This window comes from Lepidochelys olivacea (assembly GCF_965140295.1).
Source record: "Lepidochelys olivacea isolate rLepOli2 genome assembly, chromosome: 9".
Taxonomy (NCBI): Eukaryota; Metazoa; Chordata; order Testudines; family Cheloniidae; genus Lepidochelys; species Lepidochelys olivacea.
In genome coordinates, this window is record NC_140419.1 from 8,679,550 (window position 1) to 8,750,308 (window position 70,759).

General features: G+C 53.9%; 1 protein-coding gene across 2 annotated transcripts; it reads right to left on the reverse strand.

Annotated features, from left to right (window-relative positions):
- Positions 1-15,191: 15,191 nt before the first annotated feature.
- On the reverse strand, positions 15,192-59,410 carry EPHB3 (EPH receptor B3). 2 transcript variants are annotated; one of them, XM_084639859.1, is made up of 16 exons: positions 59,275-59,410; positions 38,100-38,164; positions 36,950-37,622; positions 22,296-22,451; positions 21,668-22,003; positions 20,807-20,931; positions 20,481-20,649; positions 20,286-20,391; positions 19,353-19,405; positions 18,966-19,088; positions 18,629-18,876; positions 17,930-18,145; positions 17,672-17,836; positions 17,369-17,562; positions 16,938-17,093; positions 15,192-16,343 (listed from the first exon to the last, which is right to left on the reverse strand). In XM_084639859.1, the coding sequence occupies exons 1-16, from the start codon at positions 59,348-59,350 to the stop codon at positions 16,235-16,237; spliced, it is 2,970 nt and encodes a 989-aa protein (XP_084495985.1). In that variant the 5' UTR covers positions 59,351-59,410; the 3' UTR covers positions 15,192-16,234. The 2 variants fall into 2 exon arrangements, with proteins under 2 accessions (XP_084495985.1, XP_084495986.1); XM_084639860.1 differs by having other exon boundaries at positions 17,672-17,821; positions 59,275-59,409.
- Positions 59,411-70,759: the final 11,349 nt, after the last annotated feature.

The following is a 70,759-nucleotide window of genomic DNA, read 5'->3' on the forward strand; positions in this document are numbered from 1 at the left end:
AGCTCTGTGTGGGGTGAGCCCTTCCTCGCACCAGGCCTGACTTTAGCCATTGCTAGGCAGCTCAAGTTTTATGAGCGGTAAAATTCACACGCCGCCCCCACACAACGATGCCCCAGTTTAAGGGCCCTCAGCCCCTGATGTTTCACAGGCTGGATCATTAACTGGTGCAGAGAAAGGAAACCCATTAATGGCATAAAATGACTCCAGGCTGCAGCCAGCGAGCGAGCATGGAGCGGAGATGAAACCCACACAGCTGCTCCGAGAAAAGGGGGAGTTTTGCTTTGAACTTTCTCAGCAGCTTCAAGCTCTGATTCACGCTTTTGGAAACTCTCTAACGGCTGGGATTCCAGGGCAAGGGGCAGGGAGAGCACGGGGAGCTGGCAGAGATGGCCCTGGCAGCTCCGCATGGCAGGCAGATACCAAACCTATTTTCACACCTCATTACGCAGTACGCATGCAGCCTGGAGCAGGGCATTCATATCAGCCTGTGGCTGCTTCTGCACCTTTCTAGGCTGTAGTTGGTGGGCTCTCCCTGCTGTGTCTTGCACAAGCTGGTGTGAAGAAGGGCTATGTGTGAGCATGCCCCCCCCTGCGTAAGGGGCTTAGGGTTCCCAACCCTCCAGGATTGTCCTGGAGTCTCCAGGGATTAAAGATGAAGCTTTAATCAAAGATTACATCATGCAATGAAACTGCAGGAATATGGCCAACCACAACTGCCAACCCTCATAAGGGTGCGTACGCACACACATAGCCACCTGTGCAAATGTATACGCATGAACGCGTGAGTGCAGAAGCCTGCACAAATGCATGCCCATGTACAGGCATGGCTATTAGCTGGGCAGACTCTTGCAGCAGTGTGCACTTGTGCAGGAATGTGTATTGTCTGCTTTCAGCACACACACACCACACACACACACGGACATGCACGGAGCAACATGTTCTGCGTGGCTTATGGGACAGCCGTCGGTGATGCCAAGAGTAGGTCTTTGCACACTGCATCCCCCATCCGCCTGCAGCCTGGATAGGATCCGTGCTCTGCTTGGCAATGAGCTCTGGGCTGGGGGCTGTCGGGCTCCAATTCCCCATTAAAGGGGAGCAGGTGGAAAATGCCACACAATGCAGCTCTGCTCCTGGCCTCCCCCAAACCGACCCCGCCCTGTCCCTGGCTGTGTCACATTCCACAGCAGCTGCACCCAGGCAGAGACATGCACAGGCGTGACAGCTGCCCCCTTCCCTCGAAGACTCAGGCAGAGACGGGGGCTCGCACTGGGACACTACACCCCTGCCATAGGGTGGGAGGGAGAAGTCCCGTGTGCAGAGAAGCCCCGTGAACCATGCTTTTAATGGACAGGGGAGGGGGCTGCTGCGGAAGTCGCTCTGCCCTCCCTGGGGGTTCCCACTGCCAGCCATATTCTGCACACCCCGTTTCCTGGAGACATCACGTGGGTGAGGCAAGGGCGACGGGTCTGGCAGCAAAACTGGAGGAGGGGCAGGCTTGGAGGTAAAGGAGCGAACTAGGAAGAGGGACCCAGTCCACAATAAGACCTTACGCAAGCAAGAAGGAGCCCTGGACCCCAGGAGTAAGAGGGGAGGCCAAGAGGAGTTTACCAGGGCTCAAGGCCCTCGCCTGCTGGAGAAGGAGCCAGCCCGCAGCCACAGTCCCCTGCCACATGGCCTCTTCTAAATGCAGAGGGCCAGCCCCCAGAAAGGCATGCTGGGGAAAAGCGCTTGTCCAAAAGACCACATGGCAGCGCAAGTTGCCATTGAACCAGGCGCAGAGCGATTTCGCGTGAGGCAATTAGGAACAGGTTCCAGCGAAGCCACAAAATGACTCATCGACTGCGAGGCCAGCAGGGACCAACCTGATCTCCTGCACATCGCAGGCCACAGAACCTCCCCCACCCGCTGCTGCAATAGGCCAAGAACCTCTGGGTGAGTTACTGGAGTCCTCAAACCTTGATTTAAAGACTTCAAGTGACGGAGAATGTGCCTCCCTTCAACCCAAATCAGAGCGTCCTCCAGGGGTTTGCATTTGTTTGACTCAACGGGCGTAAAAAAGGATTTAAGGCAAAGCCACACAACTTCCTTGTGTAGCTGTGGCCTGTCAGAAAGAAGGTCCAGGTCATGATTTCTCCCTACTGTTCAAGAGGCAGTGCCTCATAGTAGATAGAGCATAGGTTGGGACTTGAAAGAGCTGGGTTCTACTCCTGGGTCTGCCCTTGGCCTGCTAGGTGACTAAGCCTTCTGCAGCTCTGTTTTCCCATCTGTAAAATGGGAGTAAGAATACTTCATAAAGTGCTCTGAAATCTGCTGATGGAAAGAGCTAGGTATTATATTATCAAAGGGCACCCCTGCACTTCAACCCTGGTAATCACCCAGGGCGGGGTCTCTGGGGTAGGGGTTGCTGAGATGTTGTGTGTCTCACCATTATACACTGGTGCAAGGAGTTTAAAAGCAGTGCCAAACAAACTTGAATGCCGGGCAGTGGAGGAGAACACAACGGGCGTGACCGAACCACGGTGAATAGCAGCATGGTGAATGGGTATTGCCAGCTCATGTGATTCTGCCACGAGCGATGTGATAAGATCAGCTGCTGGAATCGAGAGACCCTCTGCTTTCATTCAAAAAATATGTGCGTTTCTGGCCCTGATGGGCACAGAGAAAAAGCTTGAAAATACAAAGCAAGCGTGGCCTGATGGATCAGAGGGTAAAGAAAAAGAACCCAGGCTGTATTATTTTAAAACAATCTCAAGCTGTTCTGGGGCCTACCAAGAATGTTGTAAGAGCCTATAAATTATTGAGGAAGGGTGTGTTAGGGGGTGGAGGTGGGGCGGGGGGGGGAGGGGGGAGGCACTATACCGAAAGATCTTCATAGCATCTCATGAGCTGACATTTCTGAGGAGCTGGGATGTGTGGTAGAAACCTTTTGGATACAGCTCCCAGATCATAAGGATGCAAATATACAAGGGGGGTGGGGTGGGGGGACTGCATTTGGAAAAGCGTCCTGAGTGCACAGTTTTGAGGGAGATCAAAGAAGCGGCTAGGTGTAATACAAGGTAATAATAGGTGACTTCAGCTTCCTGCATGTAAACTGGCAAAGTGTCACAGGAGGACAGGGTTTAGAGAAGCAATTTCTCAACATCCTAAACAACTGCTTCTTGGAATAACTAGTTCTAGAGCGCTCCTGTCGGGGGTTAGGTAATAACCAACGTTGATTCAGACAGTTACACTAGGTGAACCATCAAGTCACGGTGACCAGACAGAAGTTCAGCATTTTCCAGAGAAGATTCACAGTTTTTGGGTTCAGCTCCAGGAAAGAGGGTTTCCTACCCAGAAGGAAACTCGTCACAAATGAAGAGTTTCAGCAGGGAGGCTATGTGAGTGAACGGAGCAGAGACGCAGCAGGTACACACGCCTCATCACAAGAAAGGCAGCAGGAAGACAAACAAAAAAAACAAAAACAAAAGCAGGGTGGTTAAATGGCAAAGGACAGGTGGTTAAAGGAGACAAACCGGCATCCTTCAGAAAATGGAATTCCAGCCCAAGTGAGTACCAGAGGAAGGAGTACAAACTGTGGCCAGTTCCACTGTAATACGGATTTTGAAGACAACAAATTCTTTTAAGTTAGATCAGAAGCAAGAAGTTGGGGAGAGAATTGTTGGCTTCGCTGGGCCACCGGGGAACAATTAAAGAAGAAAAGGATATTGCAGGAAAACTCCCCAACCTTTGTGTGCCCATCAGGCTCCACCGCAGTGGAAGTTGCAGAGATCCCCACTTTTTTCGGTGCAGAGGAGGAAGCACTGTTACAATTTGAGGTGCCCAAAGTAGAGGGGCTGCAATAAACTGATAAAAATAAATAGCAACAGGTCTCTAGGACCAGATGGTACCTCCAAGAAATCAGAAGGAGCTTCTGAAGTGAGTGGCTGAGTTTTAGCAAAAATATGCCATTGCTCATTAAACTCAGCTGCTAGGCTGGCCAACTGCAAGGCAGCAAATGTTGTGTGTGTTTTTTAAAAAGGCGCTAGGGGTGTTCCTGAGAACGTCAGACCAGCAAGCATTACTTCAGTACCAGGTAAACTGGTTGAAAGATTAATTAAACAGAGAATTATCAGACACGTAGATGACCACGATATGATGGAGACAAACCAGCCAGGCTCCTGTAAAGGAAAATCATACCTCTTTAATCTACTAGGAGTCTCTGAACCTGTTCAGAAAAATAGTGGCCAAAGCAGAGCAGCTTGACATAATGCAGCTGGACTTTCAGGAAGTCTTTGATGAGGTCCCTCACAAGTGGTTATTAAAAAAATGAAGTAGCCATGGAGTGAGAGGCAAAGTAGTACCAGGGTTTAGAAACCAGTTAGATGGGAAGCAAAGAGTAGGAATAAATGATCAATTTGCCACATGGCCCAAGGTTAACAATGGAGTGGAACATGCTGCTTACTATCAGATAGATCTGTGATCTAGAAAAGGGATGAGCAGTGTGGTGGTAAAATATGCAGCGGATACAAAATTCTTGTCTACTCTAGAAAAGGTTTGCCGGTAGACCTGTACTGGGATAGCTATTCCAGCACTGATCCTAGTGGAGGTGCATCTTATACTGGCAAAGGAGTGCTTTCACCTGTCTGTCCTGTGCCCCCATCTCCCTTCCTTGACGAGGCATCACAGTGAGGAAGCGCTGGATTAAAAGGCCCCAGTCCACGGGTTTCTCAGCTGTGATTGTGTTTGATAATCAAAAGCTGCGTTTTGTCTCTTGGGCCAGTCCCATTTCAGATTTTCCCTGAAACAATGCAGACAGGCAGCCGGATGATTAATGCGGGTATGTTTGCAGTGAACCTTCCATGCTAGTTGAAGGTTGCCAAAGAAGATCTCAGCTTGGAAATATTTTGGGGTAGCGCCATATTCTCTATGGATCGTGTCTTCTAAGGGCTGCATCTCTGCAGTGCCCCAAATGAGCACCTCCAGCTTGGGGGGAAAGCATATTTTCCTTGCTTGTTTCTGCATCCTTTTCAGAACCCCTGAGAGCTTTCTCCCATGTTCCTCTGTAACATACTGCAGAGATGAGGGCCATATAAGCATCCAGCTAGCTAGCTCGCATTTCTCCTGGCTATTAGCCATCAAAGTAACAGATTATCCTCGTTAACCCCTACCGCCCCAGGTTCCTTCTGCTCTGAAACACTGCAAGTGTCCTGGCTACACTACATAGTAAGTAACCCTTTCTCAGAACAGCGCTGTCGTGGTAAGGAATCTTTTGGGGGCCTGGTTTGAATGCCCCTTGCCAAGATGCCTAAGACAGGTCTGGTCTGGGAACCATTCTTGCTTCTTGCAGTGCAGGGAATACATGTGGGAGTGTTGGAAATACTTCGACCCTGCCCCGCAGAGCTCTATGAGCACAATCACATGGCCAGAAATGGACCCCAGTCCACCTCCAGGCAGGACATCCAACACTCCGCTCCTTTTGGGGCGGGTGCGCACACAGCCAGTGCAGCCCGCTCCCTCCCTCCCGGGATAGCATTCCTCCTCTCTGAGCGTCTCCTAACTGCCCTCCTGCAGGCTCCCCAGCCCTCGGGTGCAGGGGGAGCCGGGAGAAATCCAGGAGCAGGAGCCTTTCCTGCCACAGGCAGCCGTCACGCCAGGACTGCAGTGAATGCACATTTAGCTGCTGCTTTTCAGCCCCCCACCGGATTCCCCCCACCCCCTGCGGCGCATGTAAGTTTGTTCCATCGGTTCCATGAAGACCCATTTCCTTCAGTCCCAGGGACCGGTAATGCAACCGCTGTGTCCTGTGGGGCCTGCCCCACATCCCCCTCTGTGACCCCATTCGCCCTGCTCCTGTGGGGCTTTAGTGGCTCGTTAGTAAAGGGGCAGCATTAGGAGCTGGAGCCAAAGGTGCACGTGGCAAAGATCAACCATCCCAGCCCCATGGGCAATGACACCCAGATTCTCCCCCCCCCCCCCCCCCACACAGCTGTTATTGAGCCACAAAGACTTTCACGGGGAAAAAAAAACTCCATGGGAAAACGCCGCTCAGGGGCCTGCGCGTTGTCAGCATCTGAGCAGGCTTTACACCTTCCCCATAAATAATCCTAACAGGAACCAGAAGGAGCTGAGCTGGAGCCGGGGGGAGCGTCCCGCAGCTCTGGGAGACAGGCAGGGGCCTCTCCCCTTCCATTGCTCCAGGGGAAGCACAGACCGAGCAGCCGGGCAGGGGCCACACAGACTCCTAGGCCTCGCTTCAGCCCGTGAAAAGGACGTGGCCCTGTCGGTCCAGCCAGCCTGATCCCCAGCCCGACCCGGCCCTCCCGAGCTGGGCTCTGAACGGCTGCATTAATGGCCTTGCACTTCCCCATTAAGCAGCGACTCCTGGGCGCATGGCCAGAGCGTGAGGAAAGCAGGGAGGGTCGTGGCCTCAGGGGTTTCAGTGTGGAGGGGGGGGCCCGTTCCAGGGGCTCACTCACCAGTGCTTCATGAGCCCCATTTAGCCCCCCGCCCCTTCCCTGCTCTCAGGTCCCCCCCAGCCCCAGGCTGCTGGGCCCTACTTCGTGCAGGCGGATGTTTTGGGCCTGGCCCACCCCGTCTCGGGGCGGCTTGTCTCCTGGTGGGGTGGGGGGAAAGAGGCCGAAGGCTGATTCTTTCCAGCTGTATAGGCCCAGGCAGCTGACACGGTTTCTGAGCCGTGCTGCCAAGGCCGGGAGTGTCAGCCAAGAGTTAGCAGCCAGAGCGCTGAGAAGCCAACAGCCTTGGTCAATTAATCCCAACTCTTCCTCCCCTTTTCGGGGGAGGGACTGAGGGAGAGGCGCTAATATTCCCCTCCAAGCTCCCCGCCCCCCGGCGCTGAGCTTCGCCTGGGCTTGGAGTGGGAATTCGGAGCGGTTGGTCCCCACGTCCCAGCCAGGGAGGAGGGACTAACTTTCCCCAGGCTCTGGGGTGCCCTGCCCCAGGCTGTGCTTTCCAGGCAAGGCAGGAGCTCACGATGACTGGCAGGGCCCTGCTGCCGTACCCCTCACCCACAGGGACGGGGGTTGGGGAGAGCACTGTGCCAATCGCAACACACCCAGGCCTGGAGGCCACAAGGGTGCCAGTCCGGCCCAGGAGCGCAAAGGCCATAGGACGACTGTCTCCGCACTGCCGGGGGTGGGGGCTCACTGGGGGGCAGCCAGGGCACGGCTGTGATGGGTCAGGCGGAGCACCCGTGCCTGGCATGCTGCCAATGGGGGCGCTGAGCAGGGCGGGTGGGGCAGGTATCCCACAGTGCCCCAGCAGCCCCGGCCCAGCTAAGGAACCTGGGGATTTTATGCAGCCTCTCAGGGCACTGGGGAGTCCCCGAGTGCACATTCACGGGAGGAGGGAGGCCTGCCTTTCCCAGTGACAGGGGCCTGCCGAGGTGCTGAGCTACACCCCAAGTCAGGCTTCAAGCGAGCTGGTGCATGGCTAAGATCCTCTGTTTATTAACTAGGTGTCTCGTGGCTACCCACAACTTGTGCTTGTAGCCAGCTCTGGCCCCTCTCCAGTTACAGGCATGGTACGAAGCTAATACCTGGACAGGCCTTAGTGTGTGGTTACTTGGGGGCCTTTAAGGCTGCTCCCTCCTATCCCCAACAGGCCCTGTAAGCCTTGTCTGACGCTAGGCCACATCCCAGAAGGGGGCGGTCCCTTTAAGAGGATAGCAATGTGGACTCCAAGCAGATTAAACATTGCCCAAGCTGGCCCCCGCCTCCTGCCTGTCTTCACCTGCGGCCTGGTGCCATCAGGGCAATGAGACACAAACTGCAAACAGCACCACTGCTCCAGAGGCAGGGCCCTTGGCTAGTTTACCCAGCTGGGGCTCGCCACAGAGCTCGGAGGGCAGGGTGGCATCTCTGATTCTAGGAAAACAGGCTTCGTGCGAGGTGCTAGCCAGGGGGATCCTGGTGCTGAGGGGCCCCAGGCATGAGAGGGGACAGGTGGCAGGTCTCTTTTAGACCTGATATTCGGGGCAGTGGGTCGGTCTTGCTCACCCATGCGAGATCCCAGGACACTGTCTGCAAAAGCTGGGGTGTTAGCCCCAATCCCTGCCCTGGCTAAAGCCTTCTGCAACAGCAAGACACTGGATTGCTGCCTTGCTCAGCAGCCACTGTCTATCCCAGAGGGGGCTGCATTGCAATGCTGGGCAGGCACTTCCCAGGTTGCAGGTTAATAAAGCCCCATAAAAACACAAGATCTTTCCTCTCTCCCCACCAGCCAGGCAGCTCCAGTGAGCTCTGCTCGCCCAGCCCTGTAACTTGCTGGGTTGGCTCCAGGCCCAGGTACCTGGCTGGGGCTCAGACACAGCCCAGGTAACACGCTGTGCTTGGATTGAGCTGCACTTTCAGCAGCAGGGAATGAAAATAAAGGGAAACCCGTGGGCGAGCTCTCCAGGCCCCATTCCGGGACGCCGATAAGCAGGCGCCAGGCAGGAGGGGAGGCTACACCCACACCAGGGACATCTTGCAGCCCCTTCTCTCCCCTGCAAGTGCAGGTGGAAGCTCCTCCTGCTAGTGGGGTGCAGGGCAGGAGGCTTTGGGGCCCCTCCCTCTGGTTTGTTTGGAGACATAGGCACTGCTCCCGCTCCTGCCTGAACTTTCCAGCAGCTCCAGGCTCTCTCCAGCCCCAGGAACAATTGGATCCTTTGTCTCCCCCTTAATCTCCTGGTTAGGAATTAAAAGGGGGAGAACAGCAGGAGCACAAAAGGCCCCTTTGCATGGGCTGTGAGGAGAGCAGGCCAGGAGCAGAACGGGGTGGGGATGGGGGTGTTCTGCTGCCCAGGAGCCTGCATGTGGCCACTGGGGCCACCTCCCCAGGAGACATGAGACCAACACACATGACCAGCCCCCATCCCTCACGTCTGCCCATGTTTCCTGCTCCTCTGCACAGCTGCCGCCATCCCATCCCTGACACGCCCAGGGCATGGGGTGCCCTGGGCCTGGCCCCTCCGCCTCCCCTGGGGAGCAAGCGAAGGAATCTCCCTCCAGGCAGGAGTGGAGGGGCCAGGGATGGGTGAATTAACAGGCTGAGACGGCAGAACATGGAGCCAAGATTTGAAGCGGACATGGGGTACGCATCAGCAAACCACTCTCCCACGCTGCCCTGCCCAGGCAGAGGGAGGGGCCAAGGGGTCCGGCTCAATGCAGCTGCTTCTGGAGATGGGTCTAGCAGCCCTGGGCCGCCCCAAGAGGAACCAGCACACCAGCTCCTGGGCCTGTATATTAGGGACAGCCGCTAAGAAGCCTTTCCTTGGAGAGCTGTGGGAAGTGGCAGGGCAGGTTCTGGTGTCACCTACCCCTTTATCTCATTGGCAGGTATCCAGGTGATGGAGAGCTGGGGCCAGTGCTGGGGGACCTCTCAGCCACTCACCCCCAGAGAGAGACCTGCTGGGGTGGCAAGCCTGGAGAAGGGCTAGGGCTGAAAGCTCATCTTTGCTGCTTTATACCTCAGTTTCCAGCCCACCCCCCCCCCGCCCCAGTCACTCTGGGGGGTCCAGCTCATCGGTTACTATGGCAGCACAGCACAGCACAGCCTGGATTTTACTTCCCCAGTCTCCTGTTCTTCCTGTCCCTCCTTTACAAAGCCTGGCCCTGGGAGGAGCAACCCACAGCAGGGGTTGTACTTAAAACCACTGCAGGTTACCGAATGCAACTGACGCAGCACCGTGGGGCTGGAGCTCAGGACTAAACCCCCTAGCAGCTGCTCTTAGCATCAGAACAAGGTGCTCTGGGAACCAAATCCTTGCAGTATCGAGAAATTGCTTCTCCGCAGCCCCTTCCAAGGGCCTGCGTAACACAAAGCTGGGGAGTGCAGAGAAGGGGGACCTTGCCCCCGGCTTATCGGCCAGACTCTGGGCCTGATCACCCTTGCTCGCAGGACTGGGAGCCACATCCCAGGCTAGGGGACTTCCCAGCTTTAAAACTTTCCCTAATTAAACAGAGCTTCTCTGGGGCTGTACAGATGCAGCTCCCAGCTACTGCTAAGGCATTTATGTGGAGCACCACAGGCTGCCCCTCGGCCTGCAGCAAGCCCTCAGCGTAGGTGATTAGGTTGTGCAGGGCATAGCATGAGTAGAGAGGATTGGGGCTGGGAGATGGGGCAGACGGTGTTCTGAGAAGGGATGGCCCAGTGTGTAGAGAGCCATTGAGAGTACAGGGACACCTGCTAACAAGCAGCAGGTCTCTCTCCTAGCAACCTCCTTTTGCTGGGAAGCAAGAATCCAGCAGACACTGGCTGAAATGGGGACAGCACACCGGGGATAGTGAATAGCAAACAGCAAGGAAGAGCAGGACCACAGCTCCCTGGGGAGCGGCCTTATGTGGAGCCCCCTCCACTAGCTGGTCTCCCCTGAGACCAATAAACACACACAAACCAAGGAGCTCCATAGATTTCTTAAATAATTTAATTGAAAAAAGTATTTCTTTAAAAAATATTTCTACAAATGCATGATTGCATCATTTGTTTCTTTTTTTCTTTTGTTTTTTTTTTCCTTTTTCACCATTAAATACATCTCAATATATAAAAACGGTGGCAGGTACAGTACAGGAGAACCAATCGGGGGGTGGGGGACACACTGACTGGAGACCCCCCCCGAGCGTCACCAGGTGCAAACCAAGCTGTGCTGAAACAGGACTGGCCGGGGGCGGGCTGGGATACGAAGCTCGGGTTCAGGAATGCTGCAGTTGTACAGGTGAGAGTCTGACTCTTCAAGGACTGCCGCCAATCAAACTTCAGTTTAACAGGAGCAAGCGTAGCTAGTGTGAAGCTCAGAATCGGAGAGGACCAAGAACTGGTGGGCACTGAGGACGCACCGTGTTTGTTCTATAAATGGATCTGAACCGTGGCCCGGACCAAGCTGGCAGAACTCATTGCCAGACCCGCACGCAGAGGTGGCATGGGAGGATGAGGCAGAGATGCAGATCTCAGAGGTACAGCGTGCAGTGACAGAAGGAGAAGAGGTGACCAGAGTACAGGACTGGGGGGGTGGGGCGCGGGGGTCTGGGCAGACTTGGTGCGAGAGGAGAGGAGACGACTGTATAAGAGAAAGGGCTGACGGACAGAGCAGAGTGAGGAGTAGAGACAGTACCGAGTTCTGACAGATCACTGTAGCAGTCAGGGCTGCGGAGTGTGCATTTGCTCTGCAGGGAACAGGGCAGCACACGGCCCCCCAGAAAAGAAAGCTCAAGAGGTAAGGCAGGGGCTAGAGAAGACCAGAGGTGGGCGGAATGAGCCCACTAGTCATGACAGGGAGCGGCTGACTGGGAAGAGCAGTGGGGCTGCAGAGAATTGGGCTAAAATGCCAGGAGCTGGAGATTGAGCCAAGTGCACAGAGAACCGCAGCAGCGGGCACAGGGGAACACGGTGGTGGGAGGATGCGGTGTGTGGGTGGGTGCCAGCGATGGCCTCTCTGTGGAAAGGGCCAGGCATTAGACTTATATTGGTTAGCTGGGGCACACGGTGAAGACAGGACCCAGGGCAGCAAGTGGGCTGAGCACCAGGGAGACCGTGTAGGGCACCCACACCGGAAGGGAGAGCCATTCAAGGTGGAATAAGGGACACCATGAAACAGAGGAAGATCTCTTCTGAGGCCTGTCTCCCTCCCCTCCCCACTACTGTCTCTCTGCTGACTTTGAGGGCTCAGTGCTTGGGGAGGGACTGGGCCAGGGGGAGGCACAGCTTTGCAGCAGGCGTTCCCCCCCTCAAGTCTGCCCCACTTTGCCCTTCAGGAGGGCTGCATGATCCCAGGCCCCCCACCTCCAAAAGGGCACAGCACGGTGTGCCTGGAGAACGGAGCTCGCTTTGTCACATCACGCTTGGAGTGCAGGCTCCGAGGCGGTTCGCTATTCGAGATAGCGGGCTCCCCGCTGCTCAGATACCATGTGTATCCAGGCTGTTAGCGTCCATCTCCGGGGGTGGGTCCATCACGCGGATCAACAGTTTCCATCTCAATTCACCCTTGACTGGAAGGGTGGCCCCAGGCAACATGGTCCCCAAGCCACTGGCAGCTGTTTCTGGGAACTCCAAGGACAGGCACATTCGCAGGAGTGGGACGCGGCAAACAGCCTCTGCTCTGAGGGAGGTGCAGGGAAAGAGACCAATCAACTGCTGAACGGCTGGAGGAGTTGGTGCCGAGCACCCAGAGGAAAGGGACAAAGAGGCAAGATGCCTTTGTCAGAAACAAACCAGGCCACAAAGGAGCCTAGTTCCTTCCCTGGGCAGGCAAAGACGCTGATTGGACAGACAGGGACGGCGCTGTGGGAGAGCCCAACACACATGGCGCATTTCACGCCATTTTGGAAAGGATCCGCTTGCCCCGCTCCATACCATGTGCTGACAGCTGCTGCGGGGAAGCCTGTTGCTAGGCAACTCTGGGCCCCCCAGCACTGGGTGGCGTTAAGCCAGGGGCGTATCCACTCATCGGCATACCCATCTCGCCCCGACAAGGCCCTGCTCTGGGCCAGGCTGTGAAACAGGGAGTGATCTCGTTTCAAAGCTCGGCCCCGGCTTTGGTGCCTTCCCCCCGGCAACGGTGGTCGCAGTTGCAGAGCCCAGCCTCAGGGCACGAATGGGCTTTGGAAGGAGTTTTTAGAAAAGCAAAGCAAAATTAAATGGACATTTGTTTCATGCCACACGGAAGAGGAACCAGTACAAAAATGGAACAGAACAACCTTTCCCACCCCTTACACCCTCCCAAGGAGCAATCCAGGACTCCCCCTGAGCTGAGACCTAAGCTATGCAATATTTCCATCAGTGAGCGGGAGGGTTAAGAGGCAAGGTCTCTAATGAAACTCAGCTGACGATGACGGGAAGGATCCCAAATGCTCAGAAGGACTGAATTAAAATAGAGCCTGAGCTTGATAGAGTGAAGGAACAGGCTATAAAACAAAACCCGGAACAAAGTGCCATGCAACAGAAGTCATATAAAGCAGAATAGGCCATGATCCTGGCACGAGAGCTGGTCCCGCCGTGGAAGAACTGCCAATATGGAACTGCCTAGTTGAGCTGTAGGACAGACCGTCACACACAAGAGGAGGGAGGGGATTGTCCAGCCCAACAGGGTGGACTGAGGGTGCTATTCAACCTCGCATTCGGTTCTGGACAAACTGAGGAGAGTTCAGAGCATGGTGACACCTGATTAAGGTTTGAGGAGTGCCAGGGTGATTCCCTGGCATTATTCGGGCTGGACAAGATGATACTGGCTCCTTCTGGCCTGGGTCTCCAGGAAGCTAGGATCTGAGGAAGAGCTGAGAGAAAAGGCAGGAGATTCAGACTGGTAGGAGGAGAACCATCCACAGATGCATCAAGGGATGTCAGAGAGGAGCAAGCCCAGTTGTACTCACTAGGCTCCAGAGACCCACCAGGCAGAAATGGGCTTGAACCGCAGCAAGGAAAACCCAGGTTTCCATCGGCACGTGTTGATGCCATCCCCGGAGCTTTCGAAGGCTATGGGGGACATTCCTCTCCCAAGGATGGCCCAGGGATCGTCAAGTCAGCGGCGCCACAGTGCAACGAGGCAGCTAATAGAGGCCAAGGTTACGATGCGACAGACATCTCCGCCCCAGAATGAACGGCAGCCCAGGCACTCCCAGTAAGAGGCATGGGCAAGCAGCCAGCGGCACCCGACACTGGGAAAAATGAGCTTTGGGTTCTCCAAGTTCTGGCTGCTAGGAGAGCAGAGTGGAGGGGTCTAGAGACAGGACTCCCCTTAAAGGGCATGGAGATACCCAACTCCAAGCCTTCTATGGTGTTTGGACAGAGGTAGCTGGCTCCAGCTCAGCCTGCTAGGGAGCACTTGAGGAAGGGCGTTTGCCTTGAACGACTTCACCTCCCGCTGTTTGAAGTCACTGTGTTTCTCTAGAAGAGATCTTGGCAGCTGTCCCATGTGGGAGGTGTCCAGGCTGGGCAGATTTTGATTTGTTTTTGGTTGTCACTTGGACTGATAATATCCAGGTTTCTTTTGAAGCTTTTTACTGACTTATCAATTTAAATTTTCACAGCTGGGTGAAATTATGGAGGGGGGGAGGGGTCAACATCACATGTCAAAATACAGGCCATCAATACCCTTAAATCGAACTCCAATGAGTTCTCAAGCAGCATCTATCTGTAAATTGCCATGATCACCCATGGAAATATTTCTTCCACTGGTCTGCGTGTGCGCGGTGAAATCTAAGTTCACTGACATTTGCCGATAAACATCGAATCCTTCCAAACCTAGAGGTGGTGGAGGATCAGGCATGAATTTTATAGCTGAGTCACGGGCGTAGCTAGTTGCTGCACTCCACCCAAGTTGTCCCCTCCTTACGCCGGGCTAAGTAGTCCCAAGGGAATGCTGGGATGCTGGAGGACTGAAGTTCTCCAGCGAAGAGCAAAGGTGGGCAGAAGAGGGAAGATGGTCTCTAACAGCTCTCTCCTTTTCTGTCTAGAAGGGCTATCAGCAAGAGTGGCCAATAGACAGGATAGAACAGGGCCTGGCTCAGCAGCCAGGAAAGTCAGACAAGCCCAGCCAGCCTGGGCGGTTTCTCCAAATTTGGGGTTGGGCCCAGGCAGAGCTCCTGGCACCGGTAACAGAGGCTCTGCTCCCAGCCCACTGGCTGCACCCGCTTGGCTGGTCATGCCTGGCTTTGACTCTAGGTTTGTTTTGCACAGTTCGGTTCGGGCCGAGAGGGTTAGAAACCAGCACCGTATAGTGCCCTGCATGTAGCTCTTCATGGCCACGCCTGTGTGACCCCTAAACCCAAGCCCCACTTCCTGCTAGCCCTCAGGCAGGGTCACCCCACTCCCTCTGCGGCCAGGGGACAGTACCCTTCTCCTTGCCCTTACGGACTCCTACAGGGCAAGGCTCCCTAGCAAGCATTGCAGGGGAAGGGCAGGGAGAAGCTGGTGGGTTTGTGGACACAGCTGAGGAAGTGGCTAAGACCCTGTATGACCATCATGGCATCGGGTGGCAGGACAGCTACGCCTGATTGGCAGGGAAGGGGGTTATACTAGTGAAGCCAGCCCTTCTGCCAGCTCCCTGTGATATTTACAGCCAGGGGCCGGAGCACAGGGCTGGGGGCAGGGAAGGACCATGCCCCGTGCTCCAGAAGGGGGGGAAGAGCACTACGCCTGTACAAAGGAAGGAATGGGCTTGTGCTCCATGTCTCTTGGGTTCTGTACAGCGGCAGAGACTAAGCGAGCGAAGGAAACTCAAGTAAAATTCTTATTGCCTTTATTCTGCCCATGCCCTCACCCAGCTGGCCAGCACACATGCACGCACGCTTACGCTGGGACTCTCCCCCCTCGCTCGGGACAAGCCGAGCGGCCAGGAAGAGTCAAAGCAGCAGAAGTGAGAGTCTTTTGGCAGCAATCACAGCGTGCGTCAGGAGATGGTCGCGCTCTGACAAGACCCGCTCCTTCTGCATAAAACAGGAGACTGGGGAGAAGCCGGGCTCCGCAGCCAGCTCGGCCTGGCCTCCCTGACGGCGCTCCGAACTCTGGCTGAGCAGGAGCAAGGCTGCCTTTGCTCCCCTGGTCCCTGTGCAAACTCGCGCTGATGGCCTTTCTCCGCAGTCCAGATTCGGCCATAAAACAAAGAGGGATGAGAGATCTGGAGTTGGTGTGTCCAACTCCCTGCATAGTAATCTCACTGCGGTCAGGTTCCGGCGTCCAGAGGCAAATGGACCGATACCCCCCCCTTCCGACACATTCCAGTGCAGATCCCTGTATGGGGGCAGCAGGGGGACATGATTGTCTGGGGCTGCACAGGAGAAGGCCAGGTCGGACCCCGCTCCATGCCCTTCACAGTCGGGCAGCTGCTGTGTATGCTTGTATCCCCACAACCCCCTCGCTAGGCCACAAGCTCGGGAAAGTGCCCGCAGTGTCTCCAAAAGGCGCGTAGCGAGAGGAGAATGTTTGTGACTTTGGGGTTAAGGAAATCCAAGAAGCGGAACAACTCCTGAACCCACGGCGCTGTGTGCAGCGGAGATGGGGCAGGAAGAGGGGGTGAAGTCTTCATCCGATAATCTGTCTTCAATATGAAGACTGCATCGCCGGCTCTGTTCCAAACACAAACACAAGGCTGGTCTCCCTCTCGGCCCAAGTGCCTTGGATTCACGGAGGCGTGTCCCATCCCGTGTGACTGTCAGAGGCTGAGAAGCTCCACGCAAAGGGGAAAACAGGAAGCTGGGTCGCACCACAAACTAGAATCTTATTGACAGATTCCCTCAGTCCATTCCAGCCCCAGAATTTCCTGTGGTCAAACCTGAACCGGGAGGGTCTGGTTCATTTGCAGCCTCATGTCCTGAATACTGCTCAGGATCTTCTTTTGATGTCCTGCGAGTGTCACCCCTATCCTGAGCAGGTCTCTGAAAGGACAAGAGGAGGCAAAGCTCGTAACAAGTCTACACACTCCTTGGAGAGCCCTGTGCAGGGGCATTTCCGCTGCAGCATTAACCACTGGCTGATGGAGCAGACAGATATTCCCCAGCTGTGTTTAGAGGGGCCCAGAACACGGCAGCAGAAATCCTTTAATGCCACTTGGCCTCCTGGCCAGACACAACAACAATCTAGTCAGGGTCTGCACCCGTCCCAGCTTCATATGAATCCCCTACACCCCCAGCCATGCACTGATCTTCGTCTACTTCTCATGGCCACTACACTGCAACGAGTCTCAGAGCCTAGGTCGATTGACTCCGGCTCGTGGGCCTCAAACGAGCCACATACACATTTGGCTTAGGGCTGGAGCGCGGGCTCTGAGACCTGGCCTAAGAAGCTACTTAATTCTAAGAGCAGAGGTGCTGGACACTGATCACAGAGCTTTCCCAGCCCAAGACGGAAAACTTGCGCACACTTCATTGTTCTTAGGCAGGAGGCATCTGCCCTCAGAGCTGCTGAGTGCTCTTCCTCCCAGCAGTGCCCTGTGACCAGGCCCAGCTCCCAGCCCCTTCAGCCCCACTCACTCCGCTGTCATCTGCGCCACCAGGTCGAAGGATGCAAATCCAGCGTTGACAAAGCTCTCCTTGTACCGTCCCATTTTGATAGCGTCGAGCCAGTCGCCCACGGTGGTGAAGGTGGTGTAATCCGGCACGGTGCGGTCCAGGAGTGGCTGAGACACGCTGCGGGGATAAGAGCGAGCCCAGAGTTAATGCGGGGAGGACACAGGGTGCTGTTGGGCTGGGGTAGGTACAGACCTCTGCCAGGCACTGGTGGATAATGGGGTTCCCCCCGGCGCTGTCTCCACCTGGATCCCCACCTCTAGCCCCCTAGGTTCTAGCTCAGCCAATGCCTGGCTCCAGCCCATGCAAAGCAGATTCCCCAGCATTCCCTGCACTGCAAAGGGACGAGCGGCCTGGCGGGGTCGCTACCGGAGCAGGGAGGGGAGGGCACTGACCCAGACTGGACGCTGGCGATGACCTTCAGGCTGGCTGCGTTCCGGATGAGCTTGTCCAGCGTATTCACTATCTGTGCAAACTTGGGCCGTAGGTTGCGGTCACGCACCCAGCAGTCCAGCATGAGCTGGTGCAGCGCCGTGGGGCAGTCCATGGGCGGCGGCAAGCGGTAATCCTGCTCCACAGCGTTAATCACCTGCCAAGACACACAGGCACGCACGCGCTCAGAGCGGCTGCGAGTCAGCCAGGCGGCCAGCCCCCCCGGGCGCCACCAGAGCCTGGCTCCCACCCGTGGTCGCACTTACATCCTGGTTGGACATGTCCCAGTAGGGCCGCTCCCCATAGGACATGACCTCCCACATGACGATCCCGTAACTCCACACGTCGCTGGCCGAGGTGAACTTGCGGTAGGCGATGGCTTCCGGAGCCGTCCACCGGATCGGGATCTTACCACCCTGTGGGGAGAGACGCTTAATTCCATTATTTAGTGTCTACCTCAGGGCGCCCCCGCGGCCCTGCCCTCTGCGGCCGGGCAGAGGGGTGCTGACAAGAATCTCACATACCAGCGAGCCGGTGTAGGTGGGGTCGGCGGGGTCGTCCTCCAAGAAGCGCGAGAGCCCGAAGTCCGACACCTTGCACACCAGGTTGCTGTTGACGAGGATGTTGCGGGCGGCCAGGTCGCGATGCACGTAGTTCATCTCCGCCAGGTACTTCATGCCGGCCGCGATGCCGCGCAGCATCCCCACCAGCTGGATCACCGTGAACTGCCCGTCATTCAGCTGCCGGCAGACATTGGGGAGAGGTCAGAGGGATCCCAAAGGTGAGCCCTTCGTTCCCTGCTTCCACAGGGGGCTTGGGGAGGGGTTCTGATCTCCCCCTAGAATGGGCCAATGAACCTGCTTAGAGGTTCTGGCTAGCTGAGCCTCTAACACTCCCACCGCAGGAGAGGGAAGAGTATATGTGGGGGGGGACGACCCTAACACACTATTACTCTCTTCATAAGGTGCCACCTACCTCCCGCCCACCGTGCTCCTCCAACAGGGCCCCTCCTCCCCATCCCAACGTTCGAACCCTGGGGGCATCAGTGTGAAATGCAGAGAAGCAAAGGCGTGTGAGAGCCGAACAGGACGGGAGCGATGAGTGCAGTGCAGAGGGCTGCCCAGCCAGAGAGAGAGAGAGAGGAAGGGGAGCAATTCCATTCTAGCCTCCTGTCCTCCCACACCCCTGGGGCACAGCCTGCCCCACATTGCAGCAGGCCTCACCCGGAGGAAGGAGTCCAGGGCGCAGTTCTCCATGAACTCCGTGACGATCATGACTGGCCGGCTCTTGGTCACCACGCCCTCCAGGTGGATGATGTTGGGATGGTCAAACTGCCCCATGATGCTGGCCTCGCTCAGGAAGTCCCGCCGCTGTCGCTCCGTGTAACCCACTTTTAGGGTCTTGATGGCAACGAAGATCTCCCGCCGGCCCGGCAGCTTCAGGCGGCCCCGGCAGACCTCCCCGAACTCCCCTGCAGGGGAAGAACAGCGGAGCGGTTACGGACAGCGAGAACTCCCTGGCAGCCCTGCCACACGAGCCGCGCCCCGTCAGGTGACTTGCCTGCTCCAATCACCTCCTCGATCTTGACGCAGGAGATGTCGATCTCTTTGGCAAACTCCCGGACTGCCTCGTTGGGGTCCTCGTAGGTGAAGGGGTCGATGTAAACCTTCATCCCGGGAGTGACTGCGAGAGCAGAGCAAGTCAGGCCCAGTGGGAGGGCGCGGTCCCAGCAACACCCCTCAGCCCGACCTACAGCGTCATAGGGCATCCTGGGGCCCAGGCCAGGAACTCTAGCACCAGACACAAAGCCCCCACAACTAAGGAAATCATCCCAGTCTCGCTGCCCTGCACACGCGGGGGTGCAAGGGCCGGGTCACACTCCCATACTGTTGCAGCACGCAGGGCTTGGGGGCAGGAGCATGCACTAGGGGCTGGGGTCACACTCACTGTATTGTTGCAGCTTCTCCGTGTACTCCGAGTCCGTACCGCTCCGCTGCTTCCTGCCCAAAGGAGACAAGAGCCATTTCAGGACAGTCCATGCCTGCTGCGTGCCGAGGGGGCCACAGGTAAGTCCGCAAGCCAGCAGCGGAGCAGATGCCCCGCTCCAGCACTGCACGGTGTCAAGGTCAGCGCCTTTCCTCCCCTTCTCCCTGTATCGTCACCCTCAGCCTAGAAGCAGGGACATAGGCATGAACTGCTGGAGGGGACATTTGCTCTGGGCTTGGCTGCCCTGATTCATACTGGCTCAGAGACCCTGAAAGGTTTGCAGCGGGCAGGGCGAGATCTCACAGGGGCACAGGGCGTGTCATGAAGCCAGCTCCACCTGAAGGCCCAATGAGGGCTGCAGTGCTAAAGGTAGGCTGAAGGCTGGCTCAGGTTGGGGGCGGGTTGCTAGTCGCGTACAACCCAGTTTACATCCGATGGCCTCTTACTGCTGAAGAACAAAGCCGTGGGGAGGAACACTCACTGCCATGCTCCATGGGTGCAGACCTGCTGCCCAGGGAGGCCAGGTGGGAGCAATGAGGTTTGGGAGGGGCACCTGCTCAGCTGATGTTCCTCGACAGAACATCCTCCCCTGCCGGCTTAACACCCATCTAGCACCACATGCAGAGGACAATGGAGCCTGACGGGCCTGGAGCGATGGTTATTCTAGTGCAGTGGGAAGGGTTCTGCTAGAACCCCATGCGGACACTGCACAACGTGGTGGAGCGGCCCCGGGTCTGGAAGGCCTGGCCCCCTCACTCCAGAACCCGGCATGCAGATGGGTATTTGCCTTAAAACACAGACAGTCTGAGGGATACCCCAAACACTGCAACAGGGACAAGGCCCTGCAGGACTCCTAGCCTGGGGCTCACACGCTTTCCCCGCCAGAGCTGGTACCTGAAGCAGACAATAGCAATCACCACCACAGCGATGACAAAGACCAGGCCTGCAGTGGCCGAACCCACGATCAGGGGCAGCTCCTGGAAGCTCTTCCCGCTGGAGCCTGTGGGAGACATGGGAGGCTGATCAGAACAAGGGGCTGAGCCGGGGCGTGGGATGGGAGCAGGAAGGGGTTCCAGTCCCAGCACATACCGTCTTCTGCAGGTGTCTGGAACTCCACAGGGAGGCTGTACCGGCCATAGCCGGCCACAGTGCGGGCCCGAACCTGCACTACATACAGGGAGTTGGCCGTCAGCCCATCCAGCCGCACTGTGTTCTGCTGGCTGGTGACAGTGTTCGCGATGCCGTCACTCTGACCCTGCTGTGGGGCAGGAAGATCAGGGTCACTTACAGCGGTTGTCACAACCCCAAGCACCATCCTACCCCCTGCACCGGGGTTACCTCTATCACCATTACCCGCCCATGCATGTCCTGCAGGCAGCAGGGCTGGGGAGCGGGTGGCCTGGGCTCTCCTTTACCTTCTCAAAGTACTTGATTTCATAGTCCAGGATGATCCCATTGGGTCTCTCTGGGGGCGTCCATGACAGCATCATGCTGCTGCCAGTACTGCCGTGCAGCTGAATTCTGGGAACGGCCGAGGGGGCTGCAAAACAGAAGGAAGGGATGGGCCAGGTTAAGCCGCAGCATTCGCAGCCCCATGCCAGTGGAAACATGTCGCCAATCACTGAATTCATCCCCGGGACCCCCCACAACGTCCCCCAACCCACATCCGTCTTCTACGGCTGAGACTAAACCAACGGGGCAAAGATCCCACCAACTGCTGATGAGACCAAGATCACACTCCTCCTGCTCTCCATGGTACCCTCCTCCGCCTCAGGGATGATGCCCACGAATTCTGCTCAGTGAGTGGCAGCAGTAGGTTTCCAGTGCATTGGAGCGGAGCCCAATGCAGGGGAAGGTGGAGAGGGAAAGCAGAGAGCGCATCACATGCTCTGAAGGTTTGGGAGGGTCCTGACCTTAGCCAGGCCCACAAGGGAGAAAGCCCATCTGCCCCTGCAAGCCGGGAGTCTCTGGAGCCAGGATTAGAGAGCTAGGAGCATCCACTAGGTCAGCCCCCTATCTTTGTTTGCAGGAGTTCTGATCTCATTCCTTCCAGGGACACTGATTTAAAAACAGAGAGAAGTAGCCACCCAGGGGATTAGATGCAGGAGCTTAGAGCCAGCAACGCTGCACAAAGGGCATGAACAAAGGACAATGGCCTCAGAGAGACTTTCAGCAGGAAACCCTGCTCTGGTTACTGGGGATATTACAGGAGCAGAGCAGAGATGCACCCTCTCCCCGGGCAGCAGCAGCTCCAGCCTGCAGCTGTCTGTACTGACCCGCCTGGTTGGTGGTGATGTTGACGGAGGCGAACTGGGGGGAGTGGGGGCTCTTGTTGGACACGCCGTTCACAGCCTGGATCTCGAAGGTGTACTGGGTGTGCGCCATCAGGTTGCTGATGTAGATGTGCCGGTCCGTCAGGCCGAGCTGGCGGGGCACGAACTCCACGTTGTCGTCGCAGCGCGTGCACACCCGGCGCTCCACGCTGCACTTCTTGCAGATGACGTTGTACAGCAGGTCGTCCCGGCCCCCCGAGTCCCGGGGCTCGCTCCACTCCAGCACCAGCGATGTCTCGTTCACGTTGGAGATGACGTTGAGAGGAGAGGATGGGACGCCTGCGGACGAGACACTCACATCAGAGCGGAGAGCGCCCCGAGGAGCCCCCAAACCCAGCCCACACCCGGATTTGTGGGGAGGTGGCCCTTTGGACCTGCAGCTCTCAGGACTGGATTCACTGCCTCTCGATCTGGCTGTTCATCCTTTACAGCGAGACGGTTATCCAGGACACCCCACTCCTCCAGCAGAGGAGAACTCAAACCACACTGCTGCAGACTGGGACCCCGATCCTGTCCCCCAAGGTCAGGGTCTGAGTGATCCAAGATGTCCGCTACACAGGGATAGACTTACTGGTGCAAGCACTGTCTGCGGAGTCTGCATCTGCCCGGAAGTAGCCGTTCCGACAGGTGCAAAGCATCGCTGCCCCAGAGCTCGTCCGGCTATTGGGGGGGCAGGGTGAGCAGAGACCTTCCCCTTGCTTTGACTTGAAGGTCCCGGGACCACAGGCTGCGCGGAGGGGAGAGAAGGGAAAAATGAACTTTGTTAGTAACGCTCCCGGACAGAACGCCTGGCCTGGGTCATTAGCCCCGCACAGAGAGTGCGGGAAAAGCTGCGGAAACCCGGAAGCTCCCAGCCCACCTGCCCTGACAGGACAATACGAAGATGCCCCCTCAGCCTGGGAGACTCCCTCGGAGCAGCAGTGGCGTTCAGAGTTACAGCAATCGAGGCTGTAAATCTTTCCCAGTGATGTTCTCCAGAGCCCAAAAGGCCAGGATGCCAGGTGCCCGCCTCAGCAGGAGACACTGGAGAAAGAGTGATTCACCTCAGATTCCTTCTGAACAGAGCGCTGACCCAAGGGACCGGACTGACTGCTGGGAAGGAGCCCAGAACTTTCCTCCGTGGCTCTCCAGCCCCGGACGTTCACTGCAGAAACCAATCCAAGCCCTAATATGGAGCTACCAACAGATCCCACCCCAACATCGCCCTCCCTCTTAGCAACCCCAGCCCAAACCTAGTGACTCTGCCCGTCACTGCGCCCTGGGCCCAGGGATTCAAAGCAGAGTCTTCTAATCCAGCGCTCAGCATGGCCAGCTCTCTAGGAACTGGTTTGTGATGGGAAACATGCCAAGCGCACCTGAGCTGGACGCAAGGGGCTTGCTGGCTGGCGCAGACGAGTGATTGTCACTAGCCCAGCTCAGCTGAACTCTTCTGGGCTTAGAGTAGCACCTGGGCTGAAGATGCCTCCAGGCATGGACAGAGGGCACCTTCCTACAAACATCGACACCTTTGATACACCAAGGAGGAAGACCACCTAACCAGGAGTTACTGGCCTTCCAGGGAAGTGGAGTAAATCTCAACTGGACAGAGCCCCCAGGAAGGGTATAGGGGAACAATCCTACACTGGAAGTCAAAGATGGCAGAGATATCTAGGGTCCCCTCTAGTTCATCTCCTAGGTCAGGGTAAGACTGGTCCCTAGAGCATGTCCGCCATTGCTTTCTCCTGTCCCTTGGGAATCCATGTCGCAGATGGATATATCTCACTGACAGTCAGCCCAAGCTTCCCCTCTCATTCTCTTCCCATTAGCCCTAGTTCTAGCCCCTTGTACTGAACTGGACAGCCTCTCCCTCCTTGGCACTTAGCCCCTTCAAACACACAGGCATTCGGCGGTGCTTTGCCCAGCTGTGTTTTCAATCTTTCCTTCCAGCTCTTCGCTCTGTTCTGCTGACTGTCCCCGAATCCCTGCAGGGCATGACGGTGCCCAGAAGCGATCACAGTTCTAGGCACAGTCTCACTTCAGCGGGACAGAAGGGGACCCCGCCCCCCTTGAGCTGTGTCCCAAAGCCGCTGCATGCGCAGCCCCCACGCCAAGCACCTCCCTTGCAGCTGTCCCCCCGGGACTGCCCTCTCAGCCTTTGCTGCTTTCCAAATGCCTCCTTCCCCAGTCAGTCTGCATCTCAAAATTATGACACCCCGTTCGTGCCAGCTGTTCCGTTTGCCCAGCGTGACCCCCAGAACAGTCCCAGGCACTTCAGTGGCCAGGTCATTAGTTCTCTGTTCCCGCTGGTTTTCCTCACCCCCCAAAGTTCAGTGCCCATTGCACATTTGACATGCTGTTCACCCCTCTTCCAGAGGAACTGAGCTGTTTGGACAGGACTCTGCATCAACTCCAGTGGTCCATCCCCAGCCCTGCCAGTTTTCAGGCCCCGTGACAGTGTCATTCCCCAGCCAGTTTAAAGTCATTTGTCAAGTAAGGTTAAGCCGTTCTCCTAGACGCTTTGCTAAACAGCTGCCTCTGCTGGGCTGCCCACGTCTGAAAACCCTCCTGATTCTCATCACAGTCCCTCACTGAGCAAAAGGCCTGGATCCCAGGCCTGGTTTGAACAATGGAGCGTTTAGCCCTAACAAGGGCTCTGTGAAAAGACGAACCCAGCACTTGAACCCGAAGGAGCCCAGCAGTGGCGAAGTGCCATGAAACTAACTAACCCAGGTCTCGCACCGTCTCATTCACACCTGCAGTGTGGCTGATCCTGTCCCACGAGAAGGCAGGTCTCTCTCCAGGACCCTTCCTGAGCTACCAAGTATCAACAGCACTAACAAGGCCACAAAATAAGTTCGACCTCAGTGCACTGAAATGCTGGAAATTCATAGTTACAGCTGAAAATCTCTGCAGTCAGCCCCCTGCTATGCACTGGCATCATAGCTCATGGAGCATGTCAGTCACCCATCACTGAGCCACAAATGTGTCCCTCAATAGCCATGGGCTTCCCAGGATCTCAGAGATATCCTCCCCTCCCCTCCTGCCCCTCTCTAACCAGAGAGCCCTCCCTGCGCCACAGAAGACATGCTCAGAACCGTACCTCTCTTCCCATCCACCCGCTCACCCCGAGGTGTCAAACTGCCTTCAGTTATCCCTGTTCATCTCCGGCAGCTCCATCTCAGCAGACGAGCCTCCTGCTCTAGGCCTGCTACAACGCATCACCCACAAGATGAGAAGACTGAACCGCTCCATCTCTGGGGAGGCAAAAGCAGTTTCCGTTTACGAGGCATTTCCTACCACCCACAGTGGGAAGTTTTACAGCTGGGAACTGCAGCCTTGCACACAGGGTGTGGGGCATTTCGTAATCACACAATGGCTTGTTTTTATACACTTGCCCATCCAATCCTCCAGATTTACTACAGACACTAATTTCTTTCAGCAGCCATCAGCACAAAGCAGACACCTGGGAACCAATACCAACGTCTTTCCTAAGTTCACGCCACATTGCACCTTCATCCTCATTGCTGCTGCCGGAGAAAGATGGCCCAGCACCACAACCATTGACCCTTGATGCCGTAGTAGGGTCTCACGAGCGCAGAGATTCAGATCCAGAGCCACTGTCTCCCTCTCTTGGTCTTCAAATCACCCCACTTTGTGCCTCACGAATGCTGCCGAGTCTTGTAGACCTACAGGTCCAACAATCACAGGCTCGCAGACAAAACGGAGTTTTCCATTGAGAACTCCCTACACTAACCAATACTCCACATGACATCAGGGCCTGCCCTCTACCCGCACCACTCCACACCGGGGACAGTAAGGACAACCCCAGCTTCACCTACAGCAACTGTGGCTCTCACAAGTCAGCGCGTGTATAGCCACAATGCACTGAATTGGACATGAATGTTTCTTCCCTTTGTTAAGCTCTGAAATAAACTAACGGCATAGAAGTGTTTGTTGTACTGTTTTTTAATTGCATATTGGGTCACCCCCCACTGTTGTTGGTATCCAATAAAAACATCTATTTTTGGTAAAGAATTCATCTTTGTTACTTCGCAATATATGCTGCCGAATGCCTAGCGCTACTGAAAGTGCCCCCTACTTGTTACTGTGCAAGGCGACAGAACTCACAGGGTCAGGGCCTAACAAGGGAAATGATGATTGTAAATGTAAAGCAAGCACCACAAGACTAAGAGCTACATTAACAGCCAGTGCGATATTCGCAGATGCACATCAAGCAGCACCCAATTCCTAACAAAGCTCCAGAGCCAGATGCAGCACAGTCCATCACATCCCATTACTTGCGGCTGACTGTTAAAGTGCTCTTTCAAGGCCTCCCTCAACCACAAAGCTCCTTGCTGAGCTCTTCCAATAGCCCTTGTGTCTGGCTGCTCCCACTCAGCACAGAGCTGCTCCACCTTCGCCCTCCACCCCAGAGCCAACTTTTCCCCCTTTGCTTCACAGATATTATGCAGGACACAGCAGGCAGCTATAACCATTGGGATATATTGGGGTCCAATCTTGTGAGTAAACAGCACCCGCATCCCTTCCATCGACCAAAAGCACATTCAACAGTCACTCTGCGCTGGCTGAGCTGACAGTTGCCTCTTTCTTTGGTGCTGACAAGGTGGCATTTCAACATCGTCAACACTGATGTCAGGGAAGCATCCCCCGTGATCCACTAACCAGGGAAAAATAGCCCTTTCTGTTGGATGTACTCTGTGGCAAGGTGGGTTGGTGCTAACATAGGGAGATGTGTGTCATCTATCACTCCACTGCAGTTTGGGAACCACACTGCTGCAAATCCATCCACTGTGTTCTGCACGTTGCCAAGAGTCACGGCTCTGCATAGCCGGACCATCCCTGACAGGTGTTTGTCTGACCTGCTCTTAAAAATCTCCAATGATGGAGATTTCATAACCTCCCTTGGCAATTTATTCCAGTGCTTAACCAACCAGACAGTTAGGAATTTTTTCCTAATGTCCAACCTAAACCTCCCTTTCTGCAATTTAAGTCCATTGCTTCTTGTCCTGTCCTCAAAGGTTAAGAAGAACAATTTATCTCCCTCCTCCTTGCAACAACCTTTTATGTACTTGAACACTGTTATGTCCCCTCTCAGTCTTCTCTTCTCCAGACTAAACAAACCCATTTTTTTTTTCAATCTTCCCTCAAAAGTCACGTTTTCTAGACAGTTAATCATTTGTGTTGCTGTTCTCTGGACTTTCTCTAATTTGTCCACATCCTTCCTGAAACGTGGCACCCAGAACCAGACAAAATACTCTAGTTGAGGCCTAATCAGTTTAGAGTGGAAGAATTACTTCTCATGGCTTGCTTACAACACTCCTGCTAATATGTCCCAGAATTATGTTTGCTTTTTTTTGCAACAGTGTTACACTGTTGACTCATATTTAGCTGGTGGTCCACTATGACCCCCAGCAGTCTGTCCTCCACAGAATCATCTTGTCCCCCACTGCTGTGGTTCTTCGTGCAGCTTTGCAAATACCGGAGGATCATGTACCCTGTGTTTGCAATGCTCATGAAAGCAATGCAGAGCTGGGCAGACTCCATGCTTCTGCCAGAAGCGGCGGACAGCAAGGAGCACCGTATGGCTTTGTGGGATTTTAATAAAAGGCACAAAAATTAGGGGATATGGGTGGCGTTACTGGATGGAGAAAGTTACACGATGGGACCTTGACCCTTTGCTCCCAGTCACGCCTGTGTGACTCATTTCTGCCCCGCTAGGCATTGCCAAATTTTCCCAAAAGACAGTGCACTGGACAATGGCAAGTTGCATGCTGTGATACCTCCTTGTGGTGTACTGCATGGTGCAAGTATTCCTGGTGAGTACGTGCAAGGAGTCAAGCATGCACACGCACAAGCGACCTACTAAGTGCAGTAGGTTTATGCGGACGTAACATGAGTTGACCAAAGCTTGTAGCGTAGACATGGCCTCGGCCAGCAGCTACGTCACTGGAAGGAAAGCTACTTACTGCAATGGTTCTCCAAGAGTATTGCCCCTAGAGGGGCCGCATGCTCTGCCACACACACCACCAGGCAAAGCAGAAAAGCTGTTATGGGCTAGAACACCAGGGTATGGGAGACCAACACCTAGCCACTGCTTAGCTCCTCTCCCTCCCATGGAAACACCACTGAAAACGCTAATGCAGAGGGAAGGAGCGGATCTACAAAAAGCAATACTTACTAGTGAGTGCGTAACCTCTCTTTCTCCTTCACTGCACTGTCTTTGCAGTTCCCCACCCTAAGAGACAATTAAGCAGCAGAAACCCGCAGGAAAAAGCCGAGTGCTACTGATTAAGAGCCTTATGCATTACTCTGATTTGGAAATCCAATCTAGACTCAGCAAAGCAAATGCTTTTAAGTCTACCAGGAGGCTGGTTCACACTCTTACAGAGACATTATGCAGGCAGGCTGCAGAAGCTGCTATCTCTCCATCTGACTGGGCTCCAAATCCTTTAGACATGGAGGTTCCAGCTAAGTCAGGGGTGGGCAAATTTTTTAGCCCGAGGGCCACATCTGGGTATGGAAATTGTATGATGGGCCATGAATGCTCACAAAATTGGAGGTTGGGGTGTGGGAGGGGGTGAGGGCTTCGGCTGGGGGTGCAGGTTCTGGGGTGGGGCTGGGGATGCGGGGTTGGGGGTGCAAGAGAGTGCTGCAGGCTGGGACCGAGGGGTTTGGAGGGTGGGAGGGGGATCAGGGCTGGGGCAGGGGGTCGGGGTGCAGGAGGGGGTCAGGGATGCAAGCTCCGGGCAGCGCTTACCTCAAGTGGCTCCCAGAAGCAGCAGCACGTCCTCCCTCTGGCTTCTATGCGAAGGCACGGCCAGGTGACTCTCCATGCTGCCCCGTCCTCAGGCGCTGCCCCTGCAGCTCCCACTGGCCGTGGTAGCTGGCCAGTGGGAGCTGCAGGGGCAATGTGCGGAGCCCCCTGGCTACCCCTATGTGTAAGAAGTTAAGGGGGGACATGCTGCTGCTTCCGGGAGCCATGCGGAGCCCTGGACCCCACTCCCTGGCCGGAGCTCGAGGGCCAGATTAAAATGTCTGAGGGGCTGGACGCGGCCGCTGGGCTGTAGTTTGCCCACCCCTGAGCTAGGTCATAGCACACCGATTACAGCGCTCAATCCATTGTGTTACTTTCTGAGCTGAAGTCACCAGGTCTTTGGGTCCCCTAACAGCCTGGTAGATTTAGAGTTTTACCATTTAGACTTTACCCTGGCTTTGCCCTAGAAATCAGGAGATACTGGTATGTGGACGGGCTCAGATGAAAATCCAGGACCACCACTAGCCACGAATGGGGATGGTGTCTGCCATGTACACTTTTTCTTGATGGAAAGTCCAGAGGGAGGGTCTGCAGCTCGCACTCACCTCGCCAATTCCATGGCCACTACCAAACCACACGTAAGTGAAAAATGGAGACAGCAGACACCCAAAGAAGCCTCTGTGTGTTTAGATAGCCAGGCTCACGTCCCATATGGTTACAAACCAGTGGATACAAGTTCAGATTTAAGGAACCATACTATGAAGGGATGAGGAATAACTGAAGTCCCTTGGACACATCAGGCTGAAATAGCTGCCATGTACACTTGACCTATGGCAAGAGAAGCCTGAGTCCACAAGGGGGACAGAAAATCCCAAACTGAGACAACAGGAGAAACTCCCTTAGTTTTCACAAGGCAGGAAACCCTGATGCTGCAAGTACAGCTTTACTGAGGCGATGAAGCTGAGGAGTTCTGGCTAGATCCCAAGTTGGACAGTACCCCGCCTCCCGATAGCCTCCTGCATGCTTGAGGGGACATAGCATTCTTTGCTTCCTGTTCTAAACGGTGTGCAGCATTGCTGAGGGCCCAGAAGCAGCTGTATTTCAGTCGAGAGAAAAGTGATTTTTGTATCTGGTTTGTACCAGCACCCACTGTCCTGGGTCTGAACTGGTTAGCCTGGGTCTGTACTTATGGTGGAAGAACGTACTTTCTTCCAAGCCCCATTCCCTCTTTTATTAATGTCCAATGCATAAGAACGGCCATATTGGGTCAGACCAAAGGTCCATCTAGCCCAGTATCCTGTTTGCTGACAGTGGCCAGTGCCAGATGCCCCAGAGAGACTGGACAGAACAGGTAATCATCAAGTGATCCATCCCCTGTCGCCCATTCCTAGATTCTGGCAAACAGAAGTTAGGGACACCATCCCTGCCCATCCAGGCTAAGAGCCATTGATGGACCTACCCTCCATGAATTTATCTAGCTCTTTTTTGAACCTTCTGATAGTCTTAGCCTTGACAACATCCTCTGGCAAAGAGTTCCACAGGTTCACTGTGCATTGTGGGAAGAAATACTTCCTTTTGGTTGTTTTAAACCTGCTGCCTGTTAATTTCATTGGGTGCCCCCTCGCTCTTGTGTTATGAGGAGGTGTAGATAACACTTCCTTGTTTACTTTCTCCACACCAGTCATGATTTTATAGACCTCAATCATATCCCCCCTTAGTCGTCTCTTTTCCAAGCTGAAAATGCAGTAGCCGAGCCCCTGGTTAGACAGCAGTAAATGCATTGTCATCACTTATTTATTTTGCTTATTAAGTACTTTGGGATGAAAGGCACTTGAGTGTGAGACAATTAGTAACCGATCTGACTCATAGCATCACCTCCTCAACAAGTTTCAAACCAGCGGGCCCGGGGAGGAGCAGAGAAGTACGGGCTCTAGCAGAGTCACGCTCCCATCCCGATACAGGAGTGCAACAGGTTTGCTTTACTCTACGGCCTCCAGAGCCTGGAAAAGAGCTGGCAGTGAGAGAAGCAGACTCGTCCTTCTGGGGTTCTTGCTTCCCCTATCCAAGCTACTTATTACATGGCTCCGTCACTGTAGGATCCATTCTCCCCATTGTATTTATCCTGTTAGCACCCATGAGGCAGGGCATGGCTACCATCCCCACTGTACAGATGGGGGAACAGAGGCACAGTGAGGCTACGTGAACTCGCATAAGAAAATACAAAATCTGTGGCAGAGCAGGGACATGAACTCAGGTCTCCCATGTCCCCAGTTAGCACCCTAACCACTGAACTGTCCTTTCTCTGTGAGAAACTGCATGTGACAACCACAGTCTGGGCCAGTGCCCCAGGGATTGAACCAGAGCTCTCCAAGGATGGAAGCATGCATCTTTACAGCTTGGGCTAAAGAGCCAGCATCCCCTGACCCTCCCGACAGGAGCTGACATTTCTGTAAGTGCTTTTCAGGCTGAAGAATCCCCAGAAGACTCCTGACACACAGATCACGTCTGTCAGAACCGAGATGCAGCCACCTCTAGGGGGAACGTGGCAACCATTTAACAGTCACAGCACAACTGGAAGCAGGAGAGGAAGTGAAGCAGAATCCCTGTCTAAAAATAATAATAATAAAAAAAGTCAAGCTACTAGAACTCAGGGAGGGGGACAGGCTGGCAGAAAGTAGTTCCTCACTCTGGACTTTCGCCAGGACTCCAGGGATGACGCTGCCATAGGATGACACCACAAGAAGTTAGGATTTCGGTTTCGCATCTGGCCTGCAAGTCAACAACTCCTCCAGAGACACAGCACCTATTGCATCAAGGGGAGCACCAGCTCAGAGGGCCACCTGCCAAAACACCACTTCCTGCAGCACCCGGGGTTTTCGGTAGAGATCTCTGCCATCCAAGTATTGACTCAGCCCAACCTTGCTTAGCCTCTGGAGTCAGACAGAATGACAATACCAGGTGGTCTGGTTGCAGAAAGCTTCTCTTTCAAAAACAAAGCCCCACCCCTGTGAATAAGGGCCATGGGAGGGAGCTAAAACACACTGAAATAAATCATCCCAACATCACACACCATGACTCACCATGTACAGGGCCTGTGATTACCGCACTGGATGTGGGCAAGGAGAAGGGAATCCCCCTCCCCCCACCGCCCGATACACACTGAACTCGATATTCTGAGGTCCCCTCCCTCTGCAGGGAGGGGGGAGGGTTGTCCCGACAGCATGAAAATTCAAAACTGCATGGTACAGGGTACTTTACTGTCCAGATCATTAGACCAGCTGTTACTCTCCACCCCAGCACCATCTCCTGTAGGACTCTCTGCTCCTTCTTAGGGGCGGATAATAGCCCCGAATTATACCGTTTTAGGGCTGAGACAGTTTTCTATCCACACTACAGTACTGTAACCCAGACAGCGTCTTTCCAATTTCTCTATTCCTTTCCCCTGCAGGACGAAAGCAAAAGCCCCACGAGTCTAGATAAATTAAACTCATCACATCCCTTTGTCCGGCAACCCTGTCATTTTGTTAAAGGCCGCAATCAGGTTTGCCTGGGACAATCTGTGCTTCATGAACCTGCGTGGTTCACGCACGTTACTCTTTCATAAGTGCCCACAGATGGATTAGCGTCACAGTAGCACTGTTCCAGCTGCGGCTCAGGTGACCACGCTCATTCTAAACCTCTATTTTCAAGGCACTTCGTTTCAAGAAAAATGACCCTTTGGGCTGAACTCTCTCATGCTGGTTCAGTCCAAAAGTGGTGCGTTGCAGGGGGTGCAGGCTGGAGTAATCTAGAAAAAGCCTTTGGGTGTTTGAATGATGCCCAAATAAAGTGTAAAACCAAATCTAAAAAGGAGAATTTAATTTTATTTTTTTACTCAAATCACAAGAATATGAATTTAAAGGGCACTGATGGGTCAGAAATAATATTTAAGAGTCAGATTTCCTTAACTATGTTGCAAGTAACAGATTTTTAAAATTCTAGCTTACTTCTCTTGCTGCCTTGGAATCTGCCACCTCTTCTTTTAATTATCTAAATAATTAGTTTCACTTCCTGGTTTTCATGCAGTAACTCAGTGTTGCAACGTGGGGCTGAAAATAATTGGCAAATGCTATGATTAGTAGGCAGTTTTTTAAAAAGTCATGGTAACATATCCATTAGTCATTGGTTGCAAAAAGTTTGCTTCTACAAACTCCAGACTTTGGCCCCAATTTGACCCAATGGCATCCCTTGAAAAAGCTCAAATTTAGTACACAGGCTTTGAAGGAACACGTGCTTTGCTGAGTTTGGAAGACAGCTGGTTGAGGAATAAATTCAGGAGTGAGAACAGCATAGCACGCATGCTCTGGGCGTGCTCTCTCTCGGCATTTAACCGATTAGACATTCACATATTATTGAACTATGCAACCATTTCTCTAGTCTAACAAAAGAGAAGGAAATGTACACAAAGCCCATTGTTCCTGTAACACGATAGCTCTGATTTTATGTGCACAGAAATCAGGGAAGCTGGGCTGCTTTCTAGGCAGTGGATTATTTGAAATATATTGCCTCCAATCTTGCCTCAGATGATCATGTGAGCAGGTACCTTGAAAGTCATGGGAAAGGGGCGTGTTGCCAATGAGACTTCAAACAGACATCTCTAGAGATCCAATCAGTCTGATGTGATGGACACCAGGCATGAAGGAATCTGGATAAACTGTCCCCTACAAGAGGGTTTTGGTTGGTTGGTTGGTTGGTTGGTTGGGGGGGGGGGGGGGGAGAATGTCAGAAGCAAAGATACCACGCATTCTGTGTTGATCCCTCGAAGACAAGCGTCTCACACAGTGCCGGTGCTGGCCCACGGGGGGCCCTAAGCAGGAATATTTGCCCCCCCATACTAATAATTAATAGGAGCCCCCTTTGAGCTGCCCAGGGCTCTAAGCAATTGTTTAGTCTGCTTATGCCTAGCGCTGGCTCTGGTCTGACATGACCTGCACCTGGAAGAAAAAACTCCAGTGGGCAATTTCACCCTAACATTGTCCCATCCAAAGTAGGAATGGTCTGTTTTTAAAGAGACACAGTAAACAAACGAAAGTTGGCATAGCAGTTTGCTGAGGCAATGCAAGGAGGGCACGAGTACATTGCAAGAAAAATAATCACCTGGAGCAGCAAGTCTCAGAGCCCGGGTCAAGCCAGCTTGAGCTAAAAATAGCAGCGTAGACGTTTGGCCTTGGGCTGGCTGGAGCCTGGGCTTTGACATGGCAGCAAGGGGGGTGGGTTTCAGAGCCCAGGCACCCGCTCACGCATCCACACTGCTAGGTTTAGCCCGGCAGCGTGAGCCCGAGTCAGTTGACTGGGGCTCAGACTCATTGCCACTGGGTGGGTTTGGGGTTTTTTTGTGTTGTTGGTGGTGGTTTTTGGTTTTTTTTTTTTTGCAGTGCAGGTGATGCACACGAAGTAGATGTGGAGTGCACATGCTCACAGTGCAGCTGGCCTGGGACCCTGTGGAAATTAGCACCATTTGGGGGTGGGGGAGAAGATGGCACATCCCTTTGAGGAACTCAGCATTTGAGCCCAAAGCATCAAAAAGACAGCAAATCCTCCCCTACCCCTGCAACATTCCTCCTCATTCAGTGATCCAAAGGAGTCCAGAAAAGCTGGGTGGGGTTGGTGGAGCTGCAGACACAACGTAATCCAAAAACCACAGCCAAGGGTCTGCAACCTTTCTCCCTCCCGAGAGAGCTGCCTCTGGAAATCCCCATTCTGGGGAGAGCGGCAAGCAGTGCAACCCCCCTGCCGAAAGAGCTGTGTGCTAATGACATAAGGACAACGCGCCCGAGAACGAGACGGCAAATCAATGCTGTGGAAACGTAGCGTTCAAAGCATGCCAAAGACCACGACACTGCCTTCCGCCTGGCGGAATGAGCCCTCGACCCCCGAGGGAGCAGGATGCTAGCTTTGTCTAACAGATCTGAATACAGAAATCTAATCCTGCCGCGTGGAGAGGAGGATCTCTTCAAAAGCCACAGGAAGTCTGCAGTGGGGTGGATTTGCAGCAGGTTTTCCCATCTCAGCAGTAACTCAGGATTCGCTTTTTTTTCCAATTAAAATGTGATTCCTGGCCCTTATAGGCACTTTTCCCCCAGAGATCACAAAGCGTTTTACAAAGGACGGTAAATAACATTGACCTTAAAACTCTCTGGGGCAAGTGCCATTTCTACCTCTGTCTGAATAGCGCTCGGCACAATGGGGGCCACAAATGTGATTAGAACCCCTGGGTGCAACAAACAACATCCCCATTTTATAACTAGGAAAGGGAGGCAGAAAGGAGTGGAATGAGCTGACAATGTCCCCGTCTCTATAAAATCCATCTTAGACAGGTTAGGTTTGCATGCGAATGGGCACACACATGTACCAAACCTTGTACTATTTTCAAAGGATGACAGAAGACCCCTCCCTTGTACAAGGGCATGGAAGGCAGCAAAAACAGCCACTTACTTTTTGGTTGTATCCCAGGACAATTCTTAACTCACTAACAACAGAAGAACTCTAAAATGACTGGTAAAGGGATAAGAAAATGGAGCGACTTCTCTAGGTTCTCCAAATTCTTAAGCTGCTTTTGTTTATGGACACATGACCATTTAGCGAAAGATCTCCTATTCCATAAGCAAAACGTGATTTCCCCAGAGAAATGCAAGGATTCCCCTTTTAATAACCCAGCAACTAGTGCATCACATGGAGATTTTTAGGTCTAAGGAGCTTTCCTTACTGATGAGGAAAGAGGTCTGGGCAAGAAGAAAGGGGTTGCCATGGACAAGGCTAACAGAACTGAGATCACTTCTTGATCAACTTTTGTTGAAAGAAGGAGATGGGGAACGAAAGATGCATCCTCTTTCCCAATGTAACGATCATTTAACACAAAGTTAGAACCCCTGATGCACTGGAGTGGACAGATACTATTCTGACTCATTTGGCAAAAAAAGGAGTTTTCTTTAGTCTCTATGAAAACTACACATGTTGATCTGACTTATCTGCTAGTGAGTTTTTCCCTCCTGCCCCAGAAGGCAAGCTGAAAGCATTACCAGAAGCCCCATCCCTCACTATGACTCCAGGATCTCCCTGGCTGTTCAGATAAGTCACTGCTGCAGACCACTGCTCCTTCGAACCTCTATTGCCTTTTCTCTGATCAGAGAAACAAAGGCACAGACGCAAGTAAGGTAAAGTCTTAGCCCCACAGCTTCCTGTACAACATGAATTGTCTGAGTATTGCTGGGCAGGGCCTCTGTCTCACAATCTAGTCTCCGAGACCTCCTACTAGAAACCCCACCATCTCCTGGAAGAATCCAGGAGAGACCCTATCAATGTTCGAATCTGAGCAACACCACAGCCAGTTTCCCCATGCTCACTCTTGACCTTAGGGTTAAGAAGAGAGAACCAAATGAATCACACCCTTATAAGTACAGGCTCTTAGAAGTCAGTTCTCTAAATATGGATACCCCTGCAGGCTCTCATGGTGACAGCTGGCTGCCACCACTGCCAGATGCTCTCCCAACACCCTCACTCCTGCAGTTTGCCCGATGGGCACTACTCTGTACAAACCAAGGTAGCCTTCCCAGTTGAACCCATGTTATTTCCTGCTTTACTGACACATGGAAGCGAGTGTCCTAAACGGCTGTGGGTCCTGAATAATCTTGAGCATTTAACCTAAGGATTGTACTGCTCAGAGACGTAGTATGGCACAGACACCAGCCCCACTTCTCTAGAGTCCCTCTCCAAGGGATACAGGACCTCACCCCATAGCTGCCTAGTGCAAGGAAGACTTGAAGTGGAATAGGATGGGGACTGGGTTCTGGCATGACCTCATACTGCGTATCCCATTCAGTAAGCGGCAGGACCCACTGATCCCAAGGTTCCCTGTTAGGCCTGTAAATAGGGACATCAGAAGCTGCAATCAGAAGGGGTTCTAGTTCCTCCAGGAAAACTGGAGCCCCTCAACGGCATGCGGTGCTCGCCCTGATGCCAAGGAAAGGACCAGGAGGTGGCAGGCCTGGGCCATAGCTCCCAGCTGCTGGAAGGCACCGAGTGCCAGCGAGCACACTACAGCTGATGTTAACTAGGTATCATCGGCGTGAGCTTTCATGTTTCGAACACCACCAGGCACCCAGGTGGAGACCCAGAAGTACAGATGGTCATTAAACTGAATCACAGAGGATCAAACTCCAATGTCCAGGTGTCACGGAGTCCCCGGGCCATGCTGTGGAAATGCTCCCCGCGAAGCCAGTCAGGACTCTGGGGAAGTCTCCTTTCTGTGAGCAGCCTGTCTTCAGGACACAAAGCTCACACGGCTTCCACCTTCCTGGGTCTGACCTCGGAGCATTCAGCCTCCTCTGCCCCTCCGTGCGCTTCCCACAGCGAGTCCGCTCAGGCATACCTTAGACACATACCTTACTCCAGAGGAAGAGAACATGTTACGGGCCATCTAGCCACGTGCTTACCTTGGCACTGAGTATCTTTCATGGCAGGCTCATATCCAGCAGCGCATGTGCAGGCTCCCACTGGTACCATCCACTCCCCATCTCCATTACAGTACAGCTTCAGGGGCACGGACACTTCCACTGCATTGGGGATGCAGGTCCCAGGGGCAATGACCAGAGAAGTGGGCTCGGCCCCAGTTAAGGTCTCCGGAAAAACAGCAAAGCCAGCAATGGTGTTGGAGCATTTCTTATAGAAAGCGCGGACAGAGATGAGAGACATACAGGCACCCAGGTCCTGGAAGGCCAGGTAAAAACCATTCTTGGAGAGAGGCCCAAAGCTGCGCACCTTGGTGTTCACACGGCCAGACTCCAGCTTGGAGAAACTCTCATCGGGGGCAATTGTATCCACTTTGATGTAGGGGTTTTCCATCCAGAAGGGGCTAGAGGCAGAGGCAGAATCTGTATCCGACTCGTAATAGAAGAGATTGAAGGTCTCTTTGCAGGAGCCCGGGATGTTGGGGATGCTGTTACAGTCCCGTACAGTGAATTTCAGTTCCACATAGACTCGCTGGACGTCCTGGCGCTGGATGAACTGAGTACGAAGCCAGTTGTTCTGATTGGCCTCCCGCACATTGCACACCTGGTATGTTCGGATGGGGTTCATGGCCTCATCGTAGCCACTGACTTCCTCCCACTGCAATGGAGAGAGATTGGCAGGTTAGCCCCTGGGATGGGCAGACCGGAATGCTTCAAAACATGGCCCCACCCCCACAACAAACTAATCGAAACCACATTGCATAAACCAGACACGTGATTACCCCCAAAAGCACCAACACACGCACACAGTCAGTATGAACCAAGGTACCCATATGGTCCGTCCCTGCCCAGCTCTCTCCTGGCCCTACTCCCCTCGTCACGCTGAAGACTGTGAGAACTTGACTCTTCTCTGTGCAATGCCATGCACTTGTGACTCCAATAGTAATGAAGCAGAGAGCTATGAGCTGGTCTGGGGAACGGAGGTGATTTCACAAGGCACACAGTGGGTATAGGAGGGAACCCAAAGGGTGCCCTTGTCTCGTGAAGCGTCCCAGTTCGGAACAGATCAAGACCTGCAGCTCAACCTGGAATCGGAAGCCCTGCGCAGGCCCTGAGAGGAGGACCTGAGTCTTACCCCGGTCTCTGGATGAGCCGTCCACGCCAACTCGGATGTCACCCACTTCGTATCCATCAGGGTTTCTGAAGGAAAAATGGAATTGAGAGACAAGTCAGGGTTTGGGAAAGAAACAGGAAGGAAATCTTTCAAAACATTTGCAGAGCTGCTCAGCTTGGGGGGTGGGAGGGAGAGGGGCAGAGTCGGACGGACTCCAGATTGCCTCCAGTCAAGGGGAGAGGAAAGATCCCATCAGGAGAATTGCTAAGGGAGCAGAGCCACCAACGAAATAGCAGGGAGTGGAATGTGGACAGCAAGCAAGAGCAGCCATCTTCCTTTCAGCAACCTATCACTGAGCCCCGCTTGTTGGGCACCCATACAACCTCCTCCCCCCAAATACCTCCCTTGCTGTGAGGGTCTGCCAGCAGGGGAACAGCCCCCCCACCGCAGCACTGATGTCTTTGCTGTGGCTGAGGCTGAAAACGCCCGTTCCCATGACAGGGCGGTGCAGGCCAGGCAGGTTTCTCCAGCAGGGGAGGGATGGCAGGCTGCTCTCCCAAGCTGCCCCACATCACTCATTTCACAAGAGGCGAGAAGAATTTGACCGTCTGGCCGACATTCCAGGAGCGGATTACAAGCCAAACCTCCCCGTCAGCATTCCCCCGAGAGCCCCAGCCCCAGCCGTGGGGGGGAGCGAGAAGCCAGTCTGAGGAGAGCAGGAACTGCAGCCAGCTGGGGCTAATCCCAGGCTAGGCCAGGCAGCCCTACCGAACCTGAGCAAACTACAGTGGAAGAGTCCTGGCTGGCAGCAAACTGTCTCAATCCTGGTCTTAAAGAATTGCTAGGGGTCACGGCTGGGGTTGAGGGGGCGGCGTCAGAGGCCTGGAGGCACATGACACCCCCCATTTCCTCCACCACAACCAGCAGACCACCTCAATCCCACGCCAAGTGCCAGCCCTGCCTAGCGAAACGGGTCTTCGCTCGTGACCAACACAGCCTAGCTCCCTCCCCCAGTTACCCAGCACGAGTTCCCCAAACCCAGGGCCTTTCCCGAAGGCGCAAACGCAGACTCAGGTCAAAATGCCATTGCAGGGCAAAGAAATGCCCCTTCTGAACCGCACGTGGGTCTGTGCCTCTGCCAAATCTGTCCCACGGGCAGCCTCCACCTCAGACTGCCCCCACTCTTGGCACATCACTCACTGCACTCTGCCACTCTCAGGGAGCCTCTCTTCAGGACACAGCCCTGGCCAACAGGCAGAGAGAAGAGTCTTTCCTCCATCCAGTTCACTTGTCCCCATTCCCTTCAACCTCCCTTCCCCCCGACCCACTTTGTGCCCTTTAGCCAAGATGCCCTATAGGCCACACCCCCACCTCCAACTCACGTCTAACACACACTTCCCAGGAGGCCTACGAATCCCAGTCCCCCAGTGCAACTCCCTCAAACATGGCGACACTCAGCAGCTAGGAGCCCAGCACCACCGCTCAGTCCCCGGGCCATCCCACTCCCTTGCACGTGGTCTAATCGGCGAGCTCTGGAGCAGGAGCTCCTTTGCTCAGCATGGGCGGCGCTATCCAAACACGCTTTGTACGCAGGGAGTCAGAGCTCGTTGGCCCAGCCTGCGAACAGGCATCTGGAGTCCCTTGGGGCATCACTCTAGTGAGGGCATTTCTCCCTCCCTGGCTGTGGGAAGTGCAGTGGCCCAGGGCCAAGGCATGAGACTTTCTCATCCTTCTGCCTCTCCCAACTGCCATGGAGCCTTCCCCATCCATGAGCCATCTGCCTCTTACAGGAGATATACTCCAAAGCAGCTTTCCCTGCTGTAGCGTAGTCTGGATGCAGAGGCCACTGGGTCACTCTCAGCGTGTGGGCAAGTAGCTCCCCATCCCAAGCATTCACTAGCGCATCCCCATAGCCCGCTCCATGGTTCACATCCCTGTAACCCAGCAGCTCCCCGGGGCACAGTCAATGATGCTGGAACACTCACCACTATTCTTCCAATAAGATACAAGGAATCTACCCCAGGCCAGCAGAAATTGCCCCAACTGGGGACCCTTTAGAAGAGGAAGTGAGAGGCATATCAGATGCCCCAGTACTGGCCAGCAGGGACAGGAAGGTTACTGAGCAGTAACTGGAATTCTTCCCTCAGGGGCTTCTCTGCTTGAGATCCACCCGCAAGAGAACCTCAAAAGACCGGTACAACGAGTGAGGAAGGAAGAAGGAGGCTCTGCTAATGCACATCCTCAGGGGAAACTCCATTCACTGGTCAATCCCCTTCCTCTTCATGACTTGCCTCAGCAGAATCCCAATCTTCTGAGGATGGGGGATTAGAGGAGATGCTATTAACAACACAGCCCTGGTCGAGCCAGTGAGCTCCGGTACCAGGATCCCAGACTGGTCTCAAGAGCTCTGACAGCCCTCTCCACTAGAACAGTCTGGGCTGAGCTGGGCTGGTCTTCCCCATAGATTTTGCCACAGAGAGACAGAGGAGTCAATCTGTTTAGGGATCCTCAGCAGGGCCGGAACTACTTGCTTTTGTGCCAAACACCAGGCATTTGGCATTCTCTGGAGAGGTAATTCCATTTCAAGACAGACTATGCGACTGATGCTTCATACTCATCCTGGTGCTTGCAACTCCAGCTGTTTGCCAGGGAGTTCCTTTTCCCAGCCAAGTGAATGGCGGAAAGGAGGACACAGTGCATGTTGGGAATCATAGAATCTCATGGTTGGAAGGGACCTCAGGAGGTCATCTAGTTCTGTGCCAAGATAATTCTGTGGGACAGATGCATTGAGACATACACTGCCCTGCACTGGAGGGTTAGGAACAATGCTGCTTTGCTTCTGACCAGCACAGAGGGAATCGCATTGCTCAAAGCTCAGGGCTACGTGTGAAGCCTCTTGGGCTTCTGCAACTGTGGGATGCGACTCCCCCAGCATGAATTGGAACAACTGTTCCCATTTTTAATTCTCTAACAGCTCCTGTAGGTGCCCTTCACTGAAGCAGTGTGCGTGCGCACCCCCACCCACCCACAGCAGGGAGTCCTGAACCTAAATTGACCTGGTGTGTAGAGGGAATTTAACAATGAAACAAGAGGCCACATTTCAGCCTTGGGGAAGCAACACACTAGGATCAGCGAAGCCTAGACACCAGATGAAGCACTGAACAAATTGCATTTATACCACCCTTGCTGTTAGGCCAAGTGAGTCTGGATCCAGATGTAGACCCTGACCCTGTTGTTGAAACATCAAGGGAAAGAGTGGAGGGTCCGCTGCCAGGAACGCAAGAGCCATGCTCCAGATCTGACCAGCCCAGGCAATGGCTATTAGACCCTGGGCTCCGCCCAGCTTCGCTCTCCTGAGGTAGGAATCTCTCTGCAGAAAATGGCAGCGAGGTCTTGAGCATGGCACAGGACAAAGCATCAGAAATCTCCAGTGGCTCTTAGATAAGAGTACATTTGGCAGAGTCTAGAGAAGTGAGCTGTGCCCCACCCCATAAAACTGATTCTCATGGTTTCCCTTAGAGACCACCAGTGCTAGTCTGGATTCTGGTAATGCCCATTCTCCACCTGAGAGCTGTCCTACCGAAGATCGCTGCTCCCATAGACACATGGCCTCAAGACAACAGCACTTCTCCCCCCATACCCTAGTCAGTCCAGGCAGCAGAGTCAAATTGCCTTAAATTCCAGCGTATTTGTAACATCCTGGATTCGCCAGGTTTCCTGCAGAACGCCGGATGGGAGAACTGCCTGAATACGAGCCATCCACAGCGAGGGGGCTAGGAGAGAGAGATCAAGGTAATTGGATCGCGCTGCCAACCAAAGCAGAGCATCCCAAACTATTTAGGGCAGGGGCAGTCAACAGGCGGATCGCAGGCCAAATCCAGACTGACAGATGCTTTTGAACAGACCCCAAATAACTTTATTTACTCATCATTGTTGTGGGGGTTTTTTAATTATTTTCTCTGGTGTCTGGACCTTGATTATGCCTTGACCAAGATATTTGGACCTTGACAAAAAATAGTTGACTATCCCTGATTTAGGGCATCACTAGCCACATGTGCAGGCTGCATTCCCAGAGGGTAACCAGTGGTCAGCCTGGACTGTAGCTGCAGTCTGGCAAAAGGTGTCATGAGACAAGCCAGCTTCAGGGAGACCCGTCTGTTCCCCGGGGATGCAGCATCATTACAGAGATTTGCATTCCTCATTTCTAGGAGCCTTTCCTTCAGCAGAAAGGCTGCAGTCACAGGAGTCCAGGGTGCCTCCTATAAAAGTCAGCCTGACCCAGTTTGTTTGGAGTCCCAGATCTCTGCAGGGGGAACAAGTTGCGCGCAGGGATATACACCCTGTGAAAGGACAGAGCCCTGACGAGCCAGTTGTCCAAATATGGGCACACTTGTGTTCCATGATGCCTGAGATATGCAGCCACTGCCGTTAAATGTTTCATGGAGACCCAAGTGGCTGTGCGGAAAGCCAAACAAGTACTCTGCATTGACAGAGATTGGTCTTTGCCAAGTCTGAACGTTACATCTGCCTGCGCGAGTTCAAATGGCGACAGGGAAGTACAGCATGCATCACCAAGGCGGAGAGCTCCGAGCCAGGCCCGAGGGCTCAGAAAGAAGGAATTATCGCTTCCAATGGAATCACACAAGACTTGAGCTTCTGCATAGAACCCTAGCTCTCTAGAGTGATGGGGCACGAGCCTCTTTTGGGATTAGGAAATACTCGGCATAAAATCCATACTCCCCCCAGAGCGGACTGGGTATTTCTATTGTTCATCGGAAAGCCCTTCCCTGACCAGTTTCTCGTGCAAGGGGTCTGAGAAGGGAGGAGGAAACGGCCTGAAGCGGGAATGAATTTCCTAGCTGTGCTCTTCCACCTCCAGGTCCCAGTGATCTGAAGCAACTCCACCATGTGTCAAAAGGAATAAGAGTGGCTGACCCCAGAGGTGGAAGAGGAAAGGGCTGTAATGGCGGCTGGCTCAGGAAGGCTGTTGAGAAGGGCCAGAGTGGCCGACGCAGAGAGTCTCCAGGCACCAGTACATCAGGAGTGGGAAAGAGATAAAGGTTAGGGAGCCCAGTAGCTGAAAGCGACAGATTTGGGAGAGAACTTGGATTTGAGGAGCCCAGAATCAGCCAGCCATTCCACCAAGAAGGAGCCAGAGGAAACCTAAAGGTGAACAGACCCGAGTCTCCGAGCAACGCAGACATTCACACGAGTGGATGAGGGATGCCCAAGACCACTCAGCACAGAAAGCCACTGGGCGTTCACCCACTCCAAAGACTGCAGCTAAGACAGAGTCTATAGATTCTTAGTACAGGACACAGTGCCCTGATGGCATCTTCTGAAGACTGTGGAAATGCACACAGACAACAGGATCTGCGAGGCCCAGACCCTTAGCCCCCGTGCCACGCATCCCACAGAGCCAAAGACTCCCTTGCTACAGTCCTCACTTGTGCCAATGACACCTAAGGAAATTCCACCCACGGCACTTGGAGTATTCCCTTCCCTCCATCTCCATCCCCTGATCCCTAGTAGCTGGTGTGCCGGCCTTTGGGAGGACCCTCCCTCCCAGACATCATGTTCCTGCAGTTTCCACACTAAGGGCAGTGGAGTTCTGTGCCTTGCTGAAACACGTGGTGGGAAGCAATATCCTGGACCCTGACTCAGGCTATGAAGCATTCAAACCCTCCTGTGGACGGCCTGCTTTGCCAGGCAATACAGGCCCCCCTGGGACAAAGCTGGCCCACCCAGGAAATGCCCCTCTCCAAGGTAGCGCAGGCAACGCACATGCTGATCTACGACAGACATGTCACTCTGACAGGAGACAGGCCGCCCGCATCCTCATTACTCCAGACCCACCATCTTATCTGAGTAACAAGCAATACGGAAGAGGCGGCAGGTAGACAATAAGCAGGTAGCCTCACCACCCTTTTTGCTTATTCATGGTCAGTTGAAGACTTTTTGCGGGCATTGTGGCAGAGGGGAATTTTGAGGAAGGATCTGAAGGAGCAGCGGGTGGTAGCTTTGCAGAGCCACACTACATGGAAAGTCGTCCCCGAGTGGAAGACAGCATGAAGAGTGTCATGGGAGAAGAGGAAGAATAGGTTGTCGAGGCTGATATTGATGGCAGAGCACTATGAAGAAGAAGCAGAAGTAGAAACTTTTCAGTACTTAAGGTTCTGACGCGCCATTACAGTCTGAGTTTTGCTACTGACCAGGATTAGGGCCAGGATTTCCTCTCAGTACCTGCTCCAGCACTCATATGCAGAACTGAGGAGACCACTTCTCACAGCAATTCTGGGCACTTATTGAACCAAAGGGGGGCAAAAGAGAATTGGATAAGTTCAGAGGACAGGTCCATCAACGGCTATTAGCCAAGATGGTCAGGGATGCAATCCCATGCTCTCGGTGTCCCTAAACCTCTGAGTGCCAGAAGGTGGGACAAGCAATAGAGGATGGATCACTCAGATTGCTCTGTTCTGTTCATTCCCTCAGAAGCATCTGGCACTGGCCACCATTGGAAGACTGGATACTGGGCTAGACAGACCATTGGTCTAACCCAGTATGGCCATCCTTCGTTCTTATGCATTCTTTTCAGTCAGCTCCTCAGAAAGAGTCCAAGAATCTGATCCACTGGGTACAAAACCTTACGCTTTCTTGGCTTTGAACTTGCGACAATGCCAGCTATCATGATGCTCTGGCAAGGTAGGACTTCGGCATCTCAGCTATACCTACCCCACTGGGAAAAAAGAAGGGCTCAGATTCAAGCGAAGAGCTCCTTAGAAATATCCAAGAGAAAAGTTCATGGGTTACTCAGGCCAGAGCATCAAACAGAAGGGCTGGGCTCATTCTGCAACCCACTGAGAGAGAATGCAGAAGCCAGGGATCTTTGACGCGCGCCCTTGAACATTTGGGTCCATACCAGAGGTGAGCCTCACTCCAGACGGCAGGAATGGAGCCATGGCCAAGACAGCCTTGCCGAGGCTAGGCAATGGGTGAGTGGGGCTATTCATGAGTCGTCATCCTATTCACAGCTCCTTTGCACACCGCAGCGTTTGCTGGGAGGGGGTGCCTGGCTCTGGGGCTTGGTCACCTCCCCTCCCCCACAGCCACACAGAGAGGTCTCTGAGAAGAAGGGAGAGAACCTTGGGGCCTGGGGATGGCAGAAGCTTGCTAATATCTGGTTGTCGCTTATCGGCAGCAAACAGAAGCAGAACACGCAATGATCTGCGGATGGTGCTGCCACCAAAGGGGGCATCTTCTGCACATTGTAGTTCCCTCCCCAGCTTTGAGATAATTATAGCAGGAACGAGTGGCCTTGTGAGCTTCCCATTCAGGCACCTATTGGTACAATTAATCCCAGCCCTGTTCTAAACTGCAGCACAAAGGACTTTGGAGGGAGGCCCTTTCTCGGGGAACAAAGGGCTGCCTGTGGGAGAGAACCTGAGGTTGCACTTTTCCCGCTGACGTGCATTTCACATACACAAAAGCAAAGCCACACAGAGTGCTGTGTAACAGGGCAGACCCTGCAGGGAGACCCTTCCATGCACTTCCCAGACCCCAATGCCCAACCCATTCCTAGATCCCCCCACCCCACCCCAATCCTCTAGGAGGAGCCTTCAACCAAGGCAGAGAAATGCCCAGTCAGACGTGCTGACCAGCTGCTGGGGACTATCCCAGGGCAAACTTCTGCTAGGGAATTCGCAACACCCTGAATCCCATCCAGAGAGAAGTGCCCACATCCCATTCAGCCCTAGTCACTGGCAAAGGGACACCTGTGATGAACCGGGGCAACATTTGCACAACTTATACATTCTGGCTAATAGTGTGAAGCTGTGTTATGAAAAGTTGCTGTACTGCGAGTCCCTATACGTATGAGGACCCAGCACTGCCGACAGGTCTTGGAGAAGGCACACACCAGACAGGAGCAATGGGAAATACTTCAGGGTAACTACGTTACTTAGTCCTCACAAAGTTTATGCTAGAAAGCAGCTCCAGCCTTGGAAATCCAGTCTAGCTCAACCCTTCTGAAGGGAGAGGGGAAGGCAGGAGAAGTGGAAACTTACCAGAAGTAAAACAAGAGAGACCAAGTGACCAACAGTGGTTTAAATAAAGAAACACATAGGAACAGAGGTGAGATAGGAGAAAGAAGCATGGGGCAAGACACAGTAAGGTCACAGAAGCTGGGTAAAGGACTTGTAGGAGGGAGAGGTCCCCCAGCATATAGCAGCCCAGGAGGGAGGGGCCCTGCCTGCTTTCCTGAGCCCAGAGGGACCAAGGACTCTGGACAAACCAAGGGACTCAGACCCCAGCCCAAAGAATGCCCTGGAGTGGGAAAGAAACTGAGGCAGGGACATGCATTTAATGTTTGTTTTGCATAATCCGCACTTTCCTGTGCTTTATATGATTAAGTATAAAAGAGCATAAAGGGGCTAGTCTCTGTGCAAAGCGTAAGAGTGTGGTGCTGACTGCGTTACAACTACTGCGGGCCCCTGAGAGTTCAACTGTAACCAGAAGCTTCACACCTCCGGGGGTGGGGGGAGTTCTGGAGAGGGGTGTGTTTAAGTAACAGGGGTATCTGGGGGCATAGGGCAGACGAGCCAAGGAGCCCCATTTCTAAGGAGTAGCAGACTGGGCATCCATGCCCAGGAAGCATGCCAGACAGCGCCTCGGAGGCTGCAGCGCTGGTCCCTCCCGTGGCCTAGCAGCTTTCACATGCCCTGTGGGAGCCGGAGCACAGACTCCTCACAGCTGTCCTAGTGGGTGGCCAGCAGGGAGCACTCGCTAGGACCTGTGACAGGGCCACACCCTCCAAACGAGGCAGATCCCATCATCCCTCCTCCCCCTTCCCTGTTACAGAGTCTGGCACCCCCACTGCACACTGCAGGAAATGCCCGTGCCTCACCAGGCTGCAAAGAGCTCTGCTTGCTCCCCTCCCCGCTGCACGCTCCAGAGCTGGGAACTCTCACCCCTTCACAGTGACTTTCCCGGCACGGGTTTGGTGGCGAGCCACAGGGGTTTCCAAGTGAGGGAAGGGGCAGGAAGGGAGAGGCTGACAGGCTGGGGGACAGGAGAGCAGAGGGAGACAGCAGCTGGGGCGTGTGTGCAGTGAGTGGGGAGAGGAGACAGCGAGTGTGGTTTGGTGCTAGACTCCCAGGCTGAAATTAGCAATGCCGGGGCACTGGCAGTAGCCACAGAAGGGCTGCTCACCCCCCAAGTATTTTTAACAGGGGAGGCCCTCTCCGCTCCATCCCCACATGCCCCAGCAGATCAGAACGGTCAGCGCAAAGCTATTCCAGGCCCAGGAGGGGCTGTGACCCCTGAGCACAGGACGCAGCCCTCGGCAGGATTGCAAAGGCCGGAAACATTCGCTGGCTGCCTTTGATCTAGACAGATGCTGTGTGGCAGCTCCCCCTGCAGGAGCCGGGAATCATTGCAGCTGCAGACACACACCAGCATTAGGGAGCCCTGAACCCTCCCAGCAAGTGCCCAATACCTCCCCGCACCCCGACCTTGGATCGCTCAGCCCTCTAGATCCTGGCCACGAGACCCCCTTGGGGAATCTGCCCAGCCAGGATCATTCCTTCAGCTCCTAGCTCCTTCAGTTCCTACGTCTCATCAGACACAGAGACCAGCTTTCCTGCCTCCCCCTTCTTACCCTACAACTTTGCCCCCACAGGCTCCAGTCTTACCCCTTCGCCTCCGTGTCTATATGTTCTACTTCACCCTGAGCCAGAGCAAGGTGCTCCACCACAACAGCGTTCGTCACCCTCGCCGCAGCAGGCAGGCGGGGTCCCAACTCGAGCAGATTGTGCAAACAGATTCACTCCGCCCCGCCGGGCCTCCCTGACCTCCTGCAGAAACGGTGCAGCCACAACACAGGGGCGGGCGCGGCTCCCTCTCTTCTCTCACCAGCGTGCATGACAAGTGCCTGTTGCTGACACTTTCCAACCCACAGGTATCTGGGTTTCGCCTCCAGAGATGGGCGTGGAGGGAAAGAGGGAACACCATGGCCCAAAGAGCTTCTCCCCCTGGCTGGGTTGACGCTCGCATACATGGCTGCGGAGGTAAGGGGCACACCTCCCCCCCAGTTCAGAGCCAGCTATCCGCTGGGAGCAAAAGGAAACCAGGGCCGGTGTCACAGCTGTGGACCTTTGTGCCAAGGACATCTGGAACACCATCAAAGAAAATCAGATCTGCTGAGCCAAACACTGGCACATGCAATCCAGTGTCTTGCCTCTGGCAGTGGGCAGAGCCTGCCCCACTTAAAGTTGTGAGCGCTTAATAACAGACTCATTATTTTTGTATTACGGTAGGGCCTAGAGGCCCCAATGAGATCGGGGCCCCATTGTACAGACACAAAGGCAGTCTCTGCCCTGAAGAGCTTACAACATAAACAGCCTAGCCAAAGGAAGTGGCTTCATTTCCTGATGGGGAACTGAGGCACTAGGAGATTCAGTGTCCCGACTCCAGGCCACACAGAGAGTCTGTAACAGAGCGGGGAACCGAGCCCAGATCTTGAGTCCCGGGTTGGTTCATTTACTGCAAGGCCATCTTCCCTCTCTGAAGCCTGCTGCTTTAGGGGAAGGTGCAGTGCCCCCCCCCACTCCCCAATCCTGTGCCTGGAAAACTAGCCCAACCTAGAGGGTGCAATCAACGAAACCTGGGGCAGGAAGTGGGAGACGGCAGGGGATGTGTGAGTGAGCAGCCAGCAACTGCATCTCCTCTCCCTCCCCTGTGTTTGTCCACCCCCCAGCAAACACACCTCACTGCTCAGGATTCCCCCCACCCTCACCCAGACCCCCTTGGTGATTTGCAAATATAAACCCCAGACAAAAATCACTGAACGACAGGCCAAGAGGAAGGAGGCCAGAGGTAGCTTCTCTGGGCTGGAGCATTTTCTTCAGTCCCCAGTGTCTCACCCGCCCGCTGCTAAACCCCTGAAGGGAGGTTTCTAACTGGATTCTCCCCAAGAGCTGCTCTCAGACGGTAACAAGACAGACTAGAAGCATGCCCCACTTACCGCCCTGCCCTCCCGCCGGGGGGTCTAACTTCCTCACATCACAACAGACTGAAGCTTACTAACAATTCGTGGGCCTCGTCATTTCATTGCCAGGCAGAGCTTCCTGTAAGTGCTGGACACGCAGCCCCTGGGCACCAAGCTTCAGGGAAGAACAAGAAGTTTCTTGCTGAGCAGCAGACAGTGCCTGGGAGGAGGGAAAAACCCACAGGGGGCTCAGCCTTCCTCCCAGGGTCTGACAGATGATGGGGATTCACTCCCTTCTGCAGTTTCTCTGAGCTAGAGCTTTTGGTGCCATCTCCTAAGCGGGCAGCCCCACCACAGCTCTGCCAGGCCTCGGCACCTTCTCGGGCAGCGGCAGCCACGTTTGAAGGCACCAAGGAGGAAGAGAACCCAGAGCCGTTTAGAGCCAGCTGCTCAGAGCCCATCTCAACACTGCAATTACCGTTCTATTAATACCCTGGGGATTTTGGGAGCGCAACGCACCATGTGCAACTCCAGGGTCTGCAGAGGGAGGCGGTTTCAGGTGGAAGAACAGATAGTCCCTGGCTTCAGCTCCCTTTCCCAAGGTGTGAGACCCAGAGCCACCCCCAACTGCTCTCCTCTGCAGGAGCCCTTTAACATCCCCAGATAAGGGGCATCTCTCATTCCTACAGGGCTGCTTATGGATTCATTCGCAATGGAGCCCCCGCCCAAGTCTCTGATCACTGGCTCGCTGACAGGTTTCAGAGTGGTCTCAGCCAAGCCTCTGGCTGCCATTTCTTGCCCCCAGGGCCTCTTCTCAGCCCTACAGCCTCCAACACACCACAGACATCTCCCTGCCCCATTGCAAGGGGCTGCTCTCCTTACCACTTCCCTACTCTGGGGTCCAATCTGGGCTCTGGGAGAATGTGACTGACCCCAGGCAGCAGAGACCTCCCAGGCCGGCAGGTAAGAAAGTGATTTATAAGTCACGCTCCTGGCAGAAACATTCACTCTGGCCACTCTCCGGCCATGGAAATAACTCAGAAGAGCGGATGACATCAGCCCCGCGAATACCATTAACCGGGACACACAGGCAGCAAACTGCTCCACAAACCCATCTTCGTTTCCAGACTTTATGTCAAAATAAAACTTCTCCACACCCTCCAGCGCTGTGGCGACCAGGAGAATACAGCCTGCCGCACTCACAAGTCCCCGACAGCCAGGGGAGAGAGCCACAGCGCTGCCTCTGCATGGGGCCGGGCACAGCAGAAACAAGCAGCTCCCTGCTTTTCGATGCTCCACATCTGGTTTCATGGATTTCCCGCAGGGGCAGAGCCCGTGCTGGGAGGCTCAGGTGTCTGTGGCCGGGGCTCTGGGCTGCACGTGATTCAGGGCCACCAAACAAGCTCCCATCCACCAAGTGACGGGAGGGGAGGCAGATGACACAGTCTCCGGGTTTGCACTGGCTCCCGGAGGTGGCAGCCGTTTCCGGGCTGGGATACCTCCCCCGAGTGCCGTTTGCAGGTTATTCTTCTGGAAACATTCCAGGAGAGGAGGGGGAAAAATGGCAAGAAGTTACTTATCGCAGATCCAGAGCCACTCAGCCCACAGACACAGCGGCTCGGAGAGGCGGTGCTCAGTTGCCAAGCTGTATCCCATCCAGTCAGCCCCGAGATGGAGCCTCTGCCAAGACTTCCCTCCCCACTCCCGCCTGGGGCAGTTACCCGAATCTCCATGCTGCTCTCTGCTCACTTCCTCCAATTCTCAAGCACCAAACCCATCTGGAACTGTTTAAACCCAAATATCCTTCCCCCCCTTCCAAAGTCAGATTCTTCCGAAGTTAAAACAAGCACAGAATCGGGGGGGGGGCGGGGGGAGGGTGCCAGGCCTGGCCGACTCTCTCCTCTTCATTTCAGTTTAATTTCTGGGGAACTAGAATAAATCTGTTCCTGGCAATCGTTCAAGCCCTGCACATTTTTCTCATTAATAAAAAAAGGCCGTGGACTGCATGCCGTTTGTGCAGGCATGTAGGACAGCCCCCCGCAAGCGATCCCTACAGTGGGGTCTCGCTCAGGCCTCGGCTCTCACTGGGCAATTGGCTGAATTAGCCAAGTGACAAGTGGGGCTGGTTGGAGAAGTGGGCAAGCCTCCCCCACCCCCGCTCGGACAGATGTCAGCCGCTCCACCCGAGGGTACATGGCCCCACCTCCCAGGGAAACCGGTCAGAGCAAATGCTGCAGCAGCAGCTGCCACCAGGAGGCTGCAGGGTGAGGTCCTAGGACATCCGCTCTCTCCTACCATCCACGCCCCCCCCCCCCGAGCTAACTGCCTCCCCAACTCCATCTGGGGCAGGAAAAGCTGGGGGCCTTTGGGTGACTGCAGCCTCAACTCGACGCTCTCCAAAGCGGCTCCTCCAGACGGAATCAGGCCCGATGTCTGCAGCCCCGCCACGGCCAGCAAGGTCCAGCGACTGCTGGCATTCCAGGGGAGGGGGCTGGGAAACAGGTGTTGGTCAGCGGCTCCCAGGGCATGGGCGGGACGTGCCAGCCTGTGGCAGAGAGCTTGCCGCTACATACAATGACCAGCGAGGCTGGACGCTTACGCATGCACACAGAAACCCACGGGGAAGGTTTCCGCAGCCAAGTCATGCGACTTGGGGTAGCTGTTTGTGCCGCTGAAATCCTGCCATCAGGTGCCCCTAGTAACAATGCTGGGGGAACCCGCATCCCGAATCTCCCTACCTGGGAGCACTCAGCATCACTTGGCATTCCTCTTCATGTAAAAGCACCCCCTAACCTAACCAGCATCTCTTGCCCACCGGCACCATGAGCCACTACTGCCCCAGCGCCCTCCCACAGCAGAGGAACCCCTCAGTACAGCATCTGCAAGTGCGAACACTTCAGCAATTGTGCATTAGGGTGCCTGACCTTGATGGGAAGTGGAGATAGAAGAGTCTGATGTGCTTAACGGCAGGAGGAGGGATGGAGGAGTTGTTGGAGGGGTGACCAGTCAATCGCGCTTTGCTATGGCAACCCCATCGGCGCACAAGCAGCGCGAAGCAGAGAGCGGGGCTGCCCAGCAGCAAGGCTTCCACCATGATGAACCCAAGGCTGCGGGGAGGCAGGGTGTTGAAAAGGCCCCCGCCCAAAGGAGTTGCCAGCGCGGCTGGTCCCTGGGCTATCTGCAGAGCAGAGAGCACTGGGGGGGGGGGGAAATAGGGCGCTTGCGGTGCTTGGCAGATGCTCGGCATCATGGCTGCCAGATCTCCACCCCTTCCAATGCCATCTTCCCGATCGGGACGTGCCACGGCAACCCAGGCATTAGCAAGGGCAGGGAACCGTCAGCTAAGCGTGAAGTGGAACGTCACCAATGCACATTCCTAGGTACGTTTGTTTTTAAAGGCACCCTTAATCAGAAAGGAGAGTCACAAGGCAGCCCTGTGTAGGTGGCCTGTTTTGCTTATAAAATGGTTCCTGGTGTCCTTCGTGGCTAAGCCACCACCCTTCCCTGCCTGTCAGCAACACTCCTGGTCTGCCCTATCTATCCGAGCTATCCCAGCGCCAGGCAGGGCTTGGCCATCGCTGTATTTCCCCATTCACCTGACTGGAGAACACCCCCATTTTTAAAGAAGTTCCTTTTGAGCCTCATTCAGCGCGACCTTACTGAGCGACAAAGGGGTCAGAGCGGCTCTTCAGCTTGCCTGCCTGTGCCGACACAGCGGGGAGGGAAGCTGAGACCGGGGATCCCGATCTGTTTTTTTGGCCACCGAAATTCGACTTTTACTGACAAGCCAAATAAGGCGATGTGGCCGAAACACGACAGCTCCGTCACCCGTCTGGGCCCAGAGCTCAACATCAGACTGAGGGAGGGAAGACGACTCGGGTGAAAGATTTTTCCCCTCCCTCCAATATGGCGGCTTCAGCTCAGAAATCCCGCTACGAGACTGGGCTGTCCCACCCCCACCGGTGCCCCGTGGCTGGGGGCAGAGGGGACTAGGAGAGGACAAATTCAAGGCTGAGAACGGGTTTTCTGTTCTGTGCCTGTTTATTTCCTAGTGACATTCAGGGAGCTGCGAGCACACTTCACCCAGCTGCGAGCAGGAGCACGGGCGCGTCCAGCTCCCCGTCCCTCAGCCACCAACTCTCTCCATCCCAGACACGCGGCCAGCCTCAGAGGGGAGCAGCAGACCCTCTCTGTGAGAGAGGGCTTCTCCTTCCACTGTTACCACATATCGCTGAACCAAACGGCCGAGGAAGCAAAGGGCAGGACAGACCCCCACCCATGTCAAGATTGAGAGGCTAGCGGCCCTGAGCTGCCCCGCGGAGTACTCCGCGCACTCCCTGTCAACTCAGGGCTCTGCCTGACCCTCCTGGGGATGGCTTAGTGACTCTTTCAGTTGCTACCTTGGCCCTTAGGGCAGAGCCAGGCCAAGAGCCCTGCAGAGAAACCGGGCCTCCATCCCACCGGCTTCTCCAGCCAAGGGGCGAGAATCCCAAACTAGTGAAGCAGGGCACCCAAATCCAACCTGAACTGGGCCGAGAACATTTTTTGCCGTGCATTGGAGGGCACTGGGCTGTGTACACACACACACCCCCGCCCACCACCCCTCCCCCTGCGCTCGGCACCAAAGAGGAGACGCTTAATCCCGACAAACCAGTTTGACTCAGCACAACAAACAACAGGAACAACTACAATTTTCAAAACATGCAAGTCTGTGATTCAGAGTCTTCTGGCCAGTTAATTAAACGCCGAGCTCCGATTTTCCAGTCTCAGCAGCAGCAACTTATCATGAAAAGAAAATGCAACAAACTGGTTTCCCCGAATATTTGGTGCAATAAGTCATCACACAGTGGGGAGTTTGGGGACCTTTCTTAAAACCAGAGGCCAATATTCCTATGACGACACACACACACACAGGCAGACCCAGAGTTTCTACCCCTCAGGCAGCTGGATGTTTTATGCCTCTAACTAGGAGCAAAGCGTTATTACGCACGCACACACACACAAAAAGAGAACAATGGAGTGCAAAGCCACAAACATACAGACTGCCACTGAACTCTCACCACATGCAACTCTGCTGCAAGTTCTTCCTTCTCCCTAACTAGCTGCTTGCTCCACTTGACACAAAGGAAAGCCCCTCTGCTCCTCGGCTCAGGAAACAGGGCCGAAGCAGCTTGCAGGCAGCAGGGCATTTTGCGAGGAACAGGAGATTTAACGAGTGTAGCCAACACTACACTACGAAGCCCCGTGACCGGCATTCTCTCCCCACCTACCCCTAAACATCAATAAAACAGCCCGGCTAACATTAGTCACCCCCGTCGAGAAATGAGTCCATTAGTCACCCCCGTAGAGAAATGAGGCATTTCGGTGAAATGTAATTAAACAAAAAGCAAAGGTCTCTGCCAAGAAAATACCTGACAGTCCCAGAACTTGGGGGGTGGTTTTGGTACAGGAATGAACTTGGCGTAGTATTTGGGGGTCGGCCTTCATAAAGCTAAACTGTGGCTGTAGACCAGCAATCGGGGAAAACCCAAGCCAAGGACTGACTCCCAAATATTTCTCATTCCCAAACATTCAGGGAAAGGGCATACGCTCAGTTATTTACATTAGGAGAGCCCAGAAACCGTGCTTTGGGATTACTTCAGAAATGGCGCACAAAAGTCGCCTCCCGCTCCCGGCTGCAGATGAGTTCAGGAAGCTCCCCAGCACGCGGCTCATGGGTAGTGGCACAGGAGACTATGTGAAAAAACAAACAAACAAAAAAAAAAAAAACCACCGGAGAGGCCGAATTTCGCCCCTGAGCGAAACGTGAGAGAACGCAGCCGTCTTGTCTGCCCGCCCATCCCACACACTGGTAAGGGAGACTGGCAGAGCTCCGTAAGCAGCTACCCACTATCCCTTTTTCCACCACCAATACTAACCCCCAGCCGCACAGCGCTGGGGACCTCGCTTGGACAGCTGGCAATCACATCAGACATGCTGAGGCATTAAACACGGTTAGAGAAAATGTGATTTATGGGAAATAAATTAATCCCATAGCATTTTGCTCGGGTCCCGCATTTGGGCCTTGGCAGGCTGCAACTAGGAGTCTTGGACATAATGGATGTTCTTGGTGCTCTGAGCTTTTTCCACAGCCCAGATTCTAAGTGACAACAGCTGGGTAGAGAGCAGGCTACAGAGGCCCAAAGGAGGCCACTGCACTCATGTCAGCCCTGCGTGGAGAGCTCTTTCCGGACCACAGGAGCCTCAGCTCCCAACCAAACCAGCGCAAACCCGTCTCCTTCTTGCATTGAAATGCTTCGCCAGAGAAAGCCACTGCTGTTGCTTCTGGACAGAGCATTCCTTCTCCAGCAGGCTGAGGCTCTGCTGAACTGGAGAAGAAAAACACATTGTGACTTCAAACAAACGCAGCGCACTTACAGGATCTGGAGAGAAACCATTTTCTTCTCAGCAGCACAAAGCCCTCACTGAGCTGCTGCGGAGAACAGCTTCCTCCCCCCTCATGGTGCCTTGCTAAGAAACAGAACTCCAAGCGATTCTGCCACAGGAAAGGGCAAGAGGGAGCCCAACACAATGCCAGACAAGAGGGGTGACACCCCCCCACCCAAGTGACCACGAACTACAGCAGTTACTGTGGAATACAACCCAGCAAGCCAGCTGGGAGCTCCACATTCCCAGCACAGAACCTGACAAGTGTGGCAGCAGAATCCCGGGCCACTAGCAGCCGTGGTTATAGAGTATGTGCCTACAGATTTATCGCCACGGCGGATTTATGATTAGCACTGAAATATCTGAAAAGCCATACACACCAGATTTACAGTAACGACTCGAATGCTCCAGCCCAGGTCAGGAAACAGCTTTGCGAGCGGCTAAAAAAGCCAAACACAGCAAAAGTGCAGGAGCACAATCCCCGGCCACGGGGTCAGTGATCTCAGCTCCTAGAGCCGGGAAAGACTGGAGTCACCGAAACCCTCTCCTGGCCCAGCCAGCCAGCTCAATTTATATGAAGTCCAGCTAGAAGAGAAGCTGAAACAGGCTGCGGGCTGGAAGCGCCCTCTAATCCCAGACACAGCTCAGCGCCTGGCATCACCCAGCCTTGCTCCACACACAGATAGCCTGCTAACCCAGCACTGAAGCATGGCTGTTCAGGGAGGCCTGGCAAACAGCTGGAAGGTGACCTCTTGAGGAGGAGCATTCGGCCCTCTGACCTTCCACACTCAGGAAGCTGAGAAAACCTTAAGTGAAAGCTGTTTATTTTCCTTGTCCTGCTCTTCATCCCAGTTCACGGGGGTTAAACAGCCGAGCCCACTAAGCTCCTCCTGAGGAAAGGTGACCTAACCTCTCCCAACCCGCTGCATCTCCAGAAGCTGTGTAGATTCTGACCATTGCCTCCACAACCTACTGAATGCTGCAAGACCCACTGTCACAACATTAGGGCCGGAAATTCAGGCACACAGAACAGCCCATCCAGAAACGCTACAGAAAGACAATGGAACAGCCTTGGAGCAGAGAACTGAACCAGGAGCAGGCAACGTGACAAGAACCTGAAGCCGAGATGCTGGCCTGTAACACACAATCAATACCCTATCACACACACAGAGTTGTAATCCTCTGCGTTTGTGCTGGGCCCCAGAATTGGCTTGGTTCTTAATTCCCAAAGGATTTATAGGAAACTAATTGTTATTAGAAGCAGTATAAGGGCAGCACCCAGACACCCCAATCAACATCAGAGCTCGGCTGTGCATCGGAAACCAGTCCCTGCCCAGAAGAACTTAATTCTGCAGTATCTATTTAATACGTAAGGTCCACAGCCACCATTTCCAGGCTGATCTTTAGGGGTCCACAGCTGGCTCAAGGCTCATCCCAAGAGAGCAGTGTGCATGCAGAGTAGTCACTGCTTCCCAGACTGCTACAGCCTGAGGAGGGGATCACAGTCTCTAGAAGCTCAAAGACTGAGCAGGCCCAGAGATCCTAGTTTGGCCCTCACAGGGAACGACTCAGGGTGACTGTTGCCCCGCATTTGAAGTTTTTTTGAGAGGAAGGGGGAAAAAAAAAAAAGAAGATATTTGTAACCACCCCCCCGCACCTTTTCCAATGCCTAAAGACCAAGAGAAATGTCGATTTTTCTACACTCCAGCAGAGGCAGTCCCCAGTCCTCTCAGCCCCTCCAAAAACAAGCGGTGACCCAAACTTTGCAGCATGGGGCTATGCATGGGAAATAGAAAGCAAAATGACTCCAAACAAGCACTAAGGCTCTCTTTGATTTTTGTTGTCCCAGCACAGCCATGCAAAACAGAATAAAAACGTTTTCAGTGAACAGCTGACTTGTTTAACAACAAGGCAGAAAATTCCCTTAATCTGTTATGGGGTTTTGTTTGTTTATTTTTGAAGTGGTCAGCAACCCCTTCCTTCCCACCCACCCACCCCTTTTTATCCTCTGGCAAACAAGAGTGTTTAGTTACAGAACCCAGGGGGAGAATGAGCAATCTATAACGATCCCAGAAGGGATCAGAGATTTTTGTCACGAGACCAAAATTAGCTTTTGCAAGACGTTTAGGGCAAAAATGAAATGTCTGTCATCTGCAACTAGCCTCCATTCCAAACTGTCCACCCAGAAGACACACAAATCCCAGTGTCTCCCCGCCGTGATCTTTATCTAGTTGGACTATAAAGCTGCTTTCCTCTTGCAAATATGAAGGATCACCCGGCTGCCCAGAAGATTGTGATTTCACCCTGTTAGTGGAAGAAAATTAATTGCCTTTTTATCTTCAACTGAACTAGAAGAGAGTTTCTTTTCCAGATCAAGAGGGGGAGGAAGAAGTCTGCCCACAGCACGTCTACTCTTGGAAGGGTACACACTAATACACTTACCAGCTACTTCCCTTTGGGGCAAGCACGGTTAGGAAAAGGCTCCATATGGAGGGCTTTCCTTCATGTTTGGGGTTAAATCGTTCAGTGCTTTGTGACCACCATTTGGTCTCAGCCTGGGAGCCAGGATGCAGCAGTCCAACACCCAGGTACTTCTCTGGTGGCCTTCATCAGTTTCTGCAGCATCCAACCTTTCACTTAAAAAGATTCAATTTCTAGCCTTTTTGATTGTGGAGAAAAACCCCTGACTATGAACGGAGTAACCACTGAAGCACTTTTCCTTGTGTTTGCAAACAGACAGCCTGAACAGTCCACAGAAAGAGCAGCTGTCCCCACTCAACTCAGCAAGATGTTAACTCTGAAGCCTACTGCTAGGGAATCCAATGCCAACATTCTGAAACATTCCACCACCGATCTGGCTACTTGAAGAATCCAGGTAGAGTCCAAGGTTGTGAGTACACTCCCTCTCCCACACCCCACTCCGCCCCCTGGAATTTCAGACGGAAATCCTGACTTTCAGACAGAATAGATCATTAAAAAAAAAAAAAAATTGAGGGGAATCCCTCCCCGCCCCCCAAGAGTTTCTGACAACCAGCTTCCACGTGTGCCCTTGCAAATCTCCATCTCAGCACCCCATGGATGCTCTTCGGTTCATACCACGGACACCAAGCCCTCTGGAACCCCCTTCCCACAATCCGCATCTCCCCTGGGCCCAGTGACGCCCCACCACTTCAAGGGCAGATGCTCCTTATATCCACGGGGACGCCTCCGCCGCCCCAGCCCGCCCCACGCAGACCGGCTGCGTCGCCCTGCAGGCGACCGGCCCCACGGCGCAGAAACTGGCCGACGGGCACGGGTGGGCTGGATCGTCTCCCTCTGCAAGGGTCTGGGCAGCCCATGGCGGGGAGGGGGGACGGGACCCAAACCCACGCCCCCTAGCCGTGCCCTGACCCCCACAGCCCAGGGGGGCCGGTTTCCGTGGGCCCGGAGCCGTCCGGAGCAGCAACTCTGCTTTCCCCGGTCCCTCCCAGTCTCCGCACCCGTGCCAGCACCGCCAACGCCGGGCACCGCGCGGGGGGCTGCCCGCCCGCCCAGAGCGGGTCACCCCCCTGCCCGGCCAGGGGGCCAAGGTCCCGGGGACCCCGGCCAGTGCCCGGACACCCCGGGAGGGTCCCGGCCCCAGCGGGGGAACGGGGACTCGGCGGTCGGGGCGTCCCGCGCCCCAGAGAGACAGGGGCAGCCCGCCCGCCCCGGGGGCTCCCCCCAACCCAGCCCAGCCCAGCCCGGGCCGGGCCGGGGATCAGCGCCGCCCTGGGCCGGTCCGGCTGGCGCCCCGGCGGGTCTCACCTTCCAGGGCGCGGCGGCCGCCGGGCAGGAGCAGCAGCAGCAGCACCGGCAGCAGCGGCGGCGGCGCCGCGGCCATGGCGGGGGGCGCGGGGCCCCGGCGGGCGGCGCGGCAGTGCCCGGACTCGGGGCGGCCCGGACGGGCGGGTCGCGGAGCTCCGGTGCCGGCTGCGGGGGAGGGGGGGGGCGGCTCCGGTGCGCGGGGGGGGGTGTCCCGGGCTCCGCGAGGCGAATCGGCTCCGGCGCGGCTGCGGCTGCCCTGGGGGGGGTCTCGCGGCTCCGCTCGCCGCCGCTCACGCTCCAGCTCTGGGGTCTCCGGCTCCGCCGCGGCGGCTCAGCCACGGGGGGCGGGGCCCCGCCGCCAGTCACCCTCTCGACACGCCCCTGGCAACCAAACGCCGCGCTCAGCGGGAGCGCCGCGCGGGGGACACGCCCCTGACAACGCCAAGCGCGCAGCCCATTGGGCGTCGGAGGGGGGGGTTCTAAACCCCGCCCCTAGCCACGAGGCGGAGCTTAACCGAGGGGCGGAGCGTCAGGGAAAGATGAATTAAATGGGGAGGGGACTCGGTGCCGACTCGCAGCAGGCCCCGCCCCTGAACCCGCCCATTGAGCCGCTCGAGGCAGAGCGAGGAGAGCGCCCCACCTAGCGGCCACAAATGGAACTGGCCTCTTAAAGGGCCTGCACCCCCTCCCCACCCGTGGGGGGCCACGAGAATGGCTTAAAATCAAGGATTCGTCGTGGGCTTAGCCCCGTGGGAACCCGCCATCCCCCACGTGCTGGAGCACGACAGCCCCCCCCCATCCCAGGCTCCTGCCACAGGCTCCTCCTTGCCCCCCAGCCCCTTGCCAGGCGCCTCCTACAGCCCCTGATCCCCCACTACCTCCCAGGCTGTAACCCACAACCACCTCCTCCTCTGCCCCCGCTTGCTCCCCCAGTTCTCTTACTTCACGGCAGCTGGCCCCTCACATTCTCTTGCTTTGCCATCTGGTGTTCCCCCGCCCCTTGTCTCCTCCTACCCCCCACATCCCTCTGCATCCCGGCAGACTCCCTCCTGCCCCCCACATCCCCATTCCCTCTCAGTCTACCATCTGCTCTCCACATTCCCCTGCACCCTCCTCCCCTTAGTCTCCCTCCCAGCCCCCACATTCTTCTGCCCCTTCACAGTCTCCTCGCCTAGTTCCCAGGTGGTCCCATCTTTCCTGAAGGCAGCCTGGCTTCAGTCCCACTAGAAACAAAGGCTGATGCATGTCCAGCGGCTGCCCCACACCATGAATCCCTTAGTCCCAAGACTCCAGGTTCCTTTAAGATCAAAGGGCTGCGGCGTCTACAGGGCCCACACTCACCAACTCCTCCCTGCTCACCCCACCCCTGAGGCTGGCATGCAACCGGAGCGCCTCTGCCCACCTCCCTACTACTCTGCTGTTGCCCTCACCTCACCCCCCTTCTTGCCAGGCTGGGCCTTGCGGCTGGCCCAGTCCTGGAGAGCTGCAGCAGTGTAGGGCAAGAGAGCTCACAGTCAGGGCTAGGGCTGAGAGGATGTCTCCTCTGTCCCTCGGCTGCTGAAGGACGCCTGCTGAAGGACACGTAGCTAATATGTAAAGGGAGTGACCCTGAGCCTCCCAACCCCCCGAATGAGTCAGCTCCCCACTTTCATGGAGCGCTCAGCGGCATTAGGCCTGGTGTGACCCCAGGGAGAAATGTCCAGACTTTGTAGCATTTTACAGGGCAGCTCCTTTGATCTGCTCTGCTCCCTTGGCACAAAGTGGGAAGAGACGGGCTGTGCCCGTCTAGCTAGGGATTCTTCTGGCATAGGAGAGTTCCCAGATGGCATGCAGCTGGCATAACTGGATCCTGTGTTACCCTCCCTGCAGCCCCTCTTGCAGGGTGAGTGGAGGGAGCACAAGTCACTCTGGTTATCCCTAGCTAGTGGTCCTTAGGGGCCATCACCAGCTGGCATAAGATAGAGCAGCCTCCAGGTTTCTCTAAAGTGCACTGGGACCAGGGGAGGGGCAAAGAATCAGAGAGCTGTAACCAGCCCCTTGGTACCTCCTGTCCCCCTTGTTCACTGGCTGTAATCGTCCATGGTCAAAGTAATTAATTGTGAACCCTCCAGTCCCAACGCAAGTGGGTTTGATCAGCGTCCCTCTCCAGGAGAAGGGAAAGCTGAGACTGAGGGGGAGGACGTGACTTGCCCAAGGCCAGACAGGGATTCAGCGTCAGAGCCAAGAACAGAACTCAGCAATGCCTCTAGTCAGGCTGCCTCCAGCACGTTATCCCCCTATCAGGAGAACAATATCCTTCTGCTCTCCTCCGCCACCCCTACCCCAGCTGCAGCCCAGACTGTGAGTTCTCCAAGGCAGGGATCGCCTGTGCCATGACTTTGCATGGTGCACAGTGGGGCCCGATCCAGGTGCTCTGGGTGTGGTAATAAACAGCTGGTTGGACTTCCGGTCCTTTACAGGCTGCTGTGGCAGTGATCCACCTGCCCCCTGGATGGGAACTGCATCCCGCGTACCCCTCCTCTTCCTCCCCTCATCTGCCGAGGGAAGTTGGGGCTCATCTCGCTTCTGTTTGTGCCCGACTGGTTCAACTCAGCCTCTCCACTCTGTTAGGAGGCCAGAGGATTGCCCAGCTCGCTGGCCAGGAAGGGCAGGGGGGTGAATTTACTCAGTGCTTCCCAGAAATAGAGCCCCAACCCCAGTGGGGCAGCAGTGAACGGCTGGGCGAGCCTCTCCTCTGCAGCTCCTCACCCACCAGGGCTGCCCTAGGCTGCTTTAGAAGGCAGGGGCTACAAAGCTTCGGGCCTATGTCATGCTGGACACACCACAGATCATCACCAGCATCAGTGGGAGGTTAGCCCAAAGCAGAATGTAGCCCCCGGGCAGTAACTGCACCTCCAGCCAGTGCCAGGCTGCTGCAGTCAAGGGCACTTGGTTGCAGTGGCAATTGCATATGCAAATTAAGCCCCCCTGTTACTGGAAAATCTGGCCCCGGGCATCCTTAGGCTTAAGAGTCAACATCCACTTTTTGGTATAGGGGGACGCAATTCCCATGTCTCCATGTGTCTCACACAGGGCTACAAGAAGGCACGGATGGAAGGCTCTTCGCAACCATTTGGGTTGGAAACATCCTTGGAAGAACTAGAAAGCTCCCATTCTACACAGCCAGGATCTGCCTCTGCCACCCCACTGGGCAGGTGACTGACAGCTGGGCTGCAAAGAGTCTAGGACCCAGACAGAAAACAGGTATACAGCGCAGCATTCCCCAGCTGCCACTTTCCCTGCAGGGGCTTGGGTCTTATTGCCTTTCACATCCCTGGAGTGAGGGCCTTGGACTGGGCCACTGTCTAAGCTCTTCAGGCGAGGACTGCGTCCTGCTGCGTGTGTGGACAACATCAAGTAGAGCAGACGGTGCTGATCGATGCCCAAATCCCTCTCTGTTCTCTACAGGGCATGTTGTCCCCTAGGTTGCAATGGCTCGGTTGCATTTTACAGTCTTATTACCGTGGCGCCAGCAATGAGGCCGAAAGCGAAGGTTAAGAAGTATAGTGGGTCGAGCAAAGGGAAACAGGAAGAGCTTTGAGAAAAGATATTCATGAATCAATGCGCCGATTGGCCTGGCTGTTATTCCTGGGGTCGCTCCATTGGTCACCCATGGGGATTTGGACGTGAGCTGAGTATCTGCGTGAAATGCTCACACAGCCCCACAGGTTCTGGCATTTTAACACCCCTGATTCATACAGGGAAGTCTGGTATTCAGCATTCCCTGTTTATTACCCAGAGTGCTCCAGGGAGCTGAAACAATGGTGTGACTGTCCCTTTGACATGGCAGATCCCGTGTGTCGTGGCTTTCTCTTCCCTCCTCATGGAATGACAAGGAGAACAAACACAACCAACAGGCTGGAATACCCCTTAGCTACAGGACAGCACACGTTTGTCACACTTGCTATGGTGTTCTTGTTTGTTAGGTGGCTGCAGTGCATCATGGGAGATGAAGGCCAGCCGGGGAGTCTGGCGCATAGAGGAGAATGGGGGAATGAGGCACCCAAACTACAACCCCCATGAGGCACTGCACTGGCATTTCAGAATCAACATTTTTCGGTTTTCAGGCAGTCAGTTTTTCAATGAAAAATTGATTTTTTTTACACAGAGACGTACATTTTTCACCAAAAAATGAATTTGGTCAAAACCCCAATTATCCATGGCAAAACAATTTCAATGGAAACAGTTTCTACCAGCCCGGGCTGTGAGACCTCACTCCCTCATGGTGGCTCAGGGAGGAAGTGGCTGCCACGTTGGCCATCTATCCTGAACAACTTGACCTGGAAGAAGCAGGTCGGATGGAGGGGACTGAAAGAGGTGAGGGTAGCAGGCTGGCGGAGCTTTACGGGCAGAGGGGGCGGTGTGGAAGGAAGTGCAAAGCTGGCTGACAGAGAAGCAAACAGGGTCCTGAGGCTGGCATCGTTAAGTAATGCACTATGAGAGACGGTCCGATCCAGAGGGGGAAGATCAGTGTTATGGAGGGCCTGGGTGATGAGGACAAAAAATTGACCATGAGAGAAAAAAGGAGAGAAAAATTCTACTGCATGTGGGCGAACTTGCTAACTGTAAATACTCCACTTTTACAATACTGAGCCATGTGGCTTCCCAGGCAGCTGGAAATGCACATCTCAAAATGATGCAGAAACCCAGATTACTTTGTAATTTCAGATGTTTGAGTTACCCAAGCACAAAATTTCTGACTGGAACACATGGGAAAACTGTTTATTCACACTTAAATAACTCAAAAATGGTTGAACTGATTTTAATCAAACTTTCCAAAAGAATTCCCTGCGGAGCTGAGACCAAGGCTGGAAAATTTCAACCCAAAAGGAATTTGTTCAAGAAAGTTATGAGCAACTAGAAGGATGGGGGGCTAGAATGGAAGTAGAAATTCAACGTTAACTACAGGATCGCACATGTTTGCCACACTTGCTATAATGAATCATCAGAACCTTGAACAAGGACTGTACACCTGATTCAGGAAACACCGATCAAGGGGCCTTCGCTCGCTGGGCATAAACTCCTAGGTTACACTAGATGGTCAGGGGCTTCTGTTTTTCAGATGAAACATGCTGACCACTTGTAGTAATTAAAGATCAAGTTCAAGGAGGTTAACTCCAGTGTCCTGACCAAATTCCTGCGTCATGCATGGTCCTTCACGGAGCCAATCATTCAATGTGGAGTACAACTACCCTCTGCTCCTTTCTATTGCTGGAAATCCAGAAGAGGGCTCTTGAGGTAGCATGGTCTGACAGCTACAGCACAGTGCTGGGCATCCAGAGACCTGAGGTTTTGGTCTAGGTGCTCACACGTCTTGGAGGGTGACGTCAGGGAATAACCTCTTCCCCGCTCTGTGCTCCATCTTCCTCGTCTGTAAATGGGGCGAGGGATACGGACCCAGCTTTGAGAGCTAGGGACGAGAGGCGGTGTAGGAGAGCTAAGTGTTGTCATTAGTGGGAAAATGGCAACGAGGACAGGAGAGTATAACTGCCAGGGAACGGGCAAACCCCAGCCACCGCTAACTAGCCTGCCTGCCTCTTCAGTAACTGCATCCGCCGGTCCCTGTTCTTGGGAAACAGACCATCAGTAACAACCCTGCTGGTAGGTTCCCTCCACGTAGAATAGGGAACGGGGGGAGTGGAGGGGAGAAAACGCCGGTGAGATCGGGGGGAAGGTGTTGACAGAATATTTGATCCATGAGCAGCTGCACATGGCTCCTAGCGTCAGCAGCCGTGCATTAACCCTTCTCTGTTATAGGCTACATTCTGATAGAAATGAGTCGTTCCTGAGGGAGAAGGGTTAATGTGCGGTCAGTCCCAATCAGCTACTCCGGCTTGCGTGTGCCCTGGTCCCACTCAATCTGGTTTGTATGCACAGAGCCCAAACATTCCCTTATACTGTGAATAATGGCAAAAAGTGATGTAAAATCCCACATTTTTATAAATAAAAACTACCTGTTGAACCAGAGCTAGCCAGGATCCCCCTCTCTACCAATTTCTGTCTTTTATGAGATACCTGTCAACACAGAGAAGTAGGACTGCCCATAACAAATTTCAACCAGAGCCCAATTTAAGAGACTTCCTTTGAGCCATGTATGAAGAGAAACCAAACGAAAGTGACACAGAAAATTCAAAGGACAAAAAAAAAACCCTCACCGCTTGTGAAATTTCACATCAATCAGCACCTACCTTTAGAGCAAAGCCAGCATGTACGCCCCTTTTTAAGCCCAGTTTAGAACGTAGTTCTGAAGTCACCACGAGACGCTTCCGTAACACCCAAGCGGGGTGAATTTTTTCCGACAAAATATTTATTCGCCGAAAAATGCAGCTTCAGTCAACTTGAAATGCTTTGCAGATTTGACAGGAATAGTTTCTGCCACTCACGAAACAGCCAGCATGGAGGCAACCCTTAACCCCGTGCCTGGGGCCTGAGGCGAGGTTGTAGGAGACCTGGGTGTGAATCCTCACTCTGGAACAGGGCCCCAAACAGACATTGCAATTGCCTGAAAATTCTGAAAACTTTCAGATTTGGTTCAACCCAAACTGAATTTCCCCCCGCCCCCTCCACACACACACTTTTTAGACCAGCCACCAAATCGAAAAATCAGTGATTCGCCCAGCTCTGCATAATACACATTTACACCAATGCACTGAATGGCTCGTCTACACTTCAATTGCACGTAGCAACTTTTACTGCAGCTTAAAGTTTTTTGTTTGGGAATTTCTTTGGTTTTTAAATTAGCTGAATTACTCTGAAGCCAGGCTTCTGCTGCATCACATGAGTAGCTTGGTGCATTATCTCCTGAGAGCTTGAGTTCCAGCCTGATATGCAAAGTTTTTCCCAGAGCAGGTATAATTGTTTTAGCAGCTACTTGGCTCCTGCCAGTTTCTTTTCCGAGGAGCCCACTGTGCTGTACCCCGAGTCGACACCTCCCTCTGCAGGAGGGAGTCCTGCTCCATCGGATTTTAGTAGGTCTGCTAGATACTTGCATATTGGATCTAGGATGTTATGTGAGCCGGTACGACATCATGCATCAACTATGGGAAAGGGACTGAGAGACTTTTTCCATGGGACCATATGAACTGGAACCATAAACTCACTGAACATTAAATCGCACCAAATGAGCGTAAATCCATCCTCATCATCGTATCCACTCATTATACTCCACACCTGAACATAGCCATTATATGAACAACATATCCCCATATCTCAATGTCTGTACTTTGACCCATTAAACTTTTACCCCCAATCAGGGAGATTGCAGATTATGTATTCCTTACGCCACCCGTTCCTAAACCGAATTTTGCCTTGATAATCTGTACCTTATTCCTTGATAACCAGAAACTTCTATGCTTAAACTCTGGACCGTTTTCTTTTTACTTCAACATCATCTTAATAAAATTATTAATTCCCTCTCCATCTTCTCATCCCCCCTCCACCTGAATACTCTCTCATGACTCATCCTGCTCTGCCCTACCAGCTCCAGGATGCAGGTAAGCACTTTAACACTTACAACTTCAAGTGCTAATTGCTTAGTAATTAAAACTTTAATCACTGGGCAATTAAAACTTTAAGCAACCATGTCAACAAGGATGTATCCATCCCTTTTTTCCCCAGATGCCCCATTTGCAAGAACCCCACTCCATCCAGTCGTGCGGAGAGTTCTCTATGCATATGTATGATATAGGGAGATCTTCAGGATTTCCTGTGCTGAGCAAGAGGTGGACAGAAAATGATCAGTCACTGCTGTTAAATTTTAAACCCAGACAATTTTGCATAAGTAGCATATGAAAGGGTTTTGTTTCTTTAAATCTCCTGCTTTCCAAGTTCACAGGATTAAAATTCTCTTAATCACTTATTTTAACCACATACATTTGCAGACAAATTGCTTCGCCTAATTCAAAATCTGAAGGAGGCTGATAATGGAAGTCTGGCCACAACCTTCACTGTGCAATCACTCCAGTGACTCCCTGATACCGTCTTTGCTCCTAGCTTTACGGTCCAAATTTGTAAGAGCGCTCAGCTCCCATCTAGGCACTGAAATAAGTGGCTTGACCCCCAGAAGAGCTCAGCATGTTGGGTGCAGTGCTCTTGTGAAAACCCAGCACAGCTGTGAGATCCACAGCGGGAGCTGTGGGGTGCTGAGCATGGCTGAAAACCAGGCTTTTACTGTGGGACCTAAATGTGATCTCAGCTCTTTAGGGGGGAAACAAAAACCTAGTGTGGATGCCAAACCTTTGAAAATCCAGACCCTCCTGTCTATTGTATCATATACACACACGCTCATGAACACACACACACACCTTCCCCATGTAACTTTATTTGCTATTTTCAGGTGACACCCGCCTCTATTCCTACCTCAAATGCTTTCGATCAGAAGTTGACAAATGTTATGTCAGTTTCCATGTCAAACAATAGATATTACCTCCTGTTTTCCCATGTCAGTTTCGAAGAGCAAAGAGCAGCCAGGCTATCAGAGGCTCGTTCACCCGCACATCTACCAATGTGATATATGCCATCATGTGCCAGCAATGCCCCTCTGCCATGTACATTGGCCAAACTGGACAGTCTCTACGCAAAAGAATAAATGGACACAAATCAGACGTCAAGAATTATAACATTCATAAACCAGTCGGAGAACACTTCAATCTCTCTGGTCACTCGATCTCAGACCTAAAGGTCGCAATATTAAAACAAAAAGACTTCAAAAACAGAGTCCAACGGGAGACGGCTGAATTGGAATTAATTTGCAAACTGGATACAATTAACTTAGGCTTGAATAGAGACTGGGAGTGGATGGGTCATTACACAAAGTAAAACTATTTCCCCATGTTTATTCCCCACTCCCCCTCCCTGCGCACTGCTCCTCGGACATTCCTGTTAACTGCTGGAAATGGCCCACCTTGATTATCACTACAAAAGGTTTTCTCCCTCCCTCCCCCCCCCTCTCCTGTTGGTAATAGCTCATCTTAAGTGATCACTCTCCTTACAGTGTGTATGATAACACCCATGGTTTCATGTTCTGTGTGTATATAAATCTCCTCACTGTATTTTCCACTGAATGCATCCGATGAAGTGAGCTGTAGCTCACAAAAGCTTATGCGCAAATAAACTGGTTAGTCTCTAAGGTGCCACTAGTACTCCTTTTCTTTTTGCGAATACAGACTAACACAGCTGCTACTCTGAAACCTTGGAAAGGGAGGAGCCATGAGAATTCAGGGCAAGAGGAACACCTCACACTTTGCAGGCCTGTCAAGTTGAGGGGGGGCGGAAGGGTAACTCTCAGAAGCTGCAGACTAGCTCCACCAGCCAGAAGGTGTGGGAAATACATCCACCTCTCGGCAGCAAAAGCCCCTGCTTAGTCCCTCCATCAGAGCAGCATCAGTGCTTCCAGGCTGGGATGTCAGTTCCCCTTTGCCCGGTCAGATTGTCCCCTTTCCAGGCTGGTTGTGTTGCTGCTGGTCATTCCCAATATGCTGTGCTGTGCCTGAGGCGATACCCTGGCCATTAGACCTGACTTCTGTGGGCTTAGCAGCTCAGTGAAGCAAATCCAAATGTCCCCCAGGGCCGGCAGAGAGGAGGGAGCCTGGGGCTGGGAGGCAGCTTCCGCCTTCACCTAGCGGATCAAGACCAACCAAATCACATCCAGCAAATGAAGCAAACGTGGCCTGGCGAATGATGCTAACGTTATCCAGCCAAAACCACCGACAAATCGCAGACCACGCCGTCAGCACCGCCCAGCAAACACAGCCAGCGCCATCTGGCAAACATTCCCCCTGCCTCCTGGCACCGCCCAGCCAGTGCGACCAGCGCCACTTGGCAAACACGCCGTCTCAGTGAATTTCCTGTCCTCTCTGTTTAAAATCTTAAGCTGTGGTTCTCCCACAACTGCCACTCGCCCACCCATATGCCCATGCAGATGCTGTGCTGCTGGCCCCCTTGTTAACGAGTCAGGAAGTCCCGAATTCAGGATTCTCCAGGAACATTAACTCAGCTATGCTGCACACGCTGCCTATTTCCTGTTCAACACACACCCAAGGCCCAGCCCTGCAATGCGATGAGCCATGGGCGCACCACGGCACCTACTTCTACCCCACGCAGAGAGGTTTCAGTTCAGGCAACACAGTTTGAGCAGGAAGAAAAGGTCTGGGCTTTACCTATCCCTAAGTATCCCTCTCCCCTTGCTCCAGCTCTACTGCCAGGTTATCTGCCCCGCCCTCTCCCGGGGAACACGGATGATGCTGATTTGGTATTTGTGCAGTTGAGGTCAGTGCCCCATTGTGCAAGGTGCTGTACACACGTCTAAAGAAAAGATGGGCCCTGCCCCCCACACAATTCAAGTATAAGACAAGAGACACAGCAGGTGGGTGCAGCTCACAGACTGAGGGAGCACAAGGAAGCATGTTAGGATATAGATATTCAGGCCTGTCTGTAAAGGCCTTTACTCTAATTTAGGTGTATTCTTATCACTTAGCTAATTATAGAGGTATAAAAGAAAGAATCAAAATCACTGTCTGCCGGTGTAAAGGCCTTCTCTTACTGTGACAGTCTGAGGCCCTGTTCTTAGGCTAAGGCCTTTGGCTAAGCAGCAGAGGCAGCCATAAGCTGGGAAGCGAACGGTCACATCCTCACATTCCAAACTAGTCACAGTGAAATAAGGTGCTGTTGGGCTGTTAGGAATACAATCCTGTCCTGATAGTGCCTATCACCTCCAGAGAAAGGGAAGTGCCTAGAAGATGTAAAAGGAAACTTAGTTTGATAGCATCCTGTCTGGCAAGAACTCGCTTATCAATAGCTGGGATGTGAAATCCTCATTTCTGTGTTGTTCTATCATTGTAGTCCCCATTTCCCTATTGTTTGTCTGTATAATCTCTGTCTGGCTCTGTGATTGTTTCTGTCTGCTGTATAATTAATTTTGCTGGGTGTAAACCAATTAAGGTGGTGGGATATAATTGGTTAAATAATCATGTTACAATATGTTAGGATTGGTTAGTTAAATTTCAGTAAAATGATTGGTTAAGGTATAGCTAAGCAGAACTCAAGTTTTACTATATAGTCTGCAGTCAATCAGGAAGTAATGCGGGGGGGGGGAGGGAACAGGGAATGCGGGTGGGGAAATTGGAATAATGTTTTGCTAAGGGGGGGAATGGGAACAGGGACACAGGTAAGGCTCTGTGGTGTCAGAGCTGGGAAGGGGGACACTAAGGAAGGAAACTGCAATCATGCTTGCTGGAAGTTCACCCCAATAAACATCGAATTGTTTCCACCTTTGGACTTTGGGTATTGTTGCTCTCTGTTCATGTGAGAAGGACCAGGGAAGTAAGTGGGTGAAGGAATAAGCCCCCTAACAAAGCAGTGAGACAATTGTGGTTAGCATAAGGAGCAATGCTTTCAGCACACCAGCTGCCGAGCCATTGTCCAGCATTTGTTGGCATCACAGGCAGGT

Coding starts and splice junctions, on each gene's coding strand:
- EPHB3 (XM_084639859.1), bottom strand. CDS start 59,350: ATGGCCGCGGCGCCGCCGCCGCTGCTGCCGGTGCTGCTGCTGCTGCTC. Junction 18,146..18,628: donor CCCTGGACTCCTTCCTCCGG/GTGAGGCCTGCT, acceptor GTCTGCCGGCAG/CTGAATGACGGGCAGTTCAC. Junction 17,563..17,671: donor GGGACATGTCCAACCAGGAT/GTAAGTGCGACC, acceptor GTGTCTTGGCAG/GTGATTAACGCTGTGGAGCA.